We start from the raw sequence: 72,089 nt of genomic DNA on the forward strand, positions 1-72,089 counted from the left end.
TTTTTCCAGCCCCTTGGGACATCCTCCCAACATGAAAGGCGATCTATAAATGTAATTTTGTTGTATTTTGTTGTTGTTCTCCCAAAGCTCTCCAAAATAATGATCTGGAAAATATGCATATGATATATCACTAAAAACTTACCTCATGTTTTTACAATCTGGCTTTCATATCTATTCTACAGCTGAATGTAAAGTGATATAATGTCAATGCTGCACTGACTTATACAGTAATATTTTAGGATTTAAAATGATTGTGATGAATACATGTTTTCTGGCACTTATGCTCCATTTTGGTGTGTAAACGCATCTACAAGCTAAAGATTGCTTACTGATCCATAAATGTTTTCTACCCAGTTGGAATTTTTAAAATAAAAAACAGGGTTCATTTCATACCTGTTATCGGTTTCATTTTGTTTGCTAGGATAATTTTTCTTTCAAATTTTATTTTACATTTGTACAAGAATCCTGACTTGGCTGGATGGTTGTTAAAAAGCTTCACTCTTTTATCCTGTGAGTCCTGTCTTCATTTGAACAACATTGGAGCAGACAATAACAATAATAATCCTTATATTTGATATAGTGCTTTTCATATCATGGAAATGCCTTAAAGTATTTCAAAGGATTTTACTGTAAAGTGTAGTGACTGTATATGTGCCTTCAACAATGTCTCACAAACAGCCATTGAGTGAATGGCCAATTGTACCTGGGGATTGTGGGCCAGGACATCAAGTGAAACTCCCCTTTTCGAATATTAGGATTTTTAACGTACACCTGAACAGGCAGACTGGACTTTGGTTTAACATTTCATCCGAGGGACAGCACCTCTGAGAATCCAGCTCTGTCCCAGCATTGCACTAAAGCATCAGACTAGACTGTAATCTCAACATGGGACCGTAACCTTCTGATTCAGAAGCCATTCAACTGAACCAGGCTGATGTCTATTCAAATCCTTTTTCAATCCCATTTAAAATTGTATACACCTCTGTGAGGTCCCCTCCAAGTCATTTTGTCTCAGACTTTAATTTGTCTAATCATTGCTCATTCCTCTAACACTGGATTATCCTTGTTGGGGTCCTCTGCACTGCCTTTAATGCCTGGGCAGCCCCATTATGTTTCGGTGACTAAAACTGTGTGCATCACTCAAGGTGTGACCCTTACAATTCTGCCTAGGAGAATAAAAGGAGAACTTTGAAAGAATGTTTCTCTCAAAGGGTTTTCAGAGCATCAACAGATTTGCAAGGGTAGCTGTTAAAGCAGTTGGTTTGAGGCATTTTTAAAAAGGAATTGAAAATCCACATGAAAAGGAAGGGTACCACATAGTATGGGGAAAGAGCAAGGAATCTGGTTTAGGATGAATGGCTTCTTGGAGGAGAAAACACTGACCCAAAAAGTAGACAAATGTTCTACTGTATCCTACAATCCTGTGGTTTGATGGTTCTATCCACACACATGCAATTCAAGCAAAGATGCATTAAGATGTTCAAACGCAAGGATTATTAAGAGTCATCAGGAGCAGGATCCTGACTGATTTTGCCTCTCCCTATCCCAGGAGCACTAAGATTGATTATGGCACCTCTTTTACTGCCCAAGTTAACTCGGAAAAGACTAAAGATTCAATTTCACTCAATATCAGAAACTAAGAGTGAAACTCACTTTGTGGTCCACTGACCTGATATATTGGAGAAAATACACAGAAACACGTGTGTTCAATCCTTAGACGATCTCCAGATTATGAAGTTTAAGAAATTGAACAAGTTCCAAACTACCCAGTAAAACTTAAAGCACATCCAGGTTTCCAGAATATCGCATGCTATATAACTCTGTTTTGTAGAGGAGAAATTGTGTTGAAGACAAACTCCATTATCTTCTGTAAAAGTGCTATATATTTATTTGGAATCCTTTTCAAAAGTGATGTAACTGATACAGAATGCTATATGGATAATAGAGTGAACTTTGCGGTCTAGATTTGAATATTTTACATTGAATGGGTCAGAGGCAAACCACTTGCTTAAAATAATTATTTATTTATTTTTTATTACTTTTTCTCCCCCCATAATCAGCATGCCACATGGCTAACTGAGATCCTATGAGGGATGCAGTGACCTTCTGCAATAGAGAATGTTATCAATCAATGAAGATATAAACAGTAGCACTTGTGAAGGATTGAAAGCATTGAATGAATTGAAAGATTCTCCAGATGGCAGGTAGCATTTAATGGATGATTATTTCAACTGAATATAAGGTCTAACATTGTGAATCAATAAAATTGAAAAATTTTACAAATGTCTAGTGATTTTTGCAAAATGTTTAAGAGGAAATTTTTTTGCATAACAAAATTGATCATGCCTTCGTCACCTCCAGGCTCGACTATGCAAACACCCTGCTTTTCGGCCTTCCTAAATCCTCCCTCCACAAGCTGCAGGTAATCCAGAACTCTGCAGCCCGTGTCCTCTTCCGCACCAAACTCCGTGACCTCATCTCCCCCACTCTCGCCCGACTCCATTGGTTCTCTATCCTTCAGAGGATCCCGTTCAAGATCCTGGTCCTCACATACAAAGCCCTCCATGGCCTCACCCCACCCTACCTCTGTGACCTCCTACCCGCCTACCAACCGGCCTGTTCCCTCCGCTCAGCTGGCTCTGGCCTGCTCCATGTCCCCCAACACACCCGCCCCACCGCCACTCTGCCCCCAACCTCTGGAATTCCATCTCCCAGTCACTCCGCCTTGCCCCTTCCTTCAAGTCCTGCCTCAAGACCCTCCACTTCGTCCACGCCATCGGACACCCCCTTCCCCTCCCCTCCCTTCTCCCCCCCTGACCCCAGCTCGGGTCTGAAATGCTGTCCAGCATCTTGGGATGTCCTCCCGACGTGAAAGGTGCTATACAAATGTAATCTTGTTGTTGTTGTTGATATACTGTTGGTTTAGACATTTGTCATGTATGTATAAAAAAAGGAAAATAAGCATAGACAAAATAACAGAAACAACAACTTGCATTTATAAGTGTCACTTACGCAGGGTAGAGTCCCAGATTGCTTGACACTGGTGGAGCACAAGGCCGAGCCGGGGATGGGGAGGTGACCATAAACACAATCGAACAAGGTCTTCAGGCGGGACCTGAAGATGGGGAAGGAAGGGACAAGACAGAGGGATAGAGGACAAGTGTTTCAGAGTTTCAGGGCATAGTGGTTGAAAGCGCGGCCACCAATAATCGAATGTAGTGCACGAGGGACGTGCAGGAGGCTGAAAGCAGACGAGCGGAGGGAGCGAGTTGTGGGTTGAAGAGTAAGTAGGTTGAAAAAGTAGGGAGGTACCAGGGCATGAAATAACACATTGACAGATATATTTACAGTATGTTATCCACCATTAAACACTATGTGCAGGTACAGGGCCCTGCAGACTTCAACATTTGCTCCTTTCCTCAGTACTGTGCAGTACATTATGCAGTGAACCCTCCCTGAAAGCTATATTAACCACTGGGCATGTCACTGCACTTATGCGTGGCTGAGAGGATGATGACAATGGTTGAGGTAGCGCTGAGTTCTGGAACAAGGATCGTCCTTTCCTTGATGTTTCGTGCTGTTGAGGATGCGCTGCTGATGCTTGAGGGTGGCATTGCTGAATAGCTGCACAGTAAAATATAGCTGTTAATCACATCATGTTTTTTGAAAAAGTCCAACAGCAACCATATACTTCTGTTGTAGAGAAAGCACAACTGAAACTCAGATTAGCCATTCATCATTTATGTTGCAGTATTTATATACACCAATCATAGTGTGTGCGAACCTTATCGTGACATGACATATTTTCAATAGAGCCTCAAGCCATAGAACATAAGTACATAAGAATAAAGAGCAGGAGTAGGCCATTCAGCCCTTCGTGCCTGCTCCGTCATTCAATAAGATCATGGCTGATCTTCTCACCTACTCTGATTACCTGCCCTATTCCCATATCCCCTAATCCTCTATTTTTCAAGAATCTATCAGTCTCAGCCTTGAAAATGTTCAAGGACTGAGCATCTACAGCCTTCTGGGGTAGTGAATTCCATAAGTTCACTACCCTCTGAGTGAAAAAATGTTTCCTCAACTCTGTTCTAAGAGGCTGACCCTTAATTTTAAGACTGTGACCCCTGGTTATAGATTCTCCTACCAGGGGAAACAGACCCTCAGTGTCTACTTTATCCAGCCCTTTAAGAATCTTATAAGTTTCTAAAAGATCCCCCCCTAATTCTTCTGTACTCTAGAGAATACAGCCCTAGTTTATTCAGCCTATCCTCATAGGTCAGTCCCCTCATCCCAGGAACTAACCGAGTGAATCTACGCTGCACCCCCTCAATAGACATCCACCATGGGATTCTTATGGAGAGTCAAGTGTTTTACATCAGAAGATTCCCCTCCTGACCTCTTTTGTGTATTGTAGTACAAAATGTTTGCCTGAGGATTTAGAAAATGTATAAAAGTTTGGAAGCTTTTAAGTTACATTCAATCTATTAAATGCTTGAAACATAAAAATTACAGTAGTTCAGCCAACATCAATGGTGGCCAACCTTTTATGTCACATAATAAACATTGCCATTCATTAATTACTGGAAACAAAACATTGATTTAAAATAGACTCTTCTTGACTAGTGCAAATGTTCGTCTGGGGCACTTCTTGATGGCCCCCAGGTCACTTCCGGCCCACGGGCCGTGGGTTGGCCACTGCTGGTCTACATTATTTAATATCAATATAACTTTTCATAAAATTAATGATTACAGTTAAATCTCCTCAAGTATAGAACAGAAAAATAATAATTATCCTTAAATTTGGTATAGTGCCTAAGTGCCCGAACAACTATAAAGTTGTTCTAAACTAAATGCCAGTGAGATTAAAGGTGATATCTTGTTAAATGGTTCTAAAATTAATATCTGAAAATATAAATAAACATCATACATAACTTTAGAGAAATCAATTGTTAATTGGGACTAAATCCTGGATATATATTGAGTCAAATGAAATTTCAGCCATCTGGCACAAGATGCATCCAGATTCTGCCTTTAAGGATTCCCACTTAAAATCTGTTCTATTTTTCAATAATCTTGCTAAAAGTAACAAGTCAATAAATGAACTGCAACCAACCTTTCCCAATCTTTACCCAATATCAGCCCGTTCAGTTGGTATCACTCTCGCCTCAGTCTCAGGTTGTTGTGGGTTCAAGCTTTCCATTTAGATTTTAAACTCATAGTTTAGGGTTGATGTTTTAGTGCAGTCCTTGGCGGAGCACTGGATTGTCAGAGCTGTTATCCTTTGGATGATGCATTAAATTGAAGTCCTGTACGTTCAAATAGACAACAACAACTTGGATTTATATAGCGCCCTCCACGCCAGACGGCGTCTCAGTTATAATATTCGTTTCAGATCCTATCACACTATTTGAAAAGAAAAGGACAGTTCTCCTATTCTCCCAGCAAACAACCCCCCAGATGAAAATCGGTTGTGGTTTCTTCTGGGATATTGTCGTGCAAACATTGATTAGCATATCTCTCTTCAAATACAGATTGTGCAAAATGCAGTAAAGTCTGTTCACCACTTGGAGGCAATTTGATAAAATAAGGTGGCTTATGAAATGCAAGGCTCTTTATGATTATTATTATTACTGCTACAAAACAGTAAAACACCAGGTATTTACATGACAATTATCTGCATGTCCATTTAGCTGTATCGGGTTCTGAAGGGGTATTTGACATGGGCTACTAGATGCCAGCAAAAAAAATCTGATACGCAGAAGCAAAATTGGGCACATGTGCACAAGGTAGCTAAGGACATTTTGACCCTGGTTACATTACAATTCTAGCAACCTCACTTGCACGCACACAATTTCACATGTACACACTAAAGGGATTTTTTTGCCAGTAGCAAAAGTAAGGCCTTTTATTTTTAAAGTTTAGGGTTAGAGATAAAGATATTGTAAAGAAGGATAAAAAGTTGAGAGAGAAATTCAGAGAGAAAAACACAGTGACTCAGCAAGAGAGAGAAAAAGGCAGAATTCAAGAGAAAAAAGTATCTGTGAGAATGAGAATGAGAGAGAAAATGGCAAAGGAAAATGCAGCACATTGAAAAAATAGCAGTGTGCTATTAACGTAATAGAAAAACTCCTGATGGAACAATTTTTAGTTGGTGCTATAACAATTTATATTTTGCATGAGGTCCAATTATCCACACTGTTTGCTTATCTGCCAAGGGGCCAGTCCCATTTAATGCAGATACAGTGAAACATTCTCTTCAATTGCCACAGACAAAGAGATTACTTTGTATTACTCAAAACTGTGGTGTCCTGTGGCAAGATCCATGACAAGGACAACAATTAACACACATTTTTAAGTTTGATAACGTCTCATTCAATAAAAGGTGACTTCAAAAATAATATGCTTTGTCTTCACGTATGACTAGACATTCAACCACAGGAATTTTGAGGGTGTTCTTATCTTCTTTAAGGGTTTAGTTGGATTAGGATTGAATGAAGCAGTGGACTGGAACACTGAGAGTAAAATTATACATGGAGCAAAACAAATTGCAAAATACAGTCCAATAATCGTAATACTTACCACAAACTCTGTTGCTTGGTTAGGCTTGTGAAAAAGAAATGCAAAAAAAAACGTTTTGCAAGATTCAAATCTTAGTAATTCACGCAAGATTTAAGTGAAAGTGCTAAGTGGAAAAATAGAATCCATTCTGCTTCTATGAACAAAGTTGTGTTTCTGTGAATGAATATTGACATTTCACTATTAGTAACATATGGCACCATATCCAACCATCTATTGTACACTTGCTTCTTAATATTCACCATATCAATTTCAGGGGTGAGGTAGTGGCGGAGTTGGACAATGTTACGGAGGTGATGGAAGGCAGAGCGGGTCACGGCTTGAATGTGGGGGAGAAAAGACAGTTGAGAGTTGAACAAGATACCTAGGTTCCTGACTGGCTTGGTCAGTTGTAGTGTGCAACCATGGAATTGATGTTGCCAGAGCCTGAGGTGCAGAGGCGCTGGCGCGAGCCAATCAGGAGGGCCTCAGTCTTATTCACATTTAACTGTAGGAAATTTGCCCTCATCCAGGACTTGATGTCCGACAGGCAGTCTGTCAGGACAGCAGTGGTCCTGGAGTTGAGGATGGAGGTAGAAAGATAGAGTTGGGTGTCATCCGCATACATGTGGAAGTTGACCCCATGTCTGCAGATGATGTCACCAAGGGGGAGCATGTAGATATTAAAGAGGAGAGGGCCAAGGACAGAGCCCTGGGGGACGCCAGACGTGACAGTGCGGGGGCTGGAGGAGAAACCGTTAGAGGCAACAAAGTGGAGACGTTGAGAGAGATAGGAATCGAACCAGGCAAGGGCAGATGCGTGAAGATTGAGTAAAGCGGAGGGGCAGTGTATGAGGATGGAGTGGTCGACAGTGTCAGAGGTTGAGGAGGACAAGGAGGCAGAGGGAGCCCTGATCACAGATGTTCAGAATATCATTAGTGACTTTGACCAGGGCTGTTTCCATGCTGTGGGCAGCAAGGAAGCCGGATTGGAGGGTTTCACAGAGGGAATGGTGAGAGAGAATGGTACTCCTGATGACAGCACATGCCAGCCTGGCTCATTGGCAAGACTTAGAAGGGCAGATCAGTCACTGGGGGCAGGTTCACTTCCCACTCAGCTCCTATTAATCCTGCAAGTTCTAACAAGTTGGGTGGCCTTAGCTGAAAGGCAGCAGTAAAGCTTGCCAGACCGTGCTTTTAATGACGAGCTGTGCAGTTTTAGCTGGTTAGACTCCAGCAGTAGCCCAACGCACACTCTGGGCTTCCCAAGGCTTACTCTTGCCAACCTTTGCCTGATACTTTCTGGAATTAGCAAGATGTGTTCCGCTAGGGAGAAAAAGTGCACTCCATTCTAATAAACATTTTTGTAATTTCTTTGTATAGATGGGATGCATGGAAGTCTCTGACCAAAAAATACTCCAGAAAATATCATTGATTATTACTATAATTTATTCAATCAAACTGCATTGTAGTATTCCAGTCTTTTGCATTATTTTCAGTATTTGCAATCTTTTACATAAATGCCAGTACAAATCATACTAATGATTTCCAACCAAAACATGGTGCATTTTGTGCCTAGATTTTCAATGTGCAGTATTTGGGGCAAAGCTTCAGACCATATGCAACAAACTTTTTTTTATTATTATTTGTAAGGGAATCTGTTCATCTTACTGCTCCCTATGAAAGCTGCATTACATATCTTGCATTCAAAGTCATTGCAAACAATGGAAATTAGCCCAAGCATAAATGGTAGAGGTACAATACAATGACATTATCACCATAGAATGATCAGCAAGTCAGATTGGTCAATTTCAGAAGCTTTGAGAGAAGTCTAATAAATCAGATGAAATAAAGAAATCAATGTGAACAGTTTTATGCCCTCAGTTGATGTCATGAACACATGCACCTCAAAGTAAGGCAAGCTATTGTTACAAGTGTGGACACAGAGGAAGGGGATTGCTGAAGAGAGAATACAATTTCATCCTGTGAACATTTGCTATGGGAACTAGGGTGCCTTCTATTCAGCTTGCGTCCAGAAGCTTTGAGTATCACAAACTGAGGATCATGTAATGAGGATCCTTTCATGACATGAGAAGGAATAGAACGTTGACTCTTATCATGTTCAAAAGTTTCATCCTTCTTAACTTCCTTCCTGCTACTTAGATTGACATTTAGAGTGATGTGGAGTCCTGTACCTCAGTGGTTAGAGCACTCGCTTTGCAAGCAAGCGACCGGGATTCAATTCACGGCAGGATGAAATCTTGGGCAAGTTTCCTTACTCCACACGCTTGATAATAATCCCTCAAAAAAAAATTGGTCATTTCAATCCACGACTGTTTGTGGGACACTGTTGTGTGCAATTGGCTGCCGCATTTCGTCCACAAATATACAGTCAATTCAGTCTATTATGTGAATTGCTTTGAGATGTCTAGAAGACTTGAAAAGCACGATATCAAATACAAGGATTATTATTATTATTTCTTTGTGTTAAAAAAAAATGGGACTTTACCAGTCTTGTAGCACTTGTGACTGGTCTATAATAATAATCTTTTTATTTGATATAGCGCCTTATCACGTCTTTGAGACATCTCAAAGCTCTACAATCTCATTTCTAGCATTTTATCAGAAGGGAGAGCATATAATGGGGATTCATACTTATTACTTTACACAACTCGGCTTTTCCATAGCTTTCAGAATATCTCAACATTGCATGTCAATATATACAAATATTTCAATAAATAATTGATTTATTTCAATTCTATGCTATGATCTTATAAATTAAAAATATGTTTGTTTAACACAACAAATGGAATGTTCTCACATACATATGAAAATAAAAATCATTCAGCAATTAAAAACAAACAATGCTGTAAACCAAAACAATATTAACTGTAGTTCAAATCCATCTTGGGGAAATTTTCAAGGCACTTTCTAGGCAAATCATGTTTCCATCTTCAGCCAAATGACTCTGCAATAAAAATAGCCAGTAATTTAGAAACTAAATAATAATATAGCATCTTACCATGTCATTAAAACCTTTCAAAGCACTTCAGAGTTTTTTACTCTAAAATGTAGTGACTGTGTATTTGTAAGTGAACAGCTACAAATAAGTTGATTCCTAGTTAAAGTAAAATTTCCTATTATTTAAACAACTTTCAAACGTATTAAAATTCTACATGGATTTATTGGATTTTTTCCCCCTAACATTGGGATCTAAAACAACAACTGTTTTAGCAAGTGTCAATAAGTATTAATGAATTAAATTAATAATAATCCTTGCATTTGATATAATGCCTTTTGTGCTACAACGATGCCTCAACTTAAACCAATAATGTATTGTGCAGTGATCCCATTATAAGCACATACAGCAAAAATGAAACTTTTAATACCGAGTAATAATTGCACATCTGGTCAGAGTTAAACACATCATTGATAAATTCACATACGTGCACTTACATGAAAAACATTTACTGTTGTCTACATGATGGACTCAAGGATAATTGTTTTAGCAATCTTGCACATCGTCTATAAACTGAAACAGAAAGAAGACAGAAAGGATTACCACCAATTGTTATAATCTGACAATTTGGTATTAAGAAAACAATTATATCTCTGAAGAGCTTTATTTCAACATCTGGTATTATACCTGAAGACTCTTGACAAATATTCAGTGCAAAACTGGATATGTACCAAGTGAATAATCTCAGAAGCATTTGGATCAGAGCCTCAAAATTTCACATATTCTTAAGATCATTATCAAAATTTAAGATAGTGTGGAATTTTGGAGAACAGGATTAAATTCAGTCTCAATTTGGGGACAAGAAACATCAGTGGGTCGAAATTCTGGTATACAAAATTAGAAAGAGTTAATGTCAGCTGAGTTGCACTAGTTCGGGTGTGCTCAGATATTGTGAGGGATGCACATATCTTCCCTATCACTGTCCAGCAAGTGAGAAGCAGCATAGCTAATTACTGCCTGGCAAACAATCTCACACTATTGTCCTGCAAAGCCAGTCCCCTGGTTCTCTGACAGGGGAGTTAAGGAACTGAACAAGGCCACAAAACAGCACCTAGCAACCACAAAGTGGATGCAATTTCCCAAGCCTGTGGCATAGAGTGGTACACCCCATCCCCATCCAGGAACCAACATTTTATGAGCTGATGGACATGCACTGTTCAATTTTCCTGCTGTCAGGTCACACTTACTTATGTTGTGTCATGCAGTACCTCTGAATAGAAGGTGAAACTCCAAAAGCATTATGTGTAATTTCATACTGGTGAATAAAAGTGTATTACACATTGTGTCAGAGGTTAGTAGCTTCTAACCATCAAATCTTATGGCCCTGTACTTTCTTGAAAACAATAGAAAGAGAAAAACATTGGAAGACTGACAGAGAACAAAATCACAAGTTTGGTCCAAATGAAGAAGGTCCTTCAAACCATCTGAGCTCCCTCCAGAATAACAATAACAACAACTTGCATTTATATAGTGGCCTTCACGTGGGGTAGCATCTCAGAGCATTTGATGCCATCTCCTATCAAAGCATCAAGCTGTTTTTAAATGGCTCTAGTATTCTGGCCTCAACAACAAATTCCATTTGTATTGCGTCTTTCAAATGGGGAGGACTTCCCAAGGCACTGGTGCTCAACAATCCTACCTGGCACTTGTTCCAGTTATTAATTACTTTTTGGGTAAAGAAAAGGTTACTGCTGTTCTTGTTCTACTGCCTCAGTGGATTCTTGAGTATGATATCTGGGTACCTGATCTAAATTGAGGGAGCTTGGTTAAAATATATGCAAGGAACAGTCGGGGTCCCATACAGACCCCTGAGGCACCCCACTTAATACCGTCTCCTATTTTATCCAAGCTCCCTTAGCAAACAAGGTCAGGCAAGACCTACTCTGTCTGAACCTGTGATGGTTATCATTTATTAGATTATATTTTATACAAATAATGTTCTACTTCCTTTCTAATGATTGACTCCGTAAGTTTTCCATTTACGGAGGTCAAGCTCATGGAATTATAGTTGGCAGGACTATTTCTGTCACTTCTTGTGAATATGGGAACATTTACTTGCCTCCAATATTAAAAGAATTTTGGTGTCATGTTCTGCATTTGCTGCTCTGCCCTGTTCCAATTCTCTCTTAGCGCTCCTCTTTTTTTTACTTCCTTCTGCACAGTCTTGCATTTAATGTACATTATATATACAAATCTCTTCCTTCTAGGAAGTGCAGGGAAATTAAGATACTTTAAAATTATGTTATATTTTAATAATGTAAGCATATTCACACTAAATAATGCCAATAAAACCAGACCTTTGTACCTAAAAGGATACCAAGTGATAATGTTATACAAATAGAAACAGATATAAATATTCCCCAATAAGTGACCACAAGCATTTGAACAATGGAAATAATAGCATGCTTATAACAATCGATGTAACCAACATTTTAATAGGAGACTGTTAAATTACAGCATTTCTTTGAAGGTTTAGGTCCATTTTTCTCTAACAAATGTTGATAAATGCTAGTAGGCGAAGCTTCTTTTCTACAGGATTCATAAAGAAATGTTCAAGTCTCTCTGCAGTACTTGTAGCAATCTATCTCTTCCCCCTCTTCAGCTTCCCTGTTTTCTAGCTACCAGTCAGCAATGTAAACAGCCTCAAGGCATCCACCTCACTGCTAGATCACAGAAGTAGTTAGCTTGTGAGAGTGATTACTTGACAGCATAATGCTCAAGAAACACAAGTACTTTACAACTCGAGCTGATGATCCTTGAATTTTTATAAAGCACCTATAATTCTGAATCTTCTCAAAGTGCTTCAAAGAGAATTATTGCCAAATGTAATGACAACAATTCTGTGTGATAACATACAATTGCCTCAAAAGGTCCCATAACAGCCATGAACTAAATGGATAATTTACCTAGTGGTTGTAACCAACTGAGTAGATTTGACACCCTTAAATTATAGGTTATTAAATAACATTAAATTAAGTTGTAGTTTTTACGGCAAACTTATGTTTGTGGTGATTCACCACAGAATGAATTAATAATAATAATAATATAATAATCCTTGCATTTGATATAGCGCTTTTCACGTCGGGAGGACGTCCCAAAGCGCTTCACAGAACACACTGTAAAGTGAATTGACTGTATATTTGTGGGCGAACGCGGCAGCCAATTGCGCACAGCAATGTCCCACAAACAATCGTAGATTGAAAATGACCAATTTATTATTGTTTTTGGTTTTTGGAGGGATTATTATTAGGTGTGTGGAGCAAGGAAACTTGCCCAAGGTTTCGCCCTGCCTGGAATTGAACTCAGGTCTCTAATACTATTATTGTCCTTATTATTTGGCTCAAATTATATAGCCTGAGCAGTGAAAATAAAATACAAGACCCTCATTAAGACCTTGAGCTTACAGTCTAGGTTGACACTCCAGTACATTCAACCACGACAACAACTTGTATTTATATAGATCTCTCACACAGGGCAGCGTCTCAGAACACTTGAAGGGCTGCTTTGTCAAAGGTATTGTTCTTTGAAAGACCTGTCTGTTATTCAGGTGAACATTAAAGATCCCATGGTACTATTTGAAAAGAAGAGTTTCTCCTAATATCCTGGGCAACAATTCACCAAATAAAATTGGTCAAATTGGCTGCTGCATTCACCTACAATATATATTGCTGTGTGCAATTGACTGCCATGTTTTGCCCACAAAATATACAGTCAATTCACTTTACAGTATATTCTGTGAAGCGCCTTTGAGAGGTCTAGAAGACATGAAAAGCGCTATATCAAATGCAAGGATTATTATTTTAGATGATTATATATATAGTATAAAATCCTGTGAAGAACTATCGATGTCTTGTTCACATGATAAAGTGCTATATTCTTATTATTTAGCTTAAATTGTGCAGGTCCAGAGTGGAAATAAAACTCCAAACAGTAAAGGAAATAATTAAAATTCCCAAAGTCTCGTTGTAGCGAGAGAAAATCTGAAAGGGCAGTTATATGTCAATAAAAAAAATACAACTGATTTGGAGGATTTAACCAAACTGAAGAGGTTGTTGAAGGTTCCTGCTACTGTGCCTCAGAGGTCAAACAATTCCAGATAAGTAGCAATCCAACTTCTCAGGCTGCAGAGCATCACTGGACTTGGATGAGATAGATTTGTTGCTTGACTGAGATGAGATGGATTTGGAGGCTGAGGTCCCATAAATCTGCCTTTTCCAATGTTTGTTCAAATCAGATTTGCATAATCTCTTAGCCTAATATATTTTACATGCCTTTGGTCTTTAACCCTTTATCCTTAACAGAAATAAAACTTGCAATTGACACGGGAATATACATGAGCTTCATTGTTTAATTAATTAATTCATTGGAGTTAATTTAACACTGTTGGAAGATGTGTTTCATATATAATACTGTAGAAAATGAAGGAGTTTTTAATGAAGGGTTGATAGTTATGTGGAATAAGCGACCAGCCTACATGGTCGAAAAAGGTTTCAATAAGAAACTGAGCGTGACACAATTAACTTGATAATAGTAAATAATAATCCTTGCATTTGATAAAGCGCTTTTCACGTCTTCTCGACGTCTCAAAGCACTTCACAGAATAGACTGTAAAGTGAATTGACCGTATATTTGTGGGCGAAATGCGGCAGCCAATTGCACACAGCAGTGTCCCACAAACAGTCGTGGATTGAAAATGATCAATTTATTATTGTTTTGGAGGGATTATTATTAGGCGTGTGGAGTAAGGAAACTTGCCCAAGGTTTCGCCCTGCCTGGAATTGAACTCAGGTCTCTCGCTGGCAAAGCGAGTGCTCTCACCACTGAGCTACTGGACTCCACATAAGTTTGCAGATGATACTAAGATAAAAAAAAGTTGTAAACGGTGAGGAGGATAGTAGCAGACTGCAAGAGGACATAGACAGACTGGAAAAATGGGCAGACACGTGGCAGATGAAGTTTAACATGGCGAAATGCGAAGTGATGTATTTTGGGAGGAAGAATGAGGAGAGGCAATATAAGATAGATGGTATAATCTTAAAGAGGATGAAGGAACAGAGAGATCTGGGGGTTCATATAAGTCAATCTTTGAAGGTAGCAGTACAGGTAGATAAAGCTGTTAAAAAAAGGATACAGGATACTAGGCTTTATAAATAGAAGCATAGAATAGAAAAGTCAGGAAGTTATGATGAACCTTTATAAAACATTGGTTAGGCCGCAGCTAGTGTATTGTGGGCACCACACTTTAGGAAGGATGTCAAGGCATTGGAGAGGGTGCAAAGGAGATTTACCAGGATGATACCAGGAATGAGGGACTTCAGTTATCAGAAGAGGCTAGAGAAGCTAGGATTATTTTCCTTGGAGCAGAGAAGGTTAAAAGGAGGGGAATTATGAGGGGATTCGATTGGGTGAACAAGGAGATACAATTTCCAATGGCGGGTGGGTCGGTAATCCGATTCAAAATAATTGTTAAAAGAAACAGAGGGAAGGTGATAAGAATTTTTTTCACACAGCGAGTTGTTTGGATCTGGAAAGCATTGCCTGACAGGGTGGTGGGGAGAGCGCAGGGGAGTGGGATTGATTTGGATAGCTCTTCTAAAAGAGCTGGCACAGACACAATGGACTGAGTGGTCTCCTTCTGTGCTGTATAATTCTATGATCTGGAGGATATCTCAAAGCACTTTGCACAGTTGACTTGGTACCCATGTTGGTGCAGTGGTGAGGGGGTTGGGGAGAGAGAAGGTGACTGAAAACATGGTCAAGAAGATAGGATGTCCCATTATGAAGACAACATGATCAGGCTACTATTTCGAGGTTTCAGCTTATTATACCTTAGTGTTTTTAAAATAGAAACTGCAGGTTACATGCTACAAATACACAACACAAAAAAAAACTTTGATTGATCCAGTGCCTTAAAGATTTAGAAAGAATGTATAACTTGGCCCAACCAGTCCTTGCTGGTGGTTGTACTGCCCACAAATTCCTTACTCCCTCCCATGCTTCTATTTCTCTCTCCCTCATATGACATTCTAGCTTCTGCTTGAATGTCTGAAGCAGTGGTTAAATACTAACTGATTCAACCATTGATTCAGGCAACAAGTTCCACAGGCTCACTATCCTCTCCATGAAGTAGTTACTCCTAAATTCTCTTTTATAGATCCTCTAGTCATGGTGACTTAAGTGATAGATACAAATTAAGCCAGGGTCGAGTTATCAAGATATCAAGAGTTCACTGTACTTTTACATGCATAGTGGAAGGGCAGCAACATTCTAATCTTTCTTGCCTGCTTTGAATAGGTAAGCTTCGAGTTCCAGGGAGGCCACTAGGTTGAGTGCTTTAATAATAATAATCTTTGCATTTGTCTTCTAGACGTCTCAAAGCGCTTCACTGAATATACTGTAAAGTGAATTGACTGTATCTTTGTGGGCAAAATGCAGCAGCCAATTGCCCACAGCAGTGTCCTACAAACAGTCATGGATTGAAGTGGCCAATTTATTATTTTTTTTCTTGAGGGATTATTATCCTTTGTGACCATGTTGTGCAGAAAATTCCAACTCAGCGAACCGTCACAGTAGGAAGTGGATATTTCACACGTTACTAGGCATTCTTCCTGAGCTCATATTGAATAAGAAAATACCCATTTTCATAATGAATGGATAATAATTCTTAGATTTGATATAGCACCTTATCACGTCTGACATATCTCAAAGTGCTTCACAGAATATACTGTAAAGTGAATTACCTGTATATTTGGTGAGCGAAACAGTTGTGGATTGAATGACCAAATTTTTTTTAAAATGGAAAAGCGATGGAAAATGGAAAGCGATCTGGCAATCGACTAAACAGAAGTAAAGGTAAATAGAGGTGTGTGGAGTAAGGAAACTTGCCTAACTTTTCGCCCCACCTGGGAATCGAACCCAGGTCCTCTCATATGCAAGGCAAGTGCTCTAACCACTAACCATCCACTTAGAGCGGAGAAGACAAAAAAAACTTCCCAGTGTGTCCAGAAATTGCCTTTTGTAACTCTTTTTTTTTGCAAATATCTTCAACAATGAGGAGAGCATTGTATAAGCTGCTCAAGGCCGAAATCCTATTAATGGAAGAGCAATCAAATCGCCTCCCTCCTACATAACATCCAATATGAAATTGTTAATGTAAGGACACATTCTGGCTCCTTTAACACAAAGATATATTGAGGTTTTTCCTTGTTTTTACATCAGGTGAAATGTCTTGTCTTCAATTAAAATTCTCTAAATGCTGCAGGTTATTATTTTGCCTAGCGAAACTTTCCTGCATTGAGATTGACACAAAGATTTTACAACAAAATCTGGAGCCCACAGAATTATTGATGATACAGATACTGTAGCTATATATACACCCACACAATCATATACAACAATTTGGACACTCGATTTAACGATTACCTAGCTCCAAATGGTCTTACCCTTAAAAATATTATTTTATAATTTAAGGTAAAGCAGAATTTTGGAAAATCCTTAAATTTAATCTAATTTAGGAAAAACAGTTTTCTGCAGTTCAGACTTTGGGCTCCAAATAAAGACTGAATGTCCATTACCCTCTTTGAAACTGTAACAGGAAATAAATAGGAATATGGTTCATTTTCTTAATAATGGATTGTCTCCATCACCAAGGAAGGAAAAGTGGCAGAAGAGTCAAATGCAATTTGTCGCGAGGGTGCCACCTTTGCCTCTAGAAACAATCATTGCATCTCACTTATATTTATGAATAAACCACTGAAGCCAGTTTTTCCTCACCAAATAAAAAACGGAGGTTGGGTCCTGAGGTCTATTTATCTTGCAAAATCGGGGTGTAAAATTTAACACAAAAAAAAGTAAATTTGGGGAAAAGCAGATTTATTTTGGAACATCTGCTTAGCGCGTGCACTCTGAAAACTACCTGGCAGCAACGCCAGTTCCTGTGATATGAGTGAAAGATGGTTTTGGTAATTCAAGCTGGGTTGGTTCCGAGAGGCGTGCGCACAATCATGGGCACCCATGATAAGCAAATCTGACTATTAAAAATTAAATTGAGGTCACAGTGTTTTTTTAAACTGATTGACTTTCATTGTAAAAAAAACTTTTATCAGTGAAAACCTATTCAAAAATCGACTTCAATGATCTCTTCTTATGAAGCAATTTTTGAAGTGATGAGATAAGAATCCTTGCATTTGATGTAGCACCTTATCACATCTTCAACACGTCTCAAAGCTCTTCATGAATTTATCATAAAGTGAATTGACTGTATATTTTGTGGGCAAAACATGGTAGCTAATTGTGCACAGCAGTGTCCCACAAACAGTTGTGGATTGAAGTGACCAATTTTTTTTAAGGAATTATTACCCCCGGAAAAGCAATCGGCCAATCGACTAACAACCGGTAAGTATGAACCGGGTTCCTACTTACAGTTAGGTAAACAGAGGTGTGTGGAGTAAGAAAAACCCCCCAGCATTTCTCCCTGCTGGGAATCAAATCTAGGTCTCGCGCTTGTGAGGTGAGTGCTCTAACCACTGAGCTAAGGACTCCACATGATGCAACAGTACCAAAATTTTTGATCATTTTCAATACTAAAGATACCCTCCTAAATTCCTCCAGAATTTCACATAATTTTATCCTTAAAAATAAGGAATGCCAAAGGAATACTCATCAAAAACAACAATGCACTCACACAGGGCAAAGCACCCCCTCTCTATTTACCACTACCCAATTCTGGCCCTATGGACACCAACAGCAAATTAACCAGATACCATTACTATATCAGCTACATCAACATTGATCAAAAGATCAATTCTGCTCATTTACCGATTTGCACCTCTGCCATACCATGTTAACCAAATCACATGATTACATGATCACAAGATAAATTTGGATGAAGAAGGCCCTTTGGCCGATCTGATCTAATCCTTCCGAAATACCCACCCCGTGTCCTCTGATCACAGCTTCATTTTTTTTTAAAAAAGGAGTTCAGTGTCCCAGCTTCAACCAACTTTCCTGGCAACCTGTACCAGTCGTTGATTATCTTCTGAGTAAACAAAAACTTTCTGATGTCTTTCCTTAAATTGCTCCTTGCCACTCTAAATGCATTTCCCCTTGTTCTACTGTCTTTGTCCATCCTAAAATATTTCTGGGTTTACTTTTCAATTTCATTTAAAATGTTATATACCTCTAGAAGATCCCCTCTGAGACATCTCTCAACTAAAGCTCTCTAAATTGTCTAATCATTGCTTGTTGCTCATTCACTGTGTCCGCCGTTCTTTGACACGCACAAAAACAGGCTTCTGCTCCAACATCATCTTGGAAGCTAAACACAACCCTAAAATCTTTTTTTCAACCACCTACTACCTCCTCCGTGCCCCCCTTCAGGTCTCCTCAATCTTCGTATCAAATGCCAAGTGCGAGGAGGTCATGGACTTCTTTTCATCTAAAATACTTAACATCCACCAGGCAGCCTCATCCACCTGCCTCTTGTCACCCACCACCATGCCCTCTCTGTCCCCCTCACCCTCCCCATCATCTGCTCCTACCACCACCCCCATTCTACATTCCTTTCTCCCCATGTCTCCCTCCTCCCTCTCACCCACTATCACCTCCATGAAACCCACCACCTGCTGCCTCGAACCCCTCCCCACCAACTTACTGGTCACCCAGTTGATCACGCCATCCTCCTCCACCGCCTTTCCTCCATCATCCACCTCAGTGGGACCGCACTCGCCTGGTTCGAGGCCTACCTCACAAACGGCCAGCAGTACATCTGCACAAACAGCTTCTCCTCCTGCTCTGACCCGGTTACCTGTGGGGTACCCCAAGGATCCATCCTTGGCCCCTCCTTTTTCTGATCTATATACTTCCTCTAGGGAATGTCATCGCAGACATGGGGTACATTTCCACATCTAAACAGACGACACCCAACTCTATTTTTCCACCTCTTTTTGCGACCCCCCAGTCCCCTGATGTTCTGTCAGCCTGCCTGTCAGACCTCAGGGGCTGGATGAGCACAAATTTCCTTTAGCTGAACATTGACAAGACGGAAGCCACACTCTTTGGCTCTTGTCAACGTCTAAAATCTCTGAAAGAGGCTCTGAAACTCCCTTCCTCACTCCCTTCGCTTCATTCCCTTTCTTCCTATTTTCAGGTCTCTACTGAAGACCTTTCTTTTCGACTGCACCTTTGGTCACCTTCCTCCCCCTCCCTCTGGCTTGGCCTCAGGATCCATTACTGTGAAGCGCTCTGAGACGTCATCCGACATGGAGGGAGCTATATAAATCCAAGTTGCTGTTGTTGTTGAATAATCATCATAACATAACATAACAACATAACATGTAGGAGCAGGAGTAGGCCATTCAGCCCTTCGAGCCTGCCCCGCCATTCAATCATGGCTGATCTTCTAATCTAACTCCAGCTAATAACCTGACCCTGCCTTATCCCCATATCCCTTAATCCCTTTTGCAATAAGAAATCTATCTATCTCAGTCTTCAATATGTTCAAGGACTGGGTGTCAACAGCCCTTTGGGGTAGTGAGATCCATACATTCACCACCCTTTGAGTGAAGAAGTTCTTCCTCAACTCAGTGTGAAAGGGCTGGCCTCTGATTTTAAGGTTGTGATCCCTGGTTTTAGTTTCTCCAACCAGGGGAAACAATCTCCCACTATCTACTCTATCATGCCCTTTGATGATCTTATAGGTTTCTATAAGATCCCCTCTAATTCTTCTATATTCTAGAGAATATAGGCCCAAATTGGTCAGTCTATCCTCGTAACTCATCCCCTTCATCCCTGGTACTAACCTAGTAAATCTACGCTGCACCCCCTCCAAGGCAAGTACATCCTTCCTTAAATGAGGAAACCAAAACTGGACACAATATTCCAGGTGTGGTCTCACCAGGGCCCTATACAGTTGCAGCAAGACTTCCCTACTCTTATACTCTAATCCTTTCATAATGAATGCTAACATACCGTTCGCCTTCCTAATTGTTTGCTGCACCTGCAGACTAACTTTCTGTGATTGGTGTACAAGGACACCCAAGTCCCTCTGGACACTAACACATTCTAATCTCTCCCCTTCTAAAAAATAACCCGCTCTACTGTTTTTGCTACCTAGGTGGATGACTTTGCACTTCCCTACATTATACTTCATCTGCCACCTACTTGCCCGATCACCTAACCTATCTATGTCTCGCTGCATTTTTTTAATGTTGTCCTCTGTGTTGGCACTTCCTCCTAGCTTTGTGTCATCCGTGAATTTAGACATATTAGCTTCGATGTCCTCATCTAGATCGTTGATGTAGATGGTAAATAGCTGAGGCCCAAGGACTGATCCTTGTGGCACTCCACTAGTCACATCCCGCCAATCCGAAAAAGACCTGTTTATTCTACTCTTTGTTTCCTACCCGTTAACCATTCCCCAATCCATGTTAATATGCTCCCTCCATTTCCATGGGCCCTTATCTTTTGGACTAACCTTTTATGCGGCACCTTATCGAATGCCTTCTGGAAGTCCAAATAGACCACATCCACTGATTCACCCTTATCTAGTTTACTGGAAATGTCCTCAAAAAACTCTATGAGATTTGTCAAACATGACTTCCCTTTTGTAAAGCCATGTTGACTTGGCCTAATTATATTGTGCTCCCCTAAATACCGCACTACCACATCCTTAATCAACGATTCTAAAATTTTTCCTATCACTGATGTGAGACTAACTGGCCTATAGTTTCCCATCTTTCCTTTCCACCTTTTTTAAATAGTGGTGTGACATTTGCGATCTTCCAATCCATGGGGACTGTTCCAGAATCCAAGGAATTTTGGAAGATCAGACATAAGGCCTCCACTATCTCATAAGCTACCTCTTTTAAAACCCTGGGATGCAAGCCATCCGGACCAGGGGATTTGTCACTTTTTAGTGCTAACAGTTTCCCTAGCACCAATTCTCTACTAATGAAAATTTCCCTAAGTTGCTCCCTGTCCTTATCCCTTGGTGCATCTCTATTGTTGGCAGACTTGTTGTGTCTTCTAGGGTGAAGACAGATGCAAAGTACCCATTTAGGGACTCTGCCATGTCCTTGTCCCCCATTACAACTTCTCCTGTCTCTGACTGAAGTGGACCTACATTTACCCTCACTAGCCTATTCCTCTTAATATATTTGTAAAAACTTTTACAATCAGACTTAATGTTCCTAGCTAGCTTACCCTCATACTCCTTTTTCTCGCTCTTAATGAGTTTTTTAGTTTTATTTTGCTGGTTTCTAAAACTCTCCCAATCTTCAGATTTGCCGCTTTTCTTGGCAGTTTTATAAGCCTTTTCTTTTAATTTGATGCTTTCCCTAACTGCTCTAGTTAGCCACGGATGAATTGCTTTCCCTGTGGTACTCTTATTCCGCAAGGGAATATGCGACCGCTGAGAATTTTGCACTACATCCTTAAATATTTGCCACTGTTGGTCTACATTTTTACCTCTTAATCTTATTCTCCAGTCTATTTTACCTAAATCTTTCCTCATACCTACAAAATTAGCCCTATTTAAATTCAGAATACTTGCCTCGGATTTAACTATATCCCTCTCTAACTTAATGCAGAATTCAATCATACTGTGATCACTCTGCCCCAGAGGATTCTTAATACCTACACTGCCAACTAGCCCTGTTTCGTTACACAAAACAAGGTCTAGGATGGCCTGTCCCCTAGGTGGTTCCTCGGCATGCTGCTCTAGAAAGTTATCTCTCATACACTCAATGAATTCTTCTGACCTACTTTTGCCGATTTGGTTTTCCCAATCTATGTGGAGATTGAAATCATCCACTATTATCGCTTTACCTTTCCTACATGCTCCACTGATTTCTTGATTGATACCCTGTGCTATATTGTGATCACTGTTTGGGGGTCTATAAACCACTCCCATTAATATTTTCTGCCCTTTATTATTTTTTATTTCCACCCATATTGTCTCAATCTCCTGGTCATCGGATTTCAGATCCTTCCTCTCCACTGCTTTTATTTTATCCCTAATTAACAGGGCTACCTCCCCACCTCTTTTCCCACAGTGCCTATCTTTCCTGTAAACTGAGAACCTTGGAATATTTAACTCCCACCCTGGATCTCCTTGTAACCATGTTTCATGTGCTTTTCCTGTGCTTTTAGTTCATCAGTTTTATTCCGAATGCTTCGCACATTCAGATATAACATTTTTAATTTCCTACCATTTCCTCTACTCTCTGATTCCTTATCTACTTCGCCAAGCTTCTTACCCTTAGTTAACATATTCCTATTATCTGGCATGTTATTCTGCACTGTCATCTTTACTTTTTCTAATGCTAACTTATGGTTTCTCTTACCTATATATTCCACCCCCTTTACTAGTTTAAATTCCTATTTATTTCCGTTAATTCGTTTAGCTAGGATATTTGTCCGAGCACGATTTAAAAGCAGGCCTTTTCTCCGAAAGAGCTCTCTTTTCCCCCAATATTCGTGCCAATGGCCCATAAAAAGAAACCTCTGAGTTCCGCACCACTCTTTTAGCCATGCGTTCAAGTCCTTAATTTGTTTGTTCCTGTACCAATTGTCGTATGGTACAGGCAGTAGTCCCGATATTACCACCTTCGATGATCTCGACTTCAATTTGGACCCCAGCTCTTCAAATTCCCTTCTCAAGTCATCTTGGCCTACTCTACCGATGTCATGGGTACCTATGTGAAGTACCACCAACGGATCCTTGTCCTCATATTTTAAATTGTCTTCTACCCCTGCCCAGACATCCTTCACCCCTGGCCCAGGGAGGCAACAAAGCCTTCTGGTCTTCTGGTTGCTGTTGCAGATGATTGTGTCTGTCTGCCTTATAGTCTCATCCCCAATGACGACAACCATCCGCTCTTTTGCCCCAGTGTTAGAGGTAGTTTTTCCTTCCACCTCACTGGCTTCCTTGTCGATACAAGTTCCAAGGATCTCATATCTGTTGTTCAAGTTTAATGCCGGATTTACTACCACTCTTTCCGCTGTCCCTCTGACCTCCTGACTGTCCATTGACCTATCCTGATCATTGCTCTCCTCTGCAGTGTTTATAGGGCTTGCGCAACCCTGTAACGTCATGGTGACCAGAACTGTACTCAGTTCTCAAGGCCTGGCCTGACCACTACGTATAATGAGTATGACAACTGAGGAGTCTGAACTCAACTGATATAGTAATATAATCTAGCATTATGTTTACCCTGTTTAAAATGTTTAAAACAGGGTAAACATTTTTATCAGTATGTAAGCTTTTGCATCAATTAAAAATCTTGTAATGTGATGAAAATTGTGATGAGTTATGCGATGTGATCAAGAGAATCACAAAGTCAAAGAAGGGGACTAATGCCATGGATCAGTTTTGTTACTGACTGACTGTAGTAAACCACAGTTATTAAAGATAATCATTCACTGGTTATAATTAAACATGCTGCCTCAACCCCCTCCTCACCCAGCCGTTGGCCACTCAACTCCCACTGCTCTCCCCCATGCTAGCCAAAAAAAAAGTTAGGACAGATTTTCTTGGTGGAATGCCCACATATTCTTCTTGTAGGCATTTTGGTGACGCATTTCACATTTTATGAGCTTGTAACATGAGCACCTGGTTACCATTTATGTGAGAAACATTGTTAAACTGTCAAAAATCCATATGTGGATTTTACTGCCATTATATAAGATCAAGGCTGATACTCCAGTGCAAGGTTGGGAGAGTGCCACATAGTCAGAGTTGTCGTCCTTCAGATGGTCTCTTCCGCTTCTTCAACTGAATGTTAAAGAATCCATGACACTACTCAGAAAGAGAAGGAATTGTCTCCTAATGTCTCAGTCAACAATTTCCCCAGATGAAATTGGTCATTCGTTTCATAATAATAATAATCCTTGCATTTGATACAGCACCTTTTCATGTCTTCAAAACGTCTCAAAGCGCTTCACAGTAAAGTGAATTAACTGTATATTTTGTGCATATTTTGTGGGTGAAACACAGCAGCCAATTGCCCACAATAGAGCCCCACAAACAGTCGTGGATTGAGTGTCCAAATTATTATTATTATTTCTTTAAGGGATTATAACCCCCGGAAAAATGATCCGTCAATCAACTAAAAACTGGTTTCCTACTTACTGCTACTGTTACTGAATTCAAGATCCTCATCCTCACCTACAAGGCCATTCACGGCCTTGCTCCCTCCTACCTCTCCGACCTGCTATCCCCCTACCTACCTGCCCGTACCCTCCGTTCCTCTGGCTCCGGTCTGCTCCACATCCCCCGCCCTAACCGCCCTACCATCGGTGGCCGGGCCTTCAGCCTCTCAGCCCCTAGGCTCTGGAACTCCATCCCTCAGTGCCTTTGCCTTGCTTCCTCCCTTTCCTCCTTCAAGGCCGGTCTCAAGACCTTTCTCTTTGACCGTGCCTTCAGCTCCCCTCTCGACTCTCTACCCCCTCCTCGCTCCCTCCCTCCCCTCCCCCTGACCATTCCTCCCCTGCTCAGGTCCTGACCCAACTGTCCAGGGCCTTGGGACGTCTTCCCGACGTGAAAGGCGCTCTGTAAATGGAATCTTGTTGTTGTTGTTGTTGTTAGGTAAACAGAGGCATGTGGAGTACAGAAATTTGCCTAACATTTTGCCTTGCCTGGGAATCGAACCCAGATGCTTTCAAAAACAACTTGCACTTATATAGGGCCCTTCACACAGGGTAGAGGCCTCTGTAGCTTCCCTCTCGGTAGGAGGTGAGTGCTACAGGACTCCTATTTGTTGGGTATTGCTGTGTGCCAAATTGGCTGTTTTGATCACCTACAAATACACCATTATTACATTTAACAGAATTTGCCGTGAGATAAAATATTTTTATGAGTATCTTTAAAGCATTATATCAAATGCAAAAATGATGATTATTATACAGCCTGTACTGTTTATTGACAAAATGAAAACATATGCTACAAAAAGTGTTGATCTACTTGTGTTTCAAAAATAGGGTATTTTAAATAGAAAAAAAACAAGAATTGAAATATGGCTGTATTGACCATGTAGCCAACCCATTATAATTTATCACATATGCAACATCAAAACAGCTAGAATGCATTGCCAACTATAACATTGCAGGACAGCAATTTGTTATTTTGCGAGGAATGTTTCCACTTTCTATGTTTAGATCTATCGTGCAGCACTTCAAGACAATATAAAGAATGGATTACATCCAGGGCTAATTATCTTATTATCCTATTTCAAAGGGTAAAGATCCTATTCATTTATGTACTCAATCAGAGATATTAATCATCAACCACAGAAATGAGCTCCCCACTATATGTGACACTTCTGTTTCTTATACCTACCATCTCAGCTTTGTTTATGATCTTTTTGAGATGCACAAACTCATTCAGTAACAAACTATGGATTATTTTGTGCTTTGGAACTGCAAAATCCAGAATTGCATCGAGCCTTAGGTTTTGAGACTATTTCTTTCTTAAATTTATGGCTGTACATAATTGTGAAAAATTATTAAATTGAGGGCCAATTTGGAAGCTAGTTTTCTTCAGTTCATAAAAATAATCCACTTCTGACTTGATATAAAAACTTTTCATAATTCTGCATCATCTTGAATTTTAAGACAAACTAGTTTTACGTGGCTAAGACTAAGTAGAATTTCTGTCCTTTCTTTCATGAGAAATCCTGTTGCTAAAACAATGTTTAATTGCTAAACTTATTAGGTCTAAGGTGCTTTACACTGTCAGAGAGCATCCCAGTCGACATTTCAGTTGATAAAAGTTGATAAAAGGGCTGAATAGAGCAACCATATCATAGAGATTATGAAAGTCCCTATTTCAATCAGGCCATCTTCATACCAGTAGCATAAGCACAGTGTTAACAGCAGGAAGGATGATTCACAAAAGAGTGTTAAATGTAGTTGTAGAAGAATTAAACACAACCAAATGCTAACTTGAGCTGAGAACAACAATAAATTCAAGTTTTGGGAAAAGTGTTGTAACGCATTGCTGAAGGTAATGGCAGCCTGAGGTTATACCAGTAGTGGTGGTTTCCAATATTAGTATAGAGATAAAAAAAACACAAAATATTTATTATAATAATAATATAATAATAATCCTTGCATTTGATATAGCGCTTTTCACGTCGGGAGGACGTCCCAAAGCGCTTCACAGAACACACTGTAAAGTGAATTGACTGTATATTTGTGGGCGAACGCGGCAGCCAATTGCGCACAGCAATGTCCCACAAACAGTCGTAGATTGAAAATGACCAATTTTATTATTGTTTTTGGTTTTGGAGGGATTACTATTAGGTGTGTGGAGTAAGGAAACTTGCCCAAGGTTTTGCCCTGCCTGGAATTGAACCCAGGTGTCTCACTTGCAAAGCGAGTGCTCTAACCACTGAGCTACAGTACTCCACACATTTCTATTATTTCTACCCATTTTGGAGCAGTCTATAAATCAGTGGTGGCCAACCTGTGGCCCACGGGGCCATCAAGAAGCGGCCCTCTGAACATTCACACAAGTCTAGGTAAGTTAGTGCTCGATCGGTAGTGTGTTTTCAGGTTTTTTTGATTGAATATTTCTTGATTTATGGCATTCACTGCCACTGATATCCAACTGACAGCCAATAGTGAAATCAATTGGCTCATTTCAAGTGTACAGTATTAAAATTTAAATGACAATCACTCTTTCAGGAATCAGTTAGCTTCTAATGCATATAAATAATATATAAATAATTTATATAATACATATAAACAAATTAAATGAATACTTACAACTTGGTGTGGTACAGTCCTTTGTATTATTATAGATCCGGAAAAAATATTTGCTGCATTCAGGTGGGAAGTTGATAACTCCTGCATGATAATTGGGGAAGAATTTATTAAATATTTTTCTCATATACAACATTTTTAAAAACATAATCCATCTTCAGTACTGAAGAATGTCAGTTAGTATTCTTACCTCCAAAAGACAATATATACTTGTCTTTCAAGCTGAGGTCTCTTGCAGCAATTTCTGTGGGAAAACAAAAGAGGATTTTAGAAAATTGCTATCATATGGTCTTCAGTGTCCTTTTTTCCTGAATAACAACCTTAAGTATTCACAATCTAGCTGACACTCCAGTACAGTGCTCTGGTGTGATGCTTTGTCAGAGGTGCCAACCTTTCACTGAGATGTCAAACCAAGTTCTTGTCTGCCTGTCCAGGTAGCCTTTAAAAGATCCCATAAGCAAATGCAATCTCTCCCAAAGTCCTGTCCAACAATCCCCCCCAAAATTTTCAAAATTGGCTGCCGTGTTTACCTACAAATATGTAGCCATTACTTTACAGTAAATTCTGTGAAGCACTTTGAGATAACCTCCTAATGCAGGAACAATTATTAAGATCTGCTTTGTTACTTCCTAAATTCAATACAGTTTTGTCATCATTACCTCCAATTTTAAATGCAAATGTTTAGTTTTTTATTACTACCTATTAATTTACTTGATGTCAACAAATATGAATGCTTATCAATAAAAGTAGGCCATAGTGGCCAATATTAGCAAAGAACAGATTTCATGTTGAAGACACAAGACACAGGAAGATGTTAAGACTTTGCAAAACATCTTCAATTTGTTCACTTTATTTTTTCCTCTGAATTCCTGCAGGAGTTACATCATTTATGTGAAACGCTTCGAGAAGTCTCGAAGATGTGATAGGATTATTATTATTATTATTTGGCATGGAGGAGATACTGACATTTTCCAGTGTTACTTTGGAACTGGTCAATAGAAAACACACAACAGTACCTCATACTAATTTACTGTGAGGATTTTGTTCAGTAACATGCCCGATCTTATACCCAAGAAGGGTATGGGGAAAGGGAGGGTGAATGGGACTGAAATGATTACACTTTGCAGACACGATGGGCCGAATGACCTTTTGTGTTGTAAATTTCTATGGTTCTATGATCTTGTCAGTTGCCCCTTTTAATAGTTACCATTAGTAGTTTTTCTTTTCTATGAGAAAAGGATAGATATCTTCTCAGCATCTGTCCTTGATTCTACACCTAGCCAGGCTATAACAGAAATTATAGATTGCCATGTCTTACAGGCATTATAATATTGTATTATAATACAATGTATATACCTCGATACTAATTTGGGTAAAGAGGCACTATTGTTACAAAATATTTTCATGAATCGTACCTTTTACTCGGTCTTGATTATTTACATCACACAGCAAAACTAAACTTGATTCTAAAATTGTTGCTTTTAACATAACATTAAATCAAACAAACTCCTTTATATTTAAGAAGGACCCTCAACATTAAATTCAAATCATTATCCAGAATCATAATAATAATAATCCTTGCATTTGATATGGTGCCTTATCAAGTCTTCAACACATCTCAAAGCGCTTTACAGAATATACTGTAAATTGAATTGACTGCATATTTTGTGGGAAAAACACAGTCCAATTGCACCCAGCAGTGTCCCACAAACAACAAAAACAAGCAGCATTGAGACAGGGCTCTCAATAGCAAGTTATGTAGTTTTATCTGGTTAAACTTCAGCAACAATTCCAATGCACACTTTGAAGCCTCAAGATTTGGCTCTTGCCAACCTGTGTCTAACAGTCTTGGGAATTAGGTAAACTGGCTTCATCCCTCAAGGAAGAGAATGCCCATTTCATGAAAGTAATGATAGGTATTTCCTGACTGACAGTAATGATAACTCAGAGCTATTTTGCTTCTATATAAAATATTTTTCAATTTGTTCCTTAAAGTTCAAAACATTACATATCTTGAGCCTGTTCAAAGTTACAATGTGAAATTCAATGAATAGATTGTGTTTTATGCTGCAGAAAGAAATTGATTATAAACATCTCTTTAGACTGCAATTATCCAATTTTACCCAATATATTACGGAAAAAGGAAGAGGTTAGAATTCTTTTATACGGATGTTTATTAAAACCATAAAAATAATGTTTGAAGCAGAATCCATAATGGCTTTTAAAAGTGAATTGGACAAACACCTGAAAAGAAAAAAATACATAAAAGGGGAAAAGGTAGGGAAGTGGGATTAAATAGATTGCTCTCATATGTCCTGAAATTCCAGCTGGCATTATGTGTAGGGTTGATGTTGGATGCTAATAATAATTCTTACATTTTACATAGAGCCTTTCACATCAGGAAGATGTCTCAAAGCATGTCACATGATACACTGTAAATTGTAATAACTGCGTATTTTGTAGGCAAATGCAGCAGTCAGACATTGCACACACAATGTCCCACGAACAACCATGAGATGAATGCTCCATTTTATTAGGGGTTTGTTGGCTAAGACATTGGAAGAAACATTGTTTCTTTAAGGATGGTGCCATAGGATCTTTAACGTCCATCTGAACATGCAGACCGACCTCAGTTTAAACTGAAGCACAACGCCTCTGACACCCTCAGCATTGCATTGGAGTGTCAGCCTCGACTGTATGAGACCCAACATGGGACTCAAACCTGCAATCTTCTGACCGAATGCTATCAAATAAGCCAGACTGACCCAGGGTTATATTCTCTATTACAATAATGCATTTCCAAAGGCACTAGATATCTTGCTGACTAGAACTTCAGCCCAATAGAGAGGACATGCAAAAAGGGCTGAATGGGCCCCTACATGCTAAAAGAATACTGTGGTTTTATGTACCAATCAGCTTTAAATCAATTTTTCAGTTAAAACTTATGTTTTTCACTATGACTTTGGATTTGGGTGTCTCATAATTTGTTGTTCAGACTTAATGCAAAAATGAAGATCAGCATATGCAAAACGTTAGTTTCCCCCAACGATTTAAAAGAATAGCTTTCAGATGACTTGTTTGGCATTTTGAAGAATTAAATCCAGTTTGTTTTTGCAATTCCCTACATTAGTGAACGTCACGCAATAATCTGTTTACACTGTTGAACACCACCAAAAAATAACAACCTATTGCATTTGTATAGTGCTTTTCATGTCGGGAGAACGTCCCAAAGTGCTGGACAATGAGGAGTTTACACCCGAGCTTCAGGTTGGGATCAGAGAGGGATGGAGGGCAGGGTTTGGGGGTGGGGCGGGTGGAGGGCTGGTGGAAGAGGAACGATGACCGAAAACATGATCAAAAAGAAAGGTTTTGGGATGGGACTTGAAGGAGGCAAGGAAAGAGCTGCGGTGGAGGGGCACTGGGATTGAGTTCCTGAGGGCGGAGGCAGAAAGGCTGCCAGACCACCAATAGTGGAGCAGGCAGGGCGTGTCGTGGAGCAGGCCAGTGCCTTCAGCCTTTCTTCCCCCACCTTCTGGAACTCCATCCATATGGAGCACAGCCTTGCCCTCTCCCTTGCCTCCTTCAATACCTCAAGACCTTCCTCTTTGACTGTGCCTTCGGTCATCCTCCCACCCCATTTGCCCTCCATCCCTCGTGATCCCAACTCCCAGTTTGTGTGCAAACTCTTGACTGTCAGTGCCTTGGTATGTCCTCCTGACGTGAAAGGCGCTGTATAAAAGCAATTTATTGTTTTTGCACTGTTTGTATCCTGAGGGTCATGTCAGGACTTGACCTCATAATCTAGGCTAATACTCCAGAGCAGTACTAGGAAAACATGACATTGGTAGACATTGCCGGCAGAAATCTTTTTCCGCTGTGGTTTGCTCCTTTTTAGATATTTATCTAGTTCCCTTCTGAATTGCTACAAGCCTTATTTCAACAACTCCCAGCAGTAGGAGTCCAAAAATGATGGAGTGCTCGCCAGGCTCCATGTCCTCTACATTACCGCCTATGCCCTGGACAAGAAGGGCTGGGGGCAAATGACGTCCTCTTCTTCAACCTGGGCGGTGGTACCTTTGATGATTTTATCCTCACCATTGATGACAGTGATCAGAAATGAAAATTTTGGTGGGCACCAACTGATGATGGACGGGAATGACCAAAGAAGGGAGGAGGAGGGGATAGTGCACCTGTGCAAGCAGGTGGTGCAAAGCCACAACTGTGTATTCAATGTGGATGCTAGGCCTGTGTGCACACTAACCTCAGCCTTGAAAAAGCTGGATACTGTGCATGTGTGTTTTAAGGTAATGTGGGTGCTTGCATGGGGGGGGGTTGGTGGAGGGACCTGCGGAAGGATGGTGGCAGCTGAGTGGGGGAGGTGGAAGAGGAGTGGGGTTGATTATCTTGGTCAGTACTTCTGATATTGGAGGATATTGTTTCTGATATACTGTTTGAATGTTCCTATATCTATAAACTTCAGAGGGCATCAATTTAAGATAGTTAGTAAATGAGTAAATAGGGAGGTTCAGAGAATTTTTTCACATGGAGTAGTTGGGATATGGAATGCCCGGCCAGGAGCAGTGGTTGAGGTACAATCTATAGAGGCTCTCAAAAGGGAACAAGATAAATATCTAAAAAGGAGTAAACCACAGAGGATGGGGAAAGAGAAGTAAATTAACTGAATGGATTGCATATCAACCAGTCCGTTCCCTCCCTGGCCTGCCCCACCATCAGCGGTCAGATCTTCAGCCTCTCTGTCCCCACCCTTTGGAACTCCATCCCACATTCCCTTGGTCTCGCTCCCTTGCCTCCTTCAAGGGACATCTCAAGGCCTCCTCTTCCACCACGCTTTTGGTCACCCTCGAATCCTCTCTGCTCTCCACCCTTGCTGATACCACCACCTCGCCCCTACTCGGATACAAATCCCTGATTGTCCAGCACCTTGGGATGCCCTCCCAACGTGAAAGGAGCTATACAAATGTAATTTTGTATTATATTGCTCTTAAAAGAGCAAACACAGACATGATGGGCCAAATGACCTTCTGTTCTATCAGTTTCTATGCTTCTAAGATATGTAGCTTCCATATCAAGCTGCCTTTCTGCCCCCAGCCATTGAACCCCCATGTCAGAGTCCCTGTGCCTCACCCACTCCCTCACCTCCTTCAAGATCTGTCGCAAGACCTTTCTCTTTGACGGTGCCTTCAGTCATCTTCCCACCCTACTTGGCTCTCATCCCTCTTCAATCCAATCTCCTTGACTGTCCAGCGCCTTGGGATGCTGTGTAAATGTAGTTTGTTCTTGTTGGTGTTTTATTCAAGGCAATGATCCCCTGGGCTGCACTAACTTAGTTCTATTGTTTGACAATCATGAATACACGTAGAGCTGGGATGCAAATGGGCCACAACTGAAAGAGTCAGCCCCAAACAATTCTTGAGACACGGCATAATAGGGGCTCTATTAAATACAATAAACATTTATGTAACTCCTTGCCTATCAGTTGGATGTCTCTCTGCTCCTACCTCTCAAACCTGAAAAAAATGATGTGCAAAGCAAAGAAGATAGTCATTCAAGTCAAATGGCCTCCTTCTGTATTATGCTGTAAATTTCTATGTTCTAATAGCAAATGAGGTCAAGAAGAATGCCCAGAAAGTCATCCTCAGGAAGACCATTTGAGGCAGTTTGAGAGAAGGCTAGGTCAAAATCTTACATAGTGTATATACTGGAATGCGTTTTGAGTTAGGAAAACACCAGGTTTGGATTTAGCCTCAGAGCATAGAGGCTACATCCTTTCAATACCTTATGTACCCACATATGCCATCTATTGTCCAACTTCCAAACTACATAAGCCCCACTGTTTGTAAGTACCTTGCAACTTGAATTCTATCATTAATTTTGCAACACTCTTCAGCTCAAGAAAATGTATGATTCTTATACAACTCTTGCTTAACAACTTTTAAAAAAGTGAAATATCAAATAGAGTCAAGTTTTTTTGCACAAAAAAACTTTGAAAGCTAATGTGAACAATAATACTACTACTACCAATAATAGTTACATGAACAAGTGGCAATTGATGAAGAAGCAGTGAAACACTGCATCCATGTCTAGGATTATGGAGGTCCATGCTCCTCGCTCACTTCAAAAGACATAATAATATTCCTTACATTTGGTATAGCATCTTTCACATTGGAAGGATGTCTCAAGTACTTCACAGGATATATTGTAAAGTGCAATGACTTTGTATATACCATGAAGTGAATCACCAATTTTATTTGAACACCAGGAGAAGTTTCTTTCTCTGATCTTTAACGTGCACTTGAACAGGCAGATGGGGGTTCAGTTTAATGTGTCAACCAAAGGACAACACCTCCAACAATGCAGCACACCCCTAGGACTGCACTGGAGCGTCATTGTAAGTTCCAAGTTCCAAAATGGGGCTTTTGACGATCTTCTGACATTTTGAATCTTCAGCAGTGCCGAGTGAAATCATTCTTCCCAAAGAGCGGAGGTGCCTTCATTCCCAACATACCATTAAGGATATGTTCTAAGGGCACGTTTTGACCACAGTTCTGTCTATCATGATCGATGATAATTATGTACCACATTTTCTCCCTATATTTTATAACCTTATATAGCAACATATATGAATGAATAATCGAAAATTGCATGTTTGATTTTTTTTGGTAAATCAGAATTTGACAACCAATTAAATATTTGTTTTCATTTAACATACAAATTACATGCATAAGACATTCATAGAGTGATATAATGTAGGATTCAAAACATTGACATGCTTTTTAAGTTTTAGAGACATACTTCCATCTTGTCTTTGCTACGTGCTCATAGTGATCAGTAAGGTTTATTTTTGCAGTCAGTACATTCTTTAAATATAAATTTGGTTGTTTTTCATAACTCAAATTGATATTGTTTCATGCAACATGTCCAATCAGAAAGGAGGGGGGAGAAACAGCTGATTAAATTCAATTTCCAGCTGTGCAATTTAATACAGTTCTGATTATATTTTAAAGTTTTTTTTTAAAAAAATTGCATCTAGTATGTCCACAGCCAAATACTGAAGTGCACTCAGATGAAATAATTTATCCTGTGGCTATATGGAACACATGACCCTCGATTGGTTGAAGCACTTTCCATTGCTTTGCAAGCCACAACAGAGGAAGCTTTGATTTTATTTGCTTTAGCTGTCAGAAAGCACAACCGCCATTCTAACTATTTGATAGAAAAATGCACAATGTGGGTTATAATTTTTTGGAGGAATAACACTGGGCATAGCTTTCTGGGCAGAATTCAAAAACAAAGGCAAGGAACCATACCCAATGATTCCATGCCTGTGTTTTTTTAAAAATTGCATATCGACTGTCACTGATGACTTCTTGGGGACAAGAACTGTTATTATTATGTTATTATATTATTGTGGTAAATTTAAGCAACCATGCATGAATTCCACAGCCAAACATCATCTGATTTAGACTCAGACAAGATCTGACAGTTTGGAACAGTAGCGCTTTCTGCTTGGGCTGCCCCCAAATCCCTACTTTGCTTTTAAAAGGATTTCACATTGAAACTGGAATTCTCCGTTTCAGACACGCAACTCACTGAACACAATAAATTAACCGCACTCAAATCTGCTCAGTGTACCACGCAACCCCTTTCCTCGGAAATGAAGGAGATGTTGCATTTTAAGGCAAACAATTCCCTGTCGGGAGAGAGAGCCGGGGGAAGGCGAGTGCTGAACCAAGTGTGAGAAGACAAAGTTAACCAAACACGTATGGGTTTGTAGGTTATCGTATAAATTCGCAGCTCTCATGCGAAGGTGTCTAACTGAGTATTGCCTACTGCAGGAATGTAACTGAACTACAGATCAAAAGGCACTGCAATCCTATTTAATATTTTTTCACAGGAATGGACACAGTACTTTTCCTCTACCCCAATTATACCAGTCTTAACGACGTTGCTTCAGCGACAGCGAACTCAGTCTCGTAATTGTCTTAATTTGACTGAATTCATTTCTGATTTCACACACTCCAATGTGCGTATAAACTTACGATCTTAATCATCGTGTTTTCTAAGCCAAGAGGTGTTGTCAAACACAAAGCTGTAGCTAAATCAGGGCTAACCGAGGGGCGCACGCCTCTGATTGATGACATGGGATATCGTACAAAAACACCCCCCGAAATAAGTCTTCTTTTAAATATACGCGCATCAAAGGCGAGTATTAATTAGTACATTCCCGGAAAAATTCTCACTGGTCTGCATTTATGTTTCATTTTTATTGCTAGAATCGTTCATTTTGATGAATGTGATCTTATACAATACCTTTGGGATTAAACTCCACACGCGTTACAATAACTTGGATTTATTCAGCATCGGTTATATGGACGAGGAGGGTGGGGGGGGACTCCACATCTACAGACACTTAGTATGATCTTACCTAGAGACTTGTCCAGCGTTGAGACTAAGGCAGGTGTTTCTTTAGAGGAATGTTTGTAGTCTTTGTCCAAGGGAAATAAGTTGCTGTAGCGTTTGACTAAGTTCTTGCCCCCATGAGTGCTATCCCCCACGCCTGCCAAGATCAGGTCTACAAGTGAGTGTTTCTCTTTCGCTCTGGGCTCTGTTATGCTTTCAGAGTGACCTGGAGTGACCAACAGAAAGACGATGCCCAGCAAAGTGTGCCATTTCCGACCGCCCATCTCTGGATAAAACAGACATCGAGACAATATGAACATTCCTTCAGAGATGCCTCCGGGATGTCAAGAGAACTGTAATGTCTTCTCTCTTTAATCCCCGCCAGACGGACTCTGCCGACTAGAAAGTGGTTAAATCTCACTAGTGAAAGGATGCGTGTGGCGAGCGTTAGATCTGTGTGAGCAGCAGTCGGATCTCTATTGAAAAGCGAGTGTATTTTCACACAAGGTCAAACCTAAAGCTTCCCATCACGAGACGTCGGGGACTACACCGAGTCTCTGCATTCCTGGATTTTGCCCCGACCTTCATCGTGCGACATTACCTTCACTTCCAGATTTAATATCTGGTTGGGTCACGATTTTATTGACATGGATCGGAGATTTTTTTTTAAAAAAAATCGTATTGGAAAAGCTATTATGCTTTGCGATGAGGCTTTAGTTCGGATCTACTTTGCACACACATGACTGGTTTTATTTAACAAGCTGGATGGAGGCTGTTTTGGGGGAGTCTTAGAAACCAGTTGTGAGCGAATTTTTTTTTTTTGGAAAATCCAGAAAGCAAATTGTCGCACATTTTAAATAAGTTGGAGATCGCCAATGAATAGTGAAACAGAGATGAGAGAATTCGTACTACAGACGATGTGGGAAAATAACCAGTTCAATGTTTTGAAGGGAAAACTAGTTATTGTGTCAAATAAGTTTGAGATATTTTAGAAATGCATTAAAAACATATCAGTTTTTTTTTACAAAAAATCTTACAATTGCAATATTAAAATCCGGTCGATTATGTTTCTTTTTAGATAGAAATTTCGTATTAAAAATAGCAGCTTACCTGAAAGTTGATTTTTGTTTCCCCCCCCCTTCCTGTGGACAAGTTTCAAATGGGTCCAATGCACAGTGGGGATGACTGAAAAGTCTCTTCAAGTATGTTTAACCGTGTCTCTGTCTGTCCTTTTTATATAAGGTAAATGGTCAGCTAGTTCAAAGCCAAGTAAATAATACCCGGTATGCATCAATGCACTTGTCTTTTATACACGTGTAATAAATGTTTGTTCAATTTGACACCATCGACTTTAGGTGGGTGGCTACCAGTGAAGATATCTCCGTTAATCTTTCTTCACGAGATCCTGTTGGCATGTGTCCTCCTTCTCCCCGTGGATTGTAATTGAGGTCCATCAATTAGGATCGCTGTGGAGCCTCTGAAAAAAAAAAGAATGAGATTTCCCCCTGGAGCAGGAAATGCCAGTCCACTCCACTTGCAAATCCGGTGATCAGCTTCTGTGCTGCTGCTGCTGCCGTTTGTCGCTGTTTGCAGCTCAATGTTCGCAACTCTGGGATTCCCCCCAAAGCTGCTGACTTCACGCAAGACCTTTGATGTTAACTCGAAATACTGCTGGAAAAGGTGTAGCCGGGCAAAGAGCCACGGGGCAAAAATTTAGGAACTGAAACATGAACATTGACATTGAAATCCAGCAAAGGGAGGGGTGGTGGCACAGGTTTATCAACCCTCCCCACCCCCACCCCTCTCCCACCCCCTCTTTTTTTGGGGGGGTCGAAATACCACTTTACTTGCGTTTTGTTCAGGAATGTCTCACGATCATCTTTATCAAATTAAAGACGTGTTGGCGGAACTCTGATTAATCATAATTCACATGGCGATGGTGCTGGTAGTGCTGTAGTGATGCTGCCAACATATGGGAGCTGGATACCCTGCCATGTGTACATCAGACACAAGCCACTTTAATTGGAGTTGGGTGGAATTTAAAAGAATGTGCATTTCTTTTACGTGCAGGACACATGTATTAATCACCATCAATTCAGACTCTGCTCCCCACAATTATTAGCAGCATTAAAATTAATACGATTGTAGCCTTCTTAAATAAATTTGAAAGCGTGACGCTTTTTAAATAGCTTATTTATTTACGCTGAAGCTGTTTGTAACAATAGATCGTGTGTTCCATATGGCTGGATCATTTATTGACATGAGTTTAAGCTTAATTTTTTTGATCACAAACTCTGTCCCCTGAGTGTGGATGAGTTCTACCCGAGTTTCTTGCTCAACTTGGGAAGACACAGACGATATTAACGCTATAGGATTGAGTACCTTCTCACAGAGAAGTCCCTGTTCCAGTCTAATTCCAAGGCTGTTGTATTTATGAAGACAAAAATCGGTTGGTTGTCTGTTGAATTTTAATTAACAGAAACCACGGAAGTTCAAGGAGATGGTCGGGTTTACAGTGCATCTTTGATACAAGAATCAGTTGTAAATAGGTATAGAGATAGGACCATTTCTCAAGAATAATCTATTGTAATTCTTAGAGGTAATCTGCAAGTAACTAACGTTCTCATGAACACTCATTCTTTAAGTGTCATAACATAATTATATGACAATAGAACAAGTTTCTCTATACAAGCAAAGTTACTAATAACAAGGAACAACAACAACAACAACAACAAGATTCCATTTATAAAGCGCCTTTCACGTCGGGAGGACGTCCCAAGGCGCTGCACAGTTGGGTCATGACCCGAGCAGGGGGGAAATGGTCAGGGTGAGGGGAGGGAAGGGAGGGAGCGAGGAGGGGGGAAATGGTCAGGGTGAGGGGAGGGAAGGGAGGGAGCGAGGAGGGGAAGAGAGTCGAGAGGGGAGCTGAAGGCACGGTCAAAGAGAAAGGTTTTGAGACCGGCCTTGAAGGAGGAAAGGGAGGAAGCAAGGCGAAGGCACTGGGGGATGGAGTTCCAGAGCCTGGGGGCTGAGAGGCTGAAGGCCCGACCACCGATGGTAGGGCGGTTGGGGCGGGGGACGTGGAGCAGACCGGAGCCAGAGGAACGGAGGGTACGGGCAGGTAGGTAGGGGGATAGTAGGTTGGAGAGGTAGGAGGGAGCAAGGCCGTGAATGGCCTTGTAGGTGAGGATGAGGATCTTGAAATCAATCCTCTGGGGGATGGGGAGCCAGTGGAGGCGAGCGAGGGTGGGAGTGATGTGGTCCGAAGCCTGGTGCGGGACAGTACACGAGCTGCAGAGTTCTGAATGACCTGCAGCTTGTGGAGGGAGGTGGTGGGAAGGCCGGCGAGGAGAGAGTTCCCATAGTCCAGCCTTGAGGTGACAAAGGCGTGAACCAGGGTTTCAGCAGCGTGAGGGGTGAGGTAATGCCGTAGTCTGGCGATGTTCCGGAGGTGATGGAAGGCGGTGCCAGTTGTGGTGCGGATGTGAGGGAGAAAGGACAGCTCAGGGTCGAACAAAACGCCGAGGTTCCTGACTGGCTTTGAGAGGTGGAGAGTGCAGCCTTGGATGCTGATGGTGTCAGCGCCTGAGGTGCGGAGGCGCTGACGTGAGCCAATCAGGAGGGCCTCGGTTTTTCGCACGTTGAGCTGAAGAAAGTTGTCTCTCGTCCAGGACTCGATGTCGGACAGGCAGGCTGTCAGGACATCGGTGGTCGTGGAGTTGAGAGTAGAGGAGGAAAGGTAGAGTTGGGTGTCATCCGCATACATGTGGAAGTTAACTCCATGTCTGCGGATGATGTCACCAAGGGGGAGCATATAGAGGGTGAAGAGGAGGGGACCGAGGACAGAGCCCTGAGGGACACCACATGAGACAGTACGGGGGGTGGAGGAGAAGCCATTCGTCGAGACAAAGTGAAGACGGTGAGAAAGGTACGACCTAAACCATTCAAGGACAGTGCCTTGAAGGTTGAGGTGGGAGGACAAGCGGTGGAGTAGGATAGCGTGGTCGACCGTATCGAATGCTGCCGATAGGTCGAGGAGGACGAGGAGACAGAGGGAGCCCTGGTCACAGATGGTCAGGATATCATTGGTGACCTTGACCAGGGCAGTTTCTGTGCTATGGGCAGCACGGAAACCTGACTGAAGGGGTTCGAAAAGAGAATGGGTGGAAAGGAAAGAGCGCAGTTGGGAGGCGACAACTCTTTCCAAGACCTTGGAGAGAAAGGGGAGGTTGGAGATGGGCCGGTAGCTTGATAGCTGCGACGCATCAAGGGAGGGTTTTTTCAGGGTGGGCGTGATGATGGCAGTTTTTAATGGAATGGGGACAGAGCCAGAGGAGAGGGACAGGTTGATGATGTCAGTGATATGTGGGGCAAGAAAGTGGAGCTGGGAGATAAGGAGTGGAGTGGGGATGGGGTCAAGGGAGCAGGTGGTTGGTTTTAGGGATAGGATGAGTTCAGTGACAGAGGGTGGGGAAACGGGTACGAAGGTGTGTAGGGGAGGATGGGTAGGAGTCGGAGTGTGGGAGGGAAGGGGTGGGTGGTGGGTGGAAGTTGGAGGGGAAGTGACCGCGGAGCGGATTCCCTTGATCTTGGATTCAAGGAAATCCAGCATCTCCTCGCAGTGAAGGTTGGAGGAGATGACCTGCGCGGGGTGGCGGGGGGGACGGAGGAGTCGGGTTGTGGTGGAAAACAGTAGCCTGGGGTTGTTCTTCGCCTCCAGGATTATCCTGGAGTAGAAGGACGACTTGGCCGAGGCTAGAGTGGAGCGGTAAATTTTGAGGAGGTCCAGCCAGATTTGTCGGTGGACCGTTAGGCCAGATTTGACACAGGTGCGTTCAGCAGCCCGCACCTGGCTTTTCAGTGAGCGGAGGTGGGTGGTGTACCAGGGGGAGGAGCGGGAGTAGGAGACAGTGCGGGAAGTGATGGGGGCAAGAGTATCGAGTGTGGAGGAGAGGGTATTGTGGAGGAGGGAGAGAGGAGAAGAGGGGTCGGTGAGGGTTGAAGGCCAGAGGGAGAGGAGTTCAGAGGACTCCAAGGCATCGGTTAGGGATTGTGGGGGTAACTTCTTCCAAGGGCGAGACACTGAGGCCCCGGGTGATCACCAAATCGAGTGGGTGGCCGTGACTGTGAGTGGGGGAGTTTATGTGTAAGGAGAGGTTGAGTGAGGAGAGCAGGGAAGAGAAGTCTGTGGAGATGGAGCAGGAGGGTGTGAAGTGTAGATTAAAGTCGCCCAGGATGATGAGGCGATCGGAGCAGAGGCAAAGAGATGTGAGGAGTGTTGAAATGTCAGAGATGAAGGTGGTGGAGGTTTTAGGGGGCCGGTAGAGGAGGAGGATTTTAAGGGAGAGGAATGAGGGGTGGGAGAGGGTGAGGTGCTCAAAGGAGGGGAAAGAGCCAGTGGAGCCAGTGGAAATATTGTACTGAGTTTTCCTGAAAACTGGGAATTTACTCTTGTACTTAGTTACAAGGAAAATCGAGGACCTCAATTCTATCTCTGCTCTGTGCTGAGATGTGAACAAATGTGTACACGTGTGCAAACAGGATCAGCTGCAAATAGGATGCAAACTACAGATATTTCATCATTCACATCGAGTGTCGCCAGATTGTTTGACCACAAGAAGAAAGTCAAACCTGACACAATGTTCTCACACCTGTAGGAGACCTTGTGATTTATAGCTAGAAGAATATGTAGTAGTTAAAGAATAAAGAGGTCATGTTGAACCTGTACAAGACGCCAAACACAAAACATAGTGTACAATTTTAGACTCCTCCTGACAATAAAGATATTGATTCATCAGGATGTTGACTGGAAATGTGGAAATACAGATATAAGGAAAGGCTTGACAAACTGGGAACACTCAGCAGGTCAGGCAGCATCAATGGAGAGAAGAAAGTGAGTTAATGTTTCAGGTCAATGACCTTTTGTCAGAACTGATGCAATAATATTAATAAAATAATAATAATTATTACTTTATCTCAAAGAAACATACTATTTATTGAGCAGATTTCAGAAAACAGGTACCTGCACTATAGAGATGTCACCCACATCTTGAAAAAACCTCCCCTGGATCCATCCCTCCTCTCCAGCTACTGCCCAATCTCTAACCTCCCATTCCTCTCCAAGGTCCTGGAACAAGTCGTCACGTCCCAGCTCTGCTCCTTTCTTTCTCCCCATTCCCTCTTTGAACTCCTCCAATCCGAATTCCGAGCTGTCCACAGCATGGAAACAGCCCTGGTCAAAGTCACTAATCACATTCTGAACATCTGTGATCAGGGCTCCCTCTGCCTCCTTGTCCTCCTCGACCTCTCTGCTGCCTTCGACACTGTCAATCACTCTACCTTCATACACCGCCTCTCCGCTTTACTCAATCTTCACGGATCTGCCCTTGGCTGGTTCGATTCCTATCTCTCTCACCATCCCCACTTTGTTGCCTCTAACGGTTTCTCCTCCAGCCCCTGCACTGTCACGTCTGGCGTCCCACAGGGCTCTGTCCTTGGCGCTCTCCTCTTTAATATCTACATGCTCCCCCTTGGTGACATCATCCGCAGACATGGAGTCAACTTCCACATGTATGTGGATGATACCCAACTCTTATCTTTCTGCCTCCACCCTCAACTCCAGGACCACTGCTGTCCTGACAGACTGTCTGTCGGACATCAAGTCCTGGATGAGGGCAAATTTCCTACAGTTGAATGTGAACAAGACTGAGGCCCTCCTGATTGGCTCGCGCCAGCACCTCAGCACCTGGTAACATCCACCTCCAGGGTTGCACACTACAACTCACCAAGTCAGTCAGGAACCTAGCTGTCTTGTTCAACCCTCAACTGTCTTTTCTCCCCCACATTCAGGCCATGACCTGCTCTGCCATCCCTCACCTCCGTAACATCGCCCGACTCCGCCACTACCTCACCCCTCAGGCTGCTGAAATTCTTGTTCATGCCTTCAACAACAACAACAACAACAACAAGATTCCATTTATAAAGCGCCTTTCACGTCAGGAGGACGTCCCAAGGCGCTGCACAGTTGGGTCATGACCCGAGCAAGGGGGAAATGGTCAGGGTGAGGGGAGGGAAGCGAGGGAGCAAGGAGGGGGAAGAGAGTCGATCACCTCCAGGCTCGACTTTGCAAACGCCCTGTTTGTCGGCCTTCCCAACTCCTCCCTCTACAGGCTGCAGATAATCCAGAACTCTGCAGTCCATGTCCTCTCCCGCACCAAACTCCGTGACCCCATCTCCCCCACTCTCGCCCGACTCCATTGGCTCCCTATCCTTCAGAGGATCCAATTCAAGATCCTGGTCCTCACATACAAAGCCTTCCATGGCCTCGCCCCACTCTACCTCCGTGACCTCCTAACCCCCTCATTCCCTCCGCTCAGCTGGCTCCGGCCTGCTCCACGCCCCCCGACTCACCCGCCCCACCATTGGCGGGAGAGCCTTCAGCCACTCTGCCCCCAACCTCTGGAATTCTATCCGCCAGTCACTCCACCTCACCCCCTCCTTAGCCTCCTTCGAGTCTCGCCTTAAGACCCTCCGCTTCGACCATGCCATCGGCCAACCCCCTTCCCTTCCCCTCCCTTCTGCCCCCCTGACCCCAGCTCGTGTTTGAAATGCTGTACTCTGTCCAGTGCCTTGGGACATCCTCACAACGTGAAAGGCGCTGTACAAATGTAATCTTGTTGTTGTCTGAGCTTCCATGCTATAGTGATGAATCACATCCCCTAACTATTAATCACTGACTTTTTTTAACGTTAATCAACAGCTATATACTGCCACTCTGTACTGGGGCATAAAACCTCAACTAAAAAGAATCATTCGAAAGTTACTGAAGCATGCAACACATGAACTCATTGATGCCAAAGTGTTTTTGAGTCGTCAATGAATACACATCTGATTTTGCTGATGTCCAATCTGGCAGCTTGGATGGCAAGTGAGCAAAAAAAAACTTTTATCCCCCAGTACAGAGTGGCAGTTGATACTGTTGATTAATGTTAAAAAAAAGTCTATCTCTAGTTCCCTTGTAAGCATTACAAACAAAGAATGAGTGATGATAAATGGACAATGATTTGTCTGGGGAACAGTTATCAGTGTGTTAAAAGGATTCTATTTTGATTTGCCTGCTGTTTGTGCGATTCCATAATTATTTTGATCATGTGGAAACCGATTATAATACTTAAAAATATCCAAACCACACTGGAGTTCCACTTAAACATGGAAATTTCCCTGTGTCTAGAATGGAATGAACACTCTCTCCTGGGAAGAATACGTGTTGCTTGACCAATTCAAGAGAGTATTACGTGTAGGTTTGCAAGAGTTAAAGCTTGAGGACCCCAGAGCTTGTGTTGGGGTACTGTTGGTGTTTAGCCAGTTAAAACCACTTAAGTTACCACCGAGAGCATTGCTTGGCAAGTTTCCCACTGCTTATCCAGCTAGGATCAAATGGTTAGGGCTTTGACTTGCAGGATTAATGGTAACTAAGGGAGGAATCCTTATCTCCAGTGACTTGTTTCCATCTCCAAGTGCCCTGGGTTACTGCAGACTGACTTGATTTAAAAACTGAACTACCAAGCCCAGCACAGAGGATTGACTCGATTCTGACATTCTGTGGCCAAGCACATCATTTTAGACATAACCCAACCTTGTGTTTGTCAGCCTGATGCACTGGTAGCATTCTTGCCTCTGAGTTAGATGGTTGTGGGTTCCACATCGGTTTTGAACTCACATAATCTAAGATGACACTCCAATGCAGTGCTGAGGGTATGAGGCATTGTCAGAGGTGCCATCCTTTGGATGAGAAACTTTAAAACCGAGATCCCGCTTGGCTTTTCAGGTGGACTTTAAATATCCTGTGGCATGATTCAACAAGTGAAAGTAGTTTCTCTCAGTGTCCTGGCAAATAATCCCCCAAATAAAATTGGTGATTCATTTTGTGGCTGCTCGTGGAACACTACTGTGTGCAAATTGGTTGCTGCATTCGCCTACAAATACCCAGTCACTCCACTTCAGAGTGTGTTCTGTAAAGTACATTGGGACGTCCTCCCAATGTGGAAGGATTATTAATATCAGATTTGCTGATGATACAAAATTTTGTGTAGATGAGAAATAGTTGTGAAGTTGTGAAATGAAAAACAAACTCCCCAAACATTAGTTGTAATGTTTAAATGGTGTTAAATAGATACTTGGCAAGCAAGGGTATTACAAGACATGGAGAACAGATGGTGACATTAAATCAAAATATTCAACATTAAACAATAAAATCATGGAAAAATCTTGACAGGCTGAAAGCTTCCCTCTTTGTTCCTAAATCAGTTACCACAGCTGAATAACATTCAGTTTGACTTGGAAAACAACACAAGCAAACAACCAAACTTTAGTGTATAACTTTAGTTGGGCAAACATTGGGGAAGGAGGACTGAGCAAAGAGATAAGGAACTGGGAGACATTACTCAAGGACAAATCAGTTGAGGATAAATGAACATCTTTAAAGAATATTTAGTGCATGTAGCGAAGCTGCCCTCCGAAAAGGGTGCTAAATAAATGCAAGTTGTTGTTAATGCAGGACAAATACATACAAGTCCAGCAGGGGCAAATTGAACAAAAACACACCAAAATGGATTAATGGAAAAATAAAAAGGAAGATAAGTAAGAAAAGGAAGATTTATAAACTTTGTAGGGAGAAAGAAGAGGGATGTCACCGGGCTGTATACAAGACTATACAGAGAGATGAGAAGCTGAGAGTGAACTGGAACATGACATAGCAGCAAATGAAAAACAAAATTAATATTATAATAGTAAGAGTTCAGTCTTCAGTAAAGACATCTCAGATGATACAATACAATACGATACATTACAAATTTACATTTATATAGGAGGGCGTCCAAGGTGCTGGACAGTCCAAGTCAGAAGTTTGTGGGTTCAAACTCCATGTCGGGATATCAAACTTATATTGTTTATACCAGGGCTCGGGTGTGCTGAAATTGTTGAATTTACTGTCCTTTAGGTGGAACAATAAACCAAGGTCTTGTTTCTTGTTTCTCCCAGCATCTTGGCCAACAATCTCCCAAATAAAATTGGTTAGATGCTTCATAGCTGTTTGTAGAATACTGTGCGCAAATTGGTGAAATTAACAGTCAAATTAATTATAATTAAATTATACTTTATAATATATCCTGTGAAGTGCTTTGTTTGCACCCAAGATGGGCATTTATATTCCAGATGGGGGTTTGCAGTCCAGGATTTGCACCCAAGACATGAGTGGGGGCCAAGGTTTGAGGGACAGGGTGTAAAGGGGGCAGGTAGTAGAAAGCTTAACTAGTTATGGGGAATATTTGTTTATAAAATGGTGAAAAAGACTTACCAAAAGACTCACCAGGCTGATTGCCCACCTCCTGTTCCTGTTATTATTTTCAACAATTTCTCTCTAAAAAGGCTTGCATTTTCTCAACCTAGTTTGTTTCAGAAATGCAGCCTTTGAATAAGGTGCTTAGTCTGGAATTAGGAGAGTGAGGAATTACCCAGAAATTAATCTGTTTATCCTCATCTGTCTTCAACCAGCTAAAGCCACTTCTAACTGGAATTGTCCATTTTTCAATGCATCCTTTTAAGATAAACCTTGAAATTTAGATTTACAATATATGTATAGTAATAATAATAATAATCCTTACATTTCATATAGCGCTTTTCATGTCTTATAGTCGAGAGGATGGCCCATGGTATTGGATAACCCAAGGCTTGCACCTAAATTGGGGGTGGAAGTGAAGTGAGGGGGTGGGGAGAGATGACTGTATTCATTCTCCTCCTTGATTTGAAGGGATCTCAGTAACAATACTAGTGATAATAATAATCCTTGCATTTGATATAGCACCTTATCACGTCTTGGAGACGTCTCAAAGCGCTTCACAGAATATACTGTTAAGTGAATTGATTGTATATTTTGTGGGCGAAACACAACAGCCAATCGCACACAGCAATGTCCCACAAACATGTGATAAAATTATTATTATTTTTATTAAGTGTGTTGTGGGTATTAAGTAAACAAGACACTGAATGGGTAAAATAAAAAATGGCAGCTAGAATTTAAAATCAATAATATTGAGAGCTATAAGAGATCGCACACAGTACGTAGAATGTTCTTGGAAACTTTAGTAAGAGTTATTCATCCCTCCTAAGATAAATGCCTCATTTACATTGCTGAAAAGCAATGGAGATAAATTATTGGGCTTTGAAATGTAGTTGTCTGAAAAACTGTTGTATAACTGACACCTCATAGTGGAAAAAGCATCTAAGGACATAAAGAGTATATTTCATGTAGAGAACCACTTGTATATCATATTGATCCATTTCCCCACCTCCCGCAACAGTTATGGCCAAAACTGGATTACAAGTCTGATAGCTATCGTCTTTGTTCTTACTGACACTGAGGAAGGTGTGATTGTTGCCGGGCCAAGGACACAGATTAGCATTTCAGTACTGCTTGAAGAGGTACCACCTTAAAATTAAGTTAGCCAGCCTGGCTCAGTTGGTAGCAATCTTGCCTTTAAGTCAGAAGGTTGAAATTATTTCAAGACTTTGAACCCATATCCTCTATGCTGATACTCCAGTGTTGGGATGTGCTGCATTGTTGAATGTGCATTTGGATGAAACATTAAACAAGGTCCTTGTTTTGTTCAATGTCCTAGAACAAGTTGTTTTGTTCTATGTCCTAGAACAAGTTCCCAAATAAAATTGTTTATGCTTCAAACACATTTGTAAGCAAACATTACCGCCCAACTTGTAGACAGTATTCTACATGAGGCTGTCGTGTTTGCTTACATAAGTTTTTATAACAATTAATAATAATCCTTGCATCTGATATAGCGCTTTTCATGTCTTCTAGACATCTCAAAGTGAATTGACTGTATATTTGTGGGCGAAACGCGACAGCCAATTGTGCATAGCAGTGTCCCACAAACAGTCGTGGATTGAAGTGACCAATTTATTATTGTTCTTTTCTCAAGGGATTATTTTGAAGCGTGTGGAGTAAGGAAACTTGCCCAAGGTATTGCCTTGCTGGGAATCAAACTCAGGTCTCTCGCTTGTGAGGTTAGTGGTTACACTGAGCTATGGGACGCCACACATTACACTTTATGGTATATCCTGTGAGTGCTTTGAGATGCCCTCCTGATGTGAATACACTATATCAAATGTAACGGTTATTATCATTATTAAATATTTTAAATTATGCCAGTATTTTGAGAAGCATCACTGTGCTCTGTACTCCATGGCAGATAACAGAGGCATCTCTTGTAAGAGATGCCATTCTGTAATCGCTGACAAGGATATCAGCTATAAGAGGCTTTGTGTCCAACAGAAATATCCTTTAACATGCTTCCTTCCCAATTATCTATCTTCCTTTTAAACATCCCAGTCCATTATTCTGGGGCAATGGCTCACTCTTTGGGGACTTTTTGGGCAAAGACCTTTGACACAATAACAGAGGGAAACCTATGCGACATTTAGTCCAGATAATTAAATCCTTCCCTGGGCTTGGCTAAAACAAGATGATCAGTGATTGTTGAAGGCCCATCTTAAAACTTAGGCAGCCAAACAGGTGGAAACAAATAGATAAAATTACCTTGCAGTAGAGCTCATTTGTAACAATCCTTCATACCATACTTGCAAAAGGAAAACAGTGAATGGATCTAGTATGTGGCATCTGGTGGTAAGAAGATAAATGTACATTTCAAGGATCATCTGCAAATCCATGCAATGAGCTATGCTAAACAGCAGTAAAGACTAGTTTCAGTTAGCTAAGGAATGATGGAGACACAGGCAGCCATCAACTCTCACATTAAACAAGTGTTTGTAATGGACCAAACAGGATAAATAGTAGATTAAACTCCGAGTAATGCCACAGAATGTCACAGAATCTACTAAACCTCAGCTAAGCTCCTTAAAGACTGCATTTCTGAAGCAAATTAGGTTGAGAATAAACAGCAACATTTTATTAGAGATTCCAGGAGCTGTGGCATGAAGGAAAACAGTTTTCCTCTTTTTTCACAATCTGAAGCAATTCCAAAAATATTTTGTTGATTCCCTGCATTAAAGAAGTTAACACAACAATAGCAAGTTAACAGTGAAGTTTTTTTAAAAAAAAAGTATATCTTCTTGACAGCAAAGGCATCTTTTTGCCAAGATGAGACAGTTGTTAGCTATGTTGCCTTTTATAGTATGGGTGGTAGAATTCCAAAAATGCTTCTTTGGTCAGACATGACAGTCAGACTCCTGACACATGATTTAAATGCAAGTTAAAATTCTAAAGTCGAGTCACCATTCACTATGGCATCATGATATTCTTGCACTTTTAGTACTGAAATAAGTTAACTCTCTGAGTACCGACAGTGACTTACGCATTTTTCTGCAAAGGGGTGGTAAGGACCCAAAAGATGGGATTCGATGTACCAAAGGGCCCATACTGTCTGTGCCATTAATCTTTGTTTTTTTATAGCAGGATACTTTAATAAGAAATCTGAGTTGCTCAAAAGAGGGAATTCCTTCTAGGAACCAGAACTACATCACTCCCAACTCGCAGGAAAGTAGTGATTTAGCCACAACTGGATTTATAGGAGTCCTGTAGCTTAGTGATGAGAGCACTCACCTCACAGGCGAGAGACCTGGGTTCAATTCCCAGCAGGGCGAAATGTTGGGCAAGTTTCGTTACTCCACACATCCTCTGTTTACCTAGCAGTAAGTAGGAACCCATTTGTTAGTTGATTGGCAGATCGCTTTTCCGGGGGTAATAATTCCTTCAAAAAAAAGTAATAAATGGGTCACTTCAATCCATGACTGTTTGTGGGACACTGCTGTGCACAATTGGCTGCCACATTTCGCCCACAAAATATAGAGTCAATTCACTTTAAAGTATATTCTGTGAAGCACTTTGAGACATCTCGAAGACTTGATAAGGCCCTATATCAAATGCAAGGATTATTATTATAGGGGAAATAATCTACTTTCCAAGTAGAGTTTTCACAATTGAACAGAATTCCTAATGGGACTTCATTAATAAGGAATTGTATTAAGAAGTACCGCATATTGGACCCTTGCCCCTTGGACTTTTTCCCCAATAAATCCAATCGTGGCTTAATCACTGTTCATTAGTTTTATCTGCTGCCCTAAATTAGCCCTAATTGGCTAATATCCTGTTTAATGAGCTGTGGCTCTTCACCTGGGTTTTCGCAATAATTAGAAAGAATTTTTCAATTTGAGATATAAGGGAAGACATGAAGTGCTTGGAATTACCTTTGTTGCACAACATTTCTATTCAAGCATGAAAGGAATGCAAATCTACTCAAATAACTAACATCACCACAAATAGAGTATCATGCAGCAAGTATGAAGAAATGAAGACAATTAATGGAATCCAGGAGAGGGGAGGTTTGCAGTAAGGGTGCTTGAGGACAGGACAAGCCACTCATTTAAAAGCAGCTTGATGCTGTGAAGGGATGATGGTAGAGTGGGTATTCTGGAAGGATGGAATTAGATGGGATTAGATTGCGATCTTGTGGAAATATATAGAAGGGCCATTATATAAGACTCAAGTCCAATATGATCCTTGGCGAAATCGAAAATTGATTGCATAATAGATACCCAATGTGTAGAATTAAAGATGTTATAACCAAGAAGGAGGCTTGTCAGCCCATAATAAAGGATGCAAGATGTCTTGTTAGCTTTGTTGACTGCATGGTTTGCCCGTCCTGTGAATGGACCTTCAATGGACAACTGATAATAGTATAAGCTAGTTGTTTCTTGTTATTCCATTATATTACAGAGAAATAGTTTAGGATCCAGTGCAATGACGAAAGGGACTTATGATTCTATGATTATGATTCTTGCATTTACGAATTTAAGAAAAAATAGGCTCAACAATCATTATTTATATATATAGTGCCTATAACATCAAAATATATGAAAGCGCTTATCAAGTAGTTGCTGTGAAGTGTAGTGACTGTGTATTTCTAGGCAAATGTGGCAGCTAGTTTTCATACAGCAATGTTCTGCATTCAATTTTAGATCATTAAAATCCAATTCACGGATGCAGAAAGCAGTCAGTAATGCAAATTGGATATTGGCAATTAGTACAAGAGGTCTGAACGATAAAAGAAAGGAAGTGCTTTCCCAGTTATATAAAGTACTGGTTAGACCTAATTTGAAGTAATCTGTTCAGTTTTGCCACCCATTCTTAGGAATGTAATATTAGCCTTGGAGGCCATCCAGCCATAGTTCATTAGACTAATACCTGGGCTGAATGGGTTTACCTATGATAGGAAGTTGAATAGACTGCCTTATATTCCTTCGAACACATTTCGAGCAGATTAAGGGGTAATTTGATTGAGGTACTTAAAATAATGAAAGGATTTGATAAATTTGATAGTGGACAACTTTTCTGCTTAGTCCCATTAGGAATTCTGTTCAATTGTGAAAACTCTACTTGGAAAGTAGATTATTTCCCCTATAATAATAATCCATGCATTTGATATAGGGCCTTATCAAGTCTTCTAGATGTCTCAAAGTGCTTCACAGAATATACTAGACAGCCAATTAATAGGCCTAGTTTACTTAATCTATCCTCATAGGTTAATCCCCTCATCCCAGATACCAACCTAGTGAATCTACGTGAATCTAAGGCGAGTATATCCTTTCCTAGATAAGAAGACCAAAACTGCACACAATATTCCAGGTGCGTTCTCACCAAAGCCCTATACAATTGCAGCAATACTTCCCTACTCTTCTCTTCTCTAAACCCTTTTCAATAAACGCTAACATGCTATTAGCCTTCCTAATTGGTTGCTGTACCTGCATGTAAACTTTCTGTGATTGGTATTCAGGAAAACCTAAATCCCTCTGAATACCAACGTTATCTAGTCTCTCCCCCTCTAGAAAATAATCTGCTTTTTTATCTTTTCTACCTAGGTGAATAACTTCACATTTCCCCACGTTATACTTCATCTGCCACCTTCTTGCCCACTCACTTAACCTGTCTATATCCCTTTGCATCCTCCTCATCCTCCTCACAGCTTACTTTCCCACCGAGCTTTGTATCATCCGTGAATTTAGATACATTAAGCTCTATTTCCTCATCTAAGTCATTAATGTAGACTGTAAACAGTTGAGGCCCAAGCACTAATCCTTGCGGGACTCCACTAGTCACAACCTGGCAATCTGAGAAGGACCCGTTTATCTCTACTCTCTGTTTTCTGCCTGTTAACCACTCTTCGATTCATGCTAATATATTACCCTTAATTCCATGAGCCCTAATCTTATGTAACATCCTTTTATGTGGCATCTTGTCGAATGCCTTCTGAAAATCCCAGTACACTATATGCATTGGTTCCCCTCTATCTAACCTGCGAGTTACATCTTAAAAAAACTCTAAAAGATTTCTTAAACACGATTTCCCTTTCATAAAACCATGTTGACTCTGCATAATCATATTATGACTTCCTAAGTGCCCCACGACGACGTCCCTAATTATAGACTCTAGAATTTTCCCGACCACCGATGACAGACTAATTGGTCTATAGTTCCCTATTTTTTCTCTCCCACCCGTCTTAAATAATTGCGATCTTCCAATCACTGGGAACCATTCCAGAATCCAGGGAATGCTAGAAGATCAAAAATAATGCATCCACTATCTCTGCAGCCATCTCTTTTAAAACCCTATTCCCTTTAATCTGAACTCCACTTCTCTGTCTTCTCACCTTAGGAACCATAGAGAGAAAATGATGGTACAACTTAAGTATACTTTAAATTAGCACCAATGTTAGTGTAAGGAATACTTAAGGAATCCTGCAAAAGTAAACCCCATATTTCCCTGTCATTAAAAAATGGACTTAAAGTTTAACAAAATGTCTGAAGGAATCATAACCAAATCACACAATCCTGCATGCTTTATGTGAGAAATATAATTTGGTTTGAACCATAGAAATACACAGACAAAGGAAGGTTCTTCATGCCTGTGTTGACTCTTTTAAGACCAATTCTTTCAGTTCCATTCACCTGCCCTTTCACCATAGCCCTACATACTCCCTCTATGCTATACATTGTGATGCATATACTCTAAATCCGTCTTTGAACTTATGGGTTCTTTTGCCCTCTCATTTGTTTGTGTTTACAAATTCTTTGTAACCATTGCCAATACACCAGCAATAATGACATTAATGATTCAGTCACGATGGTATAAAAGGAGAGATATCACTAATACAGCCAGTATCTCAAGAAGCAACACTGAGGATCTATGCTCATTGATAGGCAATGCATGCTTGCAATGATACCTGAGGAGAGACTCATCCCCATACTAGTGAATCACCAAAGAATGGTTTTGAACACACTTTTTGTCCAGATGAAAATAATAATAATCCTTGCATTGATATAGTGCCTTATCGCATCTTCAAGTCGTCTCAAAGCGCTTCACAGAATATACTGTAAAGTGTAGCGACTGTGTTTTGTGGGTAAAACGCGGCAGCCAATTGTACACAGCAGAGTCCCACAAACAACTGTGGATTGAGTGATCAAATTATTATTTATCTTGAAGTGATTATTACCCCCGGAAAAGCAATCCGCCGGATCGACTAACAACCAGGTTCCTGCATACTGCTAGGTAAACAGAAGCATATGGAGCAAGGAAACTTGCCTAAAGTTTTGCCCTGCCCGGGTATTGTACCTAGGTCTTCTCACTTGCGAGGTGAGTGCTCTAACCACTAAGCTACAGGACCCAACATTCTCACCAGTGACAATTATCAAACAATGAGTTGTATATTTCACCAATAGAATGTAGAGTCTAAGCCTGTGAACATGGCTAAGAGCTGACCGAGGGTGGTCCATAAGCTTTCAACACTGAGCTCAGTAAAGTCATCAAGTTTACTAACAGTCAAAGAATTGTGCCATTGCTTCCTTGAGCACTTTTACACTTTGGCACAGCTGCACATGCTGAGGTCTTGGTGGCAAGGCATGGTTGATCCCTAAGTATCTGAATCCCATTTGGAACCATTTGAAGGGAAATAACAAATAATGATACAAGATTGTTGTAGAATTATAATGAAGTTTACTTCTCTAACTAGGTGAAAGAGAATTGCTAAGAAATGGTGATCTCTGTTAGGTCTTTCATGAGGTCAAAGGCTGGAGAAATTTGACTTCATAGCTTTTCTGGATATGGATGTTTATCTATTCAATTGACTTGTCTCTTCATTCCATTCCTTTTGAATAGCAAACTTTACATACACCATGACTGTCAGAAGCAGGACTTATTTTAATGTTACATTAAATAATTAAGAAAGAACTCACATTTTTTATAATATCTTATACATCGAGACATCTCAAAGAGCTTTTACAGTAATTACTAGTAGGCAAATGAGACAACCATTTTGCACAGAGCTGGATTGCACAAAGAACTATGAGGATTGTTCACCAAAATGTTAATCAAAATGTTAAGTGGGTTCCCAAACCCACTTGAAGAGATGAATTTATTAGCTTTCTGCAAATGACTGTATATTCCCATACACAAGTAGCCTGCACTTTCAGTTTAGCTGTGTAGGTTTTTCAATCATTGGTCACCTTTGGGTTTTAACAAGACATCGGGAGACATCTGGTGCCCATTCATAGTTGTTGATATGGTGCTGTTAAATCCTCCCCAAAATGTAAATGGGGGGAGATCAATGAGAACAAATAAGCATATTATGTTTATACATTGCTTAGAACACTTCAATAAGAGCAAACATTATGAAGTAAATACAACAAATGAGATGGATAAAGAAATAATTTGTATTTTTTGAGGCATTTCAACATGTTATAAAATATTTACTGTCAATTGTACTGACTGATAATGTTAGACAAATTCAGCAGTCATTTTTCCCAGCATGAAGTGAATGAAACCCCAAGATTGCTGGCTAGGACATCAAGATTGCTAGCTTGGAAATTCCTTCTATTTTTAAATATTGTCATGGGATCCTAACATTCACAAGTACTGGCAGAAGGGACCTTGCCTTAACATTCCATTCAAATGAGAGCACTTCCCTAGATTTTGAACTTAGTTCCAATTTGGGATTTGAACCCACAGCTTTCTGACCCAGATGTGAGAATCCTACCAACTGATCCAAACTGTAAACAAGCAATAGGATGCACAATCTTATGAACTTTAGGCAGAACTTTAAGCAGCCATAGAAATACTATGACTCAAGCGATCTTTCTCCTTGTTCATCTTGCAACCCGTCAGGTTTACACTCTGCAAAAGCAGCAGTCCTAAAAAATGAACCAGTAAAATAATGTGCCTAATTAACTGACCACTGGTGTTAATTTTCATCAGTGATATGTAGCTTTACCAGGTTTGGCCACTAATTCGAGTCTAGGACTCAACTGGTAAAAATTGATTCCAGCAGTGGGAAGACCAATGATTTTGCACTTGTTCATAAAATTAAGATACTATAACAAATCTAAAAGTAGAATAAAAATTACATAAGAAATTCTCTTGCACACAAAACAAATGGTGGTGTTCTTTCTCTGATCTGAAGCCAAGAGACACAGAATTTTTAAACATTTTAGTAGTTGGGGGCTCAAGCTTCATGTACGGACTTTGAAGCCACACTCTAGGATGATACGCCATTGCAGTGTTGCATTATTGGAGGTGCCATCATTCATATGAACTGAGGTGTAACTCTTGTTTGAGTGGAGAGTAAAGTTCACATGTCACTGTTCAAAAAGAGAAGGGAGTTTGTCCCAGATTCCTGGCCAGCAATCCTCATTTACCCCAGTTCATTGGGAGACGTTGCTGTTCACAAATTGGCTGCTGCCTTTGCTACTTGATTGGCTGCTGTCATACAGTCACAATGCTTTACAGTGAATCCTGTGAAGCACTTTGAGACATCCTCTCAATTTAAAGGGCACAGAATAAAAATATCAAATGGAAGGATTATTTTAAAACACCTCTATTAAGAAACGTGGCACTTGTAAATCTTAGATTCTAAAATCATGTCTGAATCCACACATAGCCTACAAAATACACATTACTTCATAGTACATCCTGTGAAAGGCTTTGAGAAGTCTCTACAATGTGATAAGGTACAACATCACTTGCAAAGATTATTTATATATTATACCACATGACCATGTATACCAGGTATGTTTTTCAATGCAGGTCCTTTTGGTGATTAAGGGCAGAATTCAAACTAAAACACGTAATAAAGTCCTTTTCTTCTCAATGATAATTAGTGAGAAGGAAATATTGATTAACTTTGGGATAAAAATGCAACAATTTATATCAGACTTGATCAATTTTAAATTAGACATTGAGAGCATCACCATCAAAGGATGCACACTCCACCTCACAGAGCCTGTCCAGAACCTTGGCATCTTGTTTGACCCTCAACTATCCTTTCTACCCCACATCCATGCCATAACCCGCTCTGCCTTCCCCCACCGCTGCAACATCACCTGGCTCCACCACTGTCTCATACCAGAGGCCGCCAAGACCCTCATACATGCATTCATAACATCCAGGCTTGATTATGCAAACTCCTTGCTTTTCGGCCTCCCCAACTTCTCCCTCCATAGACTGCAGATCATCTAGAACTCTGCAGCCCATGTCTTCTTCCACACCAGGCTCTGCAACCCTATCACTCCAATCCTTGCCCGACTCCACTGGCTTCCCATCACACAGAGGATAGAGCTCAAGATCCTGGTCCTCACTTTTAAAGCCCTCTACGGTCTTGCTCCCCTCTACCTCTACGACCTCCTAACCTCCTACTAACCTGCCCGCTCCCTTCACTCAGCCGGCTCCGGCCTGCTTCATGACTCTGCTTCGCCCGCCCCACCATTGGTGGGCAGGCCTTCAGCCACTCTGGCCCCATCTTCTGGAACTGACTGACCTTTTTCACAGTATAAAAGCATAACCAGAGGTTGGGTGAAGGTATTGGGATATAGTTTGTAGAAAGAATGTATTTGATTTGAGACTATAAAATGAAACATTAACTGTGTGCTGTTCCTTGTGGAATTGTAAAAAAACAAACTTCTGAAATTAAAATATTGGAGAAACAGATTTTAGAAAAGGTAGTTTCTTTTGGCCGTTGCTTAGCAAACCAATATATTTATTATTTTCACAAAAACTATTTTTAATGGCAGTTTTTAATTGGAGGGTCAGTATGACATGGGAAGTCACTTGCAGTAGACATGAGGGATATAAAGCAGACCTGTGCCAACTGAGTGAAGGTGGAGGAGTAAGGTGTGAGCAGATCGGGGAGGTAGGGAGGTGCCAGGGAGTGAAATGATTTGAAAATGAGAGTGAGGATCTTAATCAATCAGTTCTGCAACAGGGGAGCCAGTGGAAGCTGGTAAGAACTGGGTGATGGATGTTTGGAGCCTCGTATGGGTGAGGGCATAGGTGGCAGAGTTTTGAATCATTTGGACACTTTTTAATAGTGAAGCTAAGAAGATTGGTGAGGAATCCTTGAAAATTAAATATGGCAAATGACAAACATGAGAGAAAATTTCCGGAGTGTTTGGAGTAAGATGGGGCAAAGATAGGTGATGTGGTGGAGGAAGGCAGCTTGGTCAGGAATTGAATATGGGGTAGAAAAGATAAGTGGGAATCGAACCTGCTGCCAAAGTTGTGTACAGATTCATTGAGTCTGAGGGATAGATAGAAGAGGTTAAGAAGTTCAGAACTGCAGGTGAGAAAATGTTGATGGGAGCTTAGGAGGATGTTTTCTGTCTTGTCCATGTTTGGTTGCAGAAAGGTGGTGATGATCTAGGCCTTGATGTCAGACAAGCAGGCAGTCAGAACATCAGTAGCATTTAGGAGACAACTAGAGGAGACAAAAAAAATTTGAGTATCATCCGCATACATGTGCAAGTTGACCCCATGTCTGTGGATGAAATCACCATGAGGGAGCATATAAATGAGAAAGGAGGGCCTGGGTATAGACCTTGGGGTGCACGACAGATGACTGTCTGTGTGTGTGGAAGAAATCATTAGAGGAGACAAAATGGTGCCAATGGGTCAAGTAAGAATTGAACCAGGGGAGCGTGGTCCCACTGAGTTGGATAAGGGAGGAAAGGTGGTTGAGGAGGATGGCATGGTCCACTGTATCAAAAGCAGCAGAGAGGTCTGGCTCTGGACAAGGAGCCAGAGGTCACAGAGATGGAGGATGTCACATCTAACCTTGATGAGTGCTGTGAGCAGGGTGCAAGCGGGACTGGAGAGTGCTCAAGCAGGGAGTAGAAAGAAAGCTGACAGTGAATGATTGACAGCAGTATGTTCTAGGACTTTTAGAATGGAAGGGCAGGTTTGGGATTGGCTGCTGGATAACGAATGATGCCATATAAATGCAAGTTGGTTGTTTATATGGAATAACATTTGGCATTTTTAAAGTGGAGTTTCCACTGTCTGGGCAGATTTTTGGGCAGTGCTGCCAAGTAATCAGTATTCATAGCAGACTGTGAGTTACTCAACATTGACACGATATGAGGCTAAATGTGGGAAGCAGTGACGTATAATGACACTGGGGAGAAACCATCAACAGGCACTGTTCGGCAGATAAGATGTCTCATCAATAAACTTTAACAATTGAGCAATGATATGTACGTACTCTTTGCACTATAAAATGTTGGCATACACATGCGTTTCTCAAAGAATGAAGAACAGGTTTGCCTGTTTTGTGATTGGTGAACACTTTTATCTTTGACATGACTCCTGTAAGCCAAGAGCTGAAAAGGTTACGAGGGATGACACAGAAACAGTCTAAGGTGTGAAGCGTAGAGGGTGTAGAGAAGAGGAAACAAAGCGAAGAATTGTGCTCTGATACTAGGATCTGTGCTAAGTTCACTTCCATGCCTTTCTTGCAACAGAAGAGTTTCTCCCAGTGCCCGGACAAACAACTGATCACCTTGCCCTGAGATGAGGAAGGTAAATCAGTTTGGGATCCACTCCTGATCACAATTCAGTGATTCCTGCTGGAAAAAGAGAATATGCAAGACATCAGAATCCAGCTCATTGAAATAGTCTACACCCCTGTAGTTGAATAGTGTCCAAGAATAGTGCTCTGGGATGCTACCCTGCAATTATTGTTGTTGTTGTTGTTGAATAACCTGATGAGCCCGTCAAGAAAATGGCCACTTGGGCAAGGTAACAGAACTCCTTAGAACCATACATGGTATTAGGAGAAAAAAAATTGTTCAAATGGCTCCAACACAGGAGAGGAGGAAGGCAGAGAATTAGTGAGAAGAACATATAAAACAAAAAGCACTTAAAACATTTAAGAGCAGTTACTAATTTAGAATGCACTTTACCCTTCTATAACACCTTTCAAGTCACAAAGCGCTTGACAATTCTGTATTAGCACCATAGCTGAGGGGGAAGGATGACTGAAAGCATGGTCAAAACGTTATGTTTTGATACATGCCTTGAAAGAGGGGTGTTGGAAGGACCTGAGAACAGAGTTCCACAGAGCAGGTGCCTAGTGTGTGGAAGCTTGCCTGCTGATTTTCAAGGATGGACATTTCAGACTGCCAGAGAAAGTATTGTGTTTATTTATGGAACTTAATACACTTACTGCAGTTTGCATCTTGATTATTTATGATTAATCCTGCAGTCAGACCTAGATTTGTGGCCTTCAAACTGAAGTGACTGACAACGGTTTGAAAGCTTGCCCAGTATGTATGTTAAAGGAGAGATGGAGTTCCAATCAAAAGAAACTTGGAGCTAACATTCCTGTAGTCTCCAATTTTAGATGTGTATGCAAACAGTGGAGTATTGGGAGTTTGTGTAATGAACAAATAGCTTTTTGTTAGCAAAAATAATAGCTTTATAATATTGATATTGATAATGGAATGCCTCAAAGCACTTGACAGGTAACTGTTTTCAAGTATAGTGACTGTTGTATTTGTAGGCAAACACAGCAGTTATCCACAAAGTCTTGAAGTGTATGGCCAACAAATTCTGAGGATTGTTTGTCAGAATATCAGGAGAAACAGCACAAAAAGTATAATGGCTCATTGTCAGATTCCACCACTGTGAAGCGCTCCAGGATGCTACCCCGTGTGAAGGGTGGTATATAAATGCAAATTATTGTTGTTGTCATTGGATCTTTAAATTATGCACTCCTGTTAAACACTGGAGTATCCACATACAGTATGAATTTAAAGTCTCAACATGAGGCTTTGAGTGTATAGTAGTCTGACTCAGAGGTGAGAGTACTACCAACTGAGCCAAGCTGACATAAATTTGGATATTCGAGTTAAAATGTTTAGCAAAAGAAGGAGAGAAGCCAATTTAGCTTATTAAGTTCCTCTATAGACTATTGATAATTAACTCTAGTACCATTTATGCAGTTCATAAAATATTTTGTAGTATGACTAATTAAATGTTATTGTGTAAAATTCTCTGGTTTGATGAATTCAACTATAAAATACCAGGAGGTAGATTAAAAAAAACATTTGAAGATAAATAGATATCTTTCAAAAACATCTGAGAAATGCAGGTCAACTAAATATTTCAATGCAAGCGCAGCAAATTAAAATAAAGTGTTCTGAAGTGCAACTTGCAATTATATCATGCCCATCAGGTAAAATAACATCTTAGAGGGGGGAGGAATGTTGTGGGGGGGAAAAATGATTGACAATCACATATTACCCAACAAAAGCAGATCATAAGAGATCAGGGGAGATAAGTGAGAATGGGGTGGAGGGGTGAAGCATAGCAGCAGATGAAGAACAGACCGGCAAACAACCTTCCAAAATTGTAACAGCAGGAGGTTAGTCAGGGAACAGGTTAAAACCCCAGAATGAATTTCAACAGGAAATAAGAATCATATCAAATGACTGCTTCTTGGAGATTATCTATAAATATGCCATCAAACATACAAAAACATGTTGCGCAACCTCCTGGAGTTTGACAACACAAGAAAAGTTAGCTGGCTTGAAGGGGCTGAAAAATAATATTCCGAGGAGAGAGGAACTGCAAACCAGTGCAGTTGGAAAGACAGAGGAGATTTGTGAAACATTGAAGAACATTTAGAGGGAGTCAATAAATGTTGGGGTGTTTGTGTTTGACAAGATAGGAGCAAATGTAGTTCCCATATTGAAGAGAACACTATATAAAATGCAAGGATAATTAACATCATTTTTATTATTATTATTGTTGTTGCATAAATTAATAAATGGTGACCAACACAGCTGAAGGAGATTATATCCTGCTTGACCATTCATAAATGTTTCCAAGATGAGGACATCTCAGATTGACAGTGGGAAGCTGTAAAACATACTCTACATAAACTACCCAAAGCCCTTTGAAAGAGTACCACATTGTAGACTCCTCTGCAAACTAATGTCATGAGGCATCGCCTCCGGCCTTGATTACTCTAATGCCCTGCTCATCTATTTTCCGCACAAGTTGCAGACTGCCCAGAACTCTGCAGCCGATGTCTTCTCCTGCACCAAGCTTCATGAGCCCACCTCCCCATCTTCCCTTGGCTTCACTGGTTCTTCAAACCTCAGTGGATGTTTCCAATACAACTTCTGCACTCCCTTGCTTGAGCTTAGGTTTCCAGTACAGAATTGGATGTGACAGTGCAAATGATGATTTGACATTTTCTGGAGTGACAGCTCGAAGTCAGGCTTCTGCTGTTGAAATAATAAATTAGAGAAGTCCGAGTCCCAGTATAAGTTGAAACATATTTCACCCATGAATATAGCTTTCATTCTCGTATCTTATCTAGACCTACTACGTGTGGTATATGATAGTTTTGCAGAGGTCAGGCAAATAATAACCTTGTTCTAACAAATCATTTGGCAAATGATCATTTTGTAGGAGTGCTGTAGCTCAGTGGTTAGAGCAATCGCCTCACAAGCCAGAGGACCTGGATTCGATTCCCAGACAGGGTGAAACGTTGGGCAAGTTGCTTTACTCCACAAGCCTCTGTTTACCTAGCTTTAAGTAGGAATCCGGTTGTTAGTCGATTGGCAGATCGCTTTTCCGGGGGTAATAATCCCTTCAAAAAAAATATTAATGATAATTTGGTCACTCAATCCTCGACTGTTTGTGGGACACGGCCATGTGCAATTGGCTGCCATGTTTCGCCCACAAAATATACAGTCAATTTACTTCATTGTATATTCTGTGAAGCACTTTGAGACGTCTCAAACACGTGGTAAGGAGCTATACCAAATGCAAGGATTATTATTATTATTATTTGTAAACAAATCCAGCAGCCAATTTTCGGCCGGCAATATCCTTACTCAAATGGTGCCAAGGGATGTTTAATGTCTGTGTGAACTGGCAAATGGGATCTTGGTTTAACATTTCATCAAAAGAACTGCACCTCCAACAATGTAATGCTCCTCGGAAAGTACTGGAGTCTTAGCGTAGACTATGAGCTCAAAGTACTCGATGTGGGTCTTGAACCCACAAGTGATTCATAAGGAAAATGTTTGGCTGATTTTTCATATTTGACCTTTAAGAATGCTTGGCGTTCATGTGATATTATGAAGGCGTGAAACCTGCATACACGCATTCATAACATCCAGGTTTGACTATGCAAACTCCCTGTTTGTCGGCCTCCCCAATTCCCTCATCCTTACTCGACTCCATTCGCTTCCCATCACACAGAGGATACAGTTCAAGATCCTGGTCCTCACCTTCAAAGCCCTCCATAGCCTTGCTCACTTCTACCTCTGTGACCTCCTAACCCCCTGCTCCCTCTGCTCAGTATACTCCAGCCTGCTTCACATCCCCCACCTTGCCCGCTCCATCATTGGCGGGTGAGCCTTCAGCCACTCTGCCCCCGCCCTCTGGAACTCCATCCTGCCATCCAACCGCCTCAACCCCACCTTTGCCTCCTTCAAGACCCATCTCAAGACCCTCTTCTTTGACCATGCCTTTGATCACCCTCCTTCCTCACCTGCCCTCCACCCTCCCTGATCCCGACCCCCAACTCAGGTCCGAAATACTGACTGTCCAGCACCTTGGGACATCCTCCCAACGTGAAAGGCGCTATACAAATGTAATTTTGTTGTTACTTTAATAGCATCCCTTCAAAAATATTAGTAATAAATGTAATCATTTTCTTCTGGAGCTGTTGTGCTTAGTCTTTCATTTATTTACATATGCACCCATTTGTTACACATTCCTTATTAATTGTCCATCTCATTTGTCACCTTATGTGACCATATGAGAGATTTTTGGGTGCTTTAGTACACAAAATGCATTGAAGACAATCAAAACACAGTGAAATTTAGCTGCGTCATGTGTATCAAAGTGATGAATTATACTGCATGCTCCAATACAAGAACCTTTTATAGCCTGAAATACTATTCTCCTGTTTCTAAGTGCCTACGCAGTGACTGCAGTATTTTTAGCATCCTTTGTGTGTACCAGTGGTGTCAAAACTACCAGAGGTAGCAGGAGCATCATTTTCTGCATAACTGATAGTATATTGGGGCAAGTAAATGGCAGAGCTCCATTCTTTTGAGTGCCTTTGCCTCAAGCATATTTATGCCTTTTATCTCACATGAGAGTTTGCTGACTTTAGTCTTAAGATGCCTTTGCCTCAGGGCCTTTATGCTGCCTGTCTCACATGAGGACTTAGTGAGCTCTGTTCATTTAGACTATCTGAATATGATCTTAGGCAAGCCACTCACTTCTTGCCTGGGTTTTGAAAGCCTGCCTCTGCTACATGCAGCATCCAGGCAGCCACCAAGTTCATTGGAACAAGTCTGGTGCCCCTGATCCTGTATTGAAGGTCATGTACAAAGCGAAATGGAGCACTTCCCTCTGATGAATAATCGCAACAAGTAGACGGCACAATGGCTCCTGTGTCATTCAAGCTATCTAGTTGAGCTCACTGCCAGTCCATGGCTGATACATATATTTGCAGAAGGCTCTTCTGTAATATGAGACAAATCTACAGTATTCCTAAACTCATTCCATTCTATTATTTGGGTAGATCATTCAGGAGATATTGAACGCTGCCAGTTTGGATTGCTTTTCAGCAAGCCCACCATTTTCAAAGGCTTTTAATCCTTGCTTTTTTTTTGATATAACGCCTATTATCTTTGGGAGGACATCCCAAAATGTTTCACAAGATTTACTGGAAAATGCAGTGACTATGTATTTATAGGCAAATGTGACAGCCAATTTGTGCACAACAATGTCCTAAAAATAGTCATAAAGTGAATGACCAATTTTATTTTGGTGATTGTTGGCCAGGTCACCGGGAGAAACTCCCTTTTCTTTTTGAGTGGTTAATGTCCACCTGATAAGCAGAAGGGTCCTATTTTTTAACATCTCAGCTGAAAGATGGCACATTCATCAATGCATCACACCCCCACAACCCATTGGAGTGTCATCTTAGACCAGGGGTCTTCAACTGGTCCATCAACACTATGCAGCATCTCGTGCATGCTCAATAAAAACAAGAGGAAGGAGCGATATATCCCACAGTGAACAAAAACATTTATTTTTATTTCCAGAAGCATGAAAGACTTTGTGTACCTTGTTTAGTTTTCAATTGTATTAAATAATTACTCAGTTCTATCACTGCTTCCTCTTATCTTTTTGATCATGCGTGAGAGCACCCACCTAGTGGTGATCGACCTGATGAAGACCTCTGGTTTGGACTATGAGTTCAAGCTTCGATGTGGGGCTTGAACCCACAACCTTCTGACTCGGAGATGAGAATGCTACCTCTGAGCCAAGCTGGCAAATGATTTTAGCTACCATTTCACAGTACGTTGATTTAGTTAAGATATGCTCTAAAGCATTACTGAAATGTCCCAATCCAAATCACAAAAATGCATTGATGGCTACTTAACAGCCTATACCTTGATTACAGTCTGCAGGGACCAACTTTTTTGGAGCTCATCTACCTAAGTTGTCTTGTTCTTTAGGCTTTGCTGCAGTGATTCACAGAATAACGTTTCTGAATTATTGAATTATCACTGAACATAACCAGGAGTGGAATGTCCCATGATATGATTATCGCTGGTGTGACTGCTCCATCCTACACTTAGGTAAGCAGGAGGCATCCCTCCGGGGAGAGAGTGTGTATTCCATTCCAACAATCTATCTCTGGGATTTCCATGTGTAGGTGAGCTGCATGGATTAGTTTGGATGCATTAGTTTGGTTTGGATACTCTTAAACGTAGTGATGGGTTTCTGCATGTGTTAGACACCCGGCTGGCCAAAAAAAAATCACTGGTGCTATTCATAGGACCTTAAGACGTAGGAGCAGGAGTAGGCCTTTCGGCCCCTCGAGCCTGCCCGGCCATTTAATAAGATCATGGCTGATCTTCTAACCTAATTCCATTTACCCGCCCTATCCCCATAACCCTTAATCCCTCTATCCTTTAGATTAAAGGGGCTTGAACCCACAACCATCTCATTACACACCGTATTTTTCAGAACATAGTCACGACATTAGACAATAGTTACTTGTGAAGCACTGTGAGACATTTTGACATGACCAGGCTCTATGAAAACATAAGTTTTATTTTGAACTGGTTCATGGAGTTACAAGTGCTATTGGGAATGATCCTCGAAAATCTCAGTGGAAATGTAGTGTGAGGTATTTAAGCAGCCCTACCTTTAAAGGAGAAAGCAAAGCTAGTGCACTGCACACTAAACACTATAACCTGTAGCTACACTCCATGGCAGGCATCAGAGCCTCTTCAAATTGTTGTCATTTAGCAAAAAGAATGAACTATGTATATGTGCACCATTGCTGACCCAGGCTATTATCTTTTACATTTAACTTTATTGCACGCACATAAACCTGGCACGGACTCTTGTGCCTCAGGAGAACCCAGCTGTACTGAAGGGCTTTGGTGCATTCCTATTTACTCCTGAGCCTGCAAGGATATGATTTATAAACCGAATCTTGCAGGATTAGTCATCTTGCTTTGCATATGTTCAGATAGTGGAGTTGCGTTTGGATTAAAAATATTACAAAATATTGCTTAGGGAAAAGGAGTGGTATAGTTAAAATGATTAAAACCAAATGTAATATAACACTGAAGTTCACATTCAATAATTCTCCACCAGTTTGACACAATTCCATACATAAATTCCATACACAATTCCTGCAAAAATGGGTTGAATGATTTTCCAAAAGGACAGTTTTGGCGTGGACAAGACAGACTGCTGAGAATTCAGAAATGGTGGCAGCAGGGTTATTTTGAACAGGAAGAAAAAGTCTGTTGAATATTGCAGTAATGAGTGCAATACCAGAGATTACCTAATTTGTCTCCACATTTAAGAGATCTACGAATTATGTCAAATTTCAAGTCCCCACAGCAGAACTTGAACTCACTGTATACAGAAGGGAGTGTTTCCCAATGTCTTGCCCTTATCTTCCAGAGGAATTGGGTAATATGTCATGGTTTAGAATCATTCTGTGCACAAAACAGTCCTGTATTTGCCTATAGATGCATGGTCAATGCATTTGTTAGCAGTTCTTTGGGAAGCTTTTCAACATTATAGGCACTATATTAATTATCTGGATTATTAAAATTAATAAACCTTTATTTGGTGTAGTGCCTTACCACGTCATCATCATCTCAAACCTTCACAGGATTTATTGTAAAGTGCAGTAACTGTATTTTGTAAGTAAACATGGTAACCAATATGCACACAGCAGTGTCCTACAAACAGCCATGAAGTGAATTATATAATGCACATATAAAATAGAAAGAAACCAAACAGCATTTGCTTCGTGCAGATCTAAAAAAAACAAGGGCTGGGTAGATGGGAAGACATTGAGAGTGCAAATAAAAGAAAAAACAGAAGAGTGGGGTGAAAAATGCATCTTATGATAATAATTCCTTCAAAAAAATCATAATAATAAATTGGTCATTTCAATCCATGACTGTTTGTAGGAACCCGGTTGTTAGACGATTGGCAGATTGCTTTTCTGGGGATAATTATTTCTTCAAAAACAATATCAGTGGCTTCAATCCACGACTATTTGTGGGATACTGCTTTGCGCAATTGCCTGCCGCGTTTCGCCCACAAAATATACAGTCAATTCACTTTACAGTACTTTCTGTGAAGCGCTGTGAGACGTCTCGAACACGTGATAAGGTGCTATATCAAATGCAAGGATTATTATTTATTATTATAATTGCTGGTGATCATCATATTATTGCAATACAAACCTGAGTGTAAAATAAACAGGAGGGAATGTAAGAATAATTGAGAATTTTAAAAGGGCACCTAACCTGGTTACAATAATGCAAGCCAGAATTGAAAACAATAGTCCAAATACGTTGGCTGAAAAATATTACAATACTGGTTATTGGTTTATGGACAATGAAAATCTAACAAATTAATAATAATAATAATAATCCTTGCATTTGATATAGCGCTTTTCACGTCCTCTAGACGTCCCAAAGTGCTTCACAGAATATACTGTAAAGTGAATTGACTGTATATTTGTGGGCGAACCCGGCAGCCAATTGCGCACAGCAGTGTCCCACAAACAGTCGTAGATTGAAAATGACCAATTTATTATTGTTTTTTGTTTTGGAGGGATTATTATTAGGCGTGTGGAGTAAAGAAACTTGCCCAAGGTTTCGCCCTGCCTGGAATTGAGCCCAGGTCTCTCGCTTGCAAAGTGCGTGCTCTAACCACTGAGCTACAGAACTTCAATCCCTGGAGCTGTGCCCAATTTACTCACCTCCTCAAATTTCCTTTCTGGCCACATTGAAAGCCAAAACATTTGGATGGGGTTCTTGGCATAATTTGAGTCATTGAGCAATATTTTACTCAAATATTCTGATAGAATATTCCCTTACCTCATTAGGGTCAGCTTTAGTATCAAGTATCGCATGCAGAGAATACCCTGTGGAACAATGAAATCTGGGAATAATCTGTTTCAGATTACACTCTGTCTTCAGATGCACACTCAATGTATTCACCCTGCCTATATGCTCATTGATTATAAAGCAGTTTCAGTTGATTTCTATTTTGTAATTTTCACATTTTGTCTCTGATTTATATCAATTGTTTTCTCATTGAACTTGTAAAATTAGTTAACTCACCAGACAGGCGTACAGTTTCTTGAAGCATAGAGGCTGAGATATGTGCAATAATCAAGCAATAAACATTCATCTATTGAAAGCCGTGGGCTTTTCCTTAGAGTTTCTTCCCACATGGCTATGAGACTCATAATGCATCTGAGATTACAAACTGAGTCAATACCTGAGCCAGACAGATCTCCACTTCTACACAGTACTGTGGATGATTAGCCAGCTTGACTGACTATTATTGGGACCTGAAACAGTAAATGTGGAACTGTATTCCTCTCATTCAGCTCCTGAATCCATACAAGCCAGTATACCATGGGTAATACAAAATAATACAATTTAATACCAAATTACACTTGTATAGCGCTTTTCACATCGGGAGAACGTCCCAAGGCACTGGACAATCAGGATTTGGACCCAAGCAGGGGAGTTGGACTCAGGGAATGTGGAGGGCAGGGAGGGTGCCCGAAGACGTGGTCGAAGAGGAGGATCATGACGTGCCTTGAAGGAGGCAAGGGAGGGAGCAAGGTGAAGGGAATGTTGGATGGAGTTCCAAATGGTGGTGGAAGAGAGGCTTAAGGCCCAACCGCTGATGGTGGGCCGGCCCGGGCAGGGGACGTGGAGCATGCCACAGCCTGCTGAGCAGACGGAGCGGACAGGTTGATATGAGGTCAGCAGATCACAGAGGTAGGGATGCACAAGGCTGAGGAGGGCCTTGAAGGCGAGGACAAGGATTTTGAACTCTATCTCTGGGAGGTGGGAAGCCAGTGGAGCCAGGCGAGATGGGGTCATGGAGCCTGGTGCGGGAAAAGGCTCAAGACCATTTTGGAGGGAAAAGTTGGGAAGGCCGACAAGCAGGGAGTTGGTATAGTTGAGCCTAGATTTGATGGATCTGTGGATGAGACTTTCGGCAACCTAAGGGGTGAGGCAGTGGCAGAACCGAGCGTTGTTGCAGCGGTAGAGGAAGGCAGAGCAGGTATGGCATGGATGTAGGTTAGAAAGGACAGTTGAGGGTCAAACAAGATGAAAAGGGTCCAGCATGGCTCAGTGAGGTGGAGCGTGCATCCTTGGTTTTCTTTGACGGTGTAACAAGGGAACTTGATAAGGATAAGGCTGTGGATGCTGTATATCTGGATTTCAATAAAGCCTTTGGAGTTCGTCTTGAGCGGCTGGTACTGAAAGTAAAGAAAGCATGAATCAGTGGAAGTATAACAGCAGCAGCAACAACTTGCACGTATATGGCCGCCTCCATGCATGGTAGCGTCTCAGAACGCTTAACAGTGGCAGAGGCTGACTCCACCACTGTTATATTACAACAACTACAAAATTACATTTGTAAAGTGCCTTTCAATGGATATGTAACTGGTTGACTTGAAGAACCTAGAGGGTGGTGAATGTCATCAGACTGGGAAAATGTTACAAGTGGAGTTCCACAAGGGTTTTGAGACCTCTTTCATTTAATATTTTTATAAATGATCTGGAACTAAGAATTGCAAGCATAATTGCTAAATTTGCAGATGACACCAAGCTAATAAATGGTAGATTGCAAAGCTGAACAAGATAGGTTACAGGAGGTTTTGAACATACTTGGGAATTGGGCAGACCGATGGTAGATAATATAATAATAATAATAATAATAATCCTTACATTTGATATAGCGCTTTTCACGTCGGGAGGACGTCCCAAAGCGCTTCACAGAATATACTGTAAAGTGAATTGACTGTATATTTGTGGGCGAAACGCGGCAGCCAATTGCGCACAGCAATGTCCCACAAACAGTCATGGATTGAAAATGACCAATTTATTATTGTTTTTGGTTTTGGAGGGATTATTATTAGGTGTGTGGAGTAAGGAAACTTGCCCAAGGTTTCGCCCTCTGCCTGGAAATGAACTCAGGTCTCTCGCTTGCAAAGCGAGTGCTCTAACCACTGAGCCACAGGACTCCACTTTGATAGATAAAGTTCAACATGGAGAAAAGTACTTCACGTGGGGACCAAAAAATCCAGGGAGGGACCATTATTTGAAAGGAAGGAAAACAGTATGTATGGAAAATAAAAAGGAGTTTGGAATGCCGCACAAGAAGTTGTGGGGGCTAGAAGAGAAGCCGTTTGTGGAGACAAAGTGGAGACGGTGTGCGAGGTAAGATCTGAACCACTCAAGGCCAGAACCGTGAAGATTGAGATGAGAGGAGAGAACGGTGTCATTCATAGAATCATACTGCACAGATGGAGGCCATTCGGCCCATCCTGTCTGTGCCAGCACTTTGAAAAGAGCTATCCAAATCAATCCCATGCCCCCATTCTCTCCCCATAGCCCTGCATAGCTCTACTACTCTCTTAAAAATTGTTATCCAATTGGCTTCCACCACTCTTTCAGGCAAATCATTCCAGATCCAAACAACGCGCTGTGTGAAAAAATTTCTCCTCACCTCCCCTCTATTTCTTTTAACAACCATTTTAAATCGGTGTCCTCCAGTTACCAACCCACCCGCCAGTGAAAATAGTTTCTCCTTGTTCACTCTATCGAATCCCCTCATAATTTTGAAAACTTCTTTTAAGTGTACTCTTAACCTCCTCTGCTCCAAGGAGAATAATCCTAGCTTCTCTCATGTCTCTTGATAACTGAAGTCCCTCATTCCTGGTACCATTCTAGTAAATCTCCTTTGCGCTCTATCCAATGTTTTGATATCCTTCCTAAAGTGTGGTACCCAGAACTAAACACAGTACACAGTTTTTTGTACTTGTATGTCTAGGCATTTTTATCCCACATTTTGTTCAGTTAAGTGGCTTGAGTGTTTAGTTCAGAACCGTTTAGTTCAGAGTGTTTAGAAACAAAACTTTACTTCTGTGAGTACTCAGTAGCTGGAATTGGGGACCCTTGAACACTTTAGCACATGTCAGATGCCAGGCACACAAAAACAAAACAAAATTGTCGATTTGATCCTCAAACATCTGAAAATGTCATACCATAAATTGGAATTTTGCAAAAATTGGTGACTCACAACTTCTCCAAGGTAACTATCATTCAATTTTTCCATCTCATCCATTGTTACTTTCAGCTTTATGAACTGCTTTGGAGCCTTTTTGGAGCTTTTTTGTTTGTTGGCTTTGATTTTGTAAAGTACGTTACAGCCTTCTGCGATATAAGTCTTCTGATTTTACTTTTGAAAATCAAATCTCTGATAAGTTGCTTTCCATTTCCTCTCAATATTTCACTCTCTTCATACAGAGTATTGATTATCACATTCACCTGGAGGAAACAATTTCTCTCCTCTAACTCTATTGTTACCTATTATCATATTCACTGATCTATTTGCTCTTTTATTGCTGTTTCTGACAGATGCCATGATAGTTGGAATAACATCTAAACCCCATTGCCTTGAGCATAGACCATAAGTTTTTTTTTTAATTCATGCCATGGGATCTTTAAACAGGGAGATGGTACTTTAGTTTACCATTTCATTCCAGAGAACAGGACCTACAACCATGCAGCTCTTCATAATAATAATCCTTGCATTTGATCTCGCACTTTATCACGTGTTTGAAATGTCTCAAAACGCTTCACATAATATATTGTGGTGTGGATAGACTGTATATTTTGTGGACGAAATGCAGCAGCCAATTGTGCACAGTGTGAGTCTCAATTCTAAGTAAGGACGCATACTGTGACAAATAGGATTATGGTTTCCATTTGTCACTTGGAAGCAACATCCTAACATCCTAAGCCACATCTCCTTTATCATCTGCAACAAATTATTTCTAGCCACTTTATTCAACTGTATAATTTATTCAACAGTATAATGCTGTAAATCTATGTGAGGCTCTCTCAATGGTTCAGTAATTAAACAGCTGCGTGATTTGAGATTGAGCCATACAGATTAGAAATATTTTGAGTTCCAAATTCTGGCTAGTCTTAGACTTTATCCCCATGAAAGGTGCCATACAAAATGATAGTGGTTATAGTTAAGATTTAAAATTGCCCAGGATTGTAGAATTTTTTTAATTTCAGTATTATTTTTGAAGGTGTTTTTTTTTCATGTTTGGAAAACCAACTTCCAAATTAAAATAAATTCAAGATTTTTCCACAATTTTAAGAAAACTGGTCTTTCAGGCGTAAAAGTGTAATATTGGGCCTCTGAGGCACAATGAATCAGTTGATCTCAGCAGGAGTAATGGTAGCTTTGCTACAATTGGCTTGGATATGTTTGGCCCGGTGAGAAAAACAGCTGCAGCTATTTGATTACCATAAAATGTACACATGGTTGATGCTGCATGAGATCAGATTT

At 40.9% G+C, this 72,089-nt stretch overlaps 1 protein-coding gene across 2 annotated transcripts; it reads right to left on the bottom strand.

Moving 5' to 3' along the window:
- Positions 1 to 7,989: 7,989 nt before the first annotated feature.
- On the bottom strand, positions 7,990 to 37,446 carry alkal1 (ALK and LTK ligand 1). Of its 2 annotated transcripts, XM_007905909.2 has the most exons (6): positions 36,872 to 37,446; positions 35,787 to 36,047; positions 27,531 to 27,584; positions 27,344 to 27,424; positions 10,015 to 10,090; positions 7,990 to 9,526 (listed from the first exon to the last, which is right to left on the bottom strand). In XM_007905909.2, the coding sequence occupies exons 2-5, from the start codon at positions 36,043 to 36,045 to the stop codon at positions 10,026 to 10,028; spliced, it is 459 nt and encodes a 152-aa protein (XP_007904100.1). In that variant the 5' UTR covers positions 36,046 to 36,047; positions 36,872 to 37,446; the 3' UTR covers positions 7,990 to 9,526; positions 10,015 to 10,025. The 2 variants fall into 2 exon arrangements, with proteins under 2 accessions (XP_007904100.1, XP_007904099.1); XM_007905908.2 differs by lacking the exon at positions 36,872 to 37,446 and having other exon boundaries at positions 35,787 to 36,264.
- Between the last annotated feature and the right edge of the window lie 34,643 nt (positions 37,447 to 72,089).

Source organism: Callorhinchus milii, unplaced genomic scaffold (genome assembly GCF_018977255.1).
Source record: "Callorhinchus milii isolate IMCB2004 unplaced genomic scaffold, IMCB_Cmil_1.0 Scaffold2, whole genome shotgun sequence".
Taxonomy (NCBI): Eukaryota; Metazoa; Chordata; class Chondrichthyes; order Chimaeriformes; family Callorhinchidae; genus Callorhinchus; species Callorhinchus milii.

Excerpts from the sequence above, each read along its gene's own strand:
- alkal1 (XM_007905908.2), bottom strand. The coding sequence starts at position 36,081 with ATGTTCATATTGTCTCGATGTCTGTTTTATCCAGAGATGGGCGGTCGG. Across the intron at positions 27,585-35,786 it reads AACGCTGGACAAGTCTCTAG|AAATTGCTGCAAGAGACCTC; the intron begins GTAAGATCATAC and ends GTTTTCCCACAG. Across the intron at positions 27,425-27,530 it reads GTATATATTGTCTTTTGGAG|GAGTTATCAACTTCCCACCT; the intron begins GTAAGAATACTA and ends ATTATCATGCAG.